Source organism: Diospyros lotus, chromosome 5 (genome assembly GCF_014633365.1).
Source record: "Diospyros lotus cultivar Yz01 chromosome 5, ASM1463336v1, whole genome shotgun sequence".
Taxonomy (NCBI): Eukaryota; Viridiplantae; Streptophyta; class Magnoliopsida; order Ericales; family Ebenaceae; genus Diospyros; species Diospyros lotus.
In genome coordinates, this window is record NC_068342.1 from 5,772,788 (window position 1) to 5,833,735 (window position 60,948).

General features: G+C 38.4%; 3 protein-coding genes across 6 annotated transcripts; 1 reads left to right on the forward strand and 2 right to left on the reverse strand.

The window, feature by feature from the left end:
* Nucleotides 1-32,360: 32,360 nt before the first annotated feature.
* LOC127801736 (ankyrin repeat-containing protein At5g02620-like) lies at nt 32,361-34,640 on the reverse strand. Its single transcript, XM_052337109.1, has 3 exons — nt 34,049-34,640; nt 33,335-33,858; nt 32,361-33,186 (listed from the first exon to the last, which is right to left on the reverse strand). Exons 1-3 carry the CDS (start codon nt 34,638-34,640, stop codon nt 32,620-32,622), a joined length of 1,683 nt encoding a protein of 560 aa, XP_052193069.1. The 3' UTR covers nt 32,361-32,619.
* Nucleotides 34,641-38,846: 4,206 nt separating this feature from the next.
* On the reverse strand, nt 38,847-54,978 carry LOC127801734 (protein LNK2-like). Of its 4 annotated transcripts, XM_052337105.1 has the most exons (10): nt 54,722-54,977; nt 51,466-51,823; nt 51,200-51,329; nt 49,744-50,104; nt 49,509-49,598; nt 47,037-47,732; nt 46,792-46,949; nt 40,120-40,188; nt 39,491-39,883; nt 38,847-39,395 (listed from the first exon to the last, which is right to left on the reverse strand). In XM_052337105.1, exons 1-9 carry the CDS (start codon nt 54,743-54,745, stop codon nt 39,511-39,513), a joined length of 2,259 nt encoding a protein of 752 aa, XP_052193065.1. In that variant the 5' UTR covers nt 54,746-54,977; the 3' UTR covers nt 38,847-39,395; nt 39,491-39,510. The 4 variants fall into 4 exon arrangements, with proteins under 4 accessions (XP_052193065.1, XP_052193067.1, XP_052193068.1 ...); XM_052337107.1 differs by having other exon boundaries at nt 38,847-39,883; nt 49,744-50,062; nt 54,722-54,976; XM_052337106.1 differs by lacking the exon at nt 38,847-39,395 and having other exon boundaries at nt 39,428-39,883; nt 54,722-54,978.
* Nucleotides 54,979-58,821: 3,843 nt separating this feature from the next.
* On the forward strand, nt 58,822-60,700 carry LOC127801741 (annexin-like protein RJ4). Its single transcript, XM_052337115.1, has 6 exons — nt 58,822-58,995; nt 59,178-59,323; nt 59,506-59,724; nt 59,830-60,042; nt 60,160-60,249; nt 60,322-60,700. Exons 1-6 carry the CDS (start codon nt 58,923-58,925, stop codon nt 60,523-60,525), a joined length of 945 nt encoding a protein of 314 aa, XP_052193075.1. The 5' UTR covers nt 58,822-58,922; the 3' UTR covers nt 60,526-60,700.
* Nucleotides 60,701-60,948: the final 248 nt, after the last annotated feature.

Below are 60,948 nucleotides of genomic sequence, written 5' to 3' on the forward strand. Positions count from 1 at the left end.
GAGCAAAGTTCATCATCCTTTCCTAGCTATATAAATGTCATTCACGAAGGAGACTTGGGATGATTCAAACCCCAAAGAGATATCAATGAGACCTCGAGAAAACAAGTAAAGAAATCCAAAGACACACAGTAGAGGGGAATCACATACATCAACAGACATATATATATATATAATCCCTTACAATGACTAAAATGAGAAAGCTAACAGGGAAACTCGCACGAGAACAAGAAATAAACAAGAGAACTTGCACTAAAAATAAGAGGGGAGTGCAAGAAGAACTTGCTTGGAGAGAAGAAATCCAAGAAGAACACCACCAGTCCTCTTTCTATTGAACTTACTCCGCCACAGTAATGAAGAAGAAAAAAAAACAACAGTAATGCAACAGCAGAAAATGAATAGTGAGGAAGAAGGATGCTGAATAAAAAGACGTAGACTAAGAAAGAGAGTAGGCATGTGAAGAAAGTTGGATGTTAGCAAGGTTACACCGGAGAGGAAAGCCTCGATGCAAACGGTGGGATAAAAAGAGGGCTACAGGTCTGCACACTGCATCCCATGACAAATTACTTGGTTGCCCTTCACTTAACAACGGTCAAACGAAGGTCCAAAGGCACTATTGACATTTGTTGTTTTCTCTTTTTCTTTTCTCATATTCTTTATTCAACCCAATTGTGGAATTACACACTTTCCCTTACCTTTTTACCGTGCATAAACATTCATTAACCCATTTTAAACATTTTACACTTTATTTTAAATTCATATTAAATTTTCATCATTATTTACAAATAGGCTCAAGCCAACCCACTAATCTATCTCAACTAAACCAAGCTCAACTAAATTAAGGCCTAATGGTTCTTCTTTCAACTTTAACTTATTTGTATCAACTTTACACTTGGGCCTAACTCAATTCCCAAAGTCCAATCCCCTTCATTCACAATTAAAATTCTAACACATCACAATGGCCTAATTCATTTGAACTTTTTCCACATTTTTAAATCACATTTGAATGGGCTCTTTAATTCTTATTTCCACTTACACTTTATTCCATAAAAAAAATATTTTCAATCTTCAATTAACTAAAGAAAAAAAAAAAATTGAGCTCAAAATAAAATTCTCGAAAACACCTAAGCCCCCTAATGGGTCATTACAGAAACTGTCAACCGATTTTTACTAATATGTTAACTAATCTTTAAAATTTTTCTGTATCTGTCGACTAAGTCATTTCATCAATCAATAGTTTCTTTTGTCTGATACATCTGACAGCTAATTTCTCCACTATTACAAGTTGTTTCTTTCACTACCAACATCAAGATTCTTGAAACGAGTCACCAAGCTCTATAAATAAAAGTCAAATGAATGCTTCAATGCAACCAAGCGGATTGATTTCAAGTTTTCAAGTGTTTATTCTTTCAAGAGCTTAATTGTTTCATTTGTTCTTCATTTTTGTTTCTAAAGGTTTTGATTATTATTTGTATTATTTTGTTCAAGTCTTGTATTTACTTTGAGAGATTTTGTAACTAAGAGTATCTATTCTTATACTCTTTCTTTTGTATTATTCTTGGTTATCCTACCAAGATTGTAATAAGGCCTACATTGATTGTAAGAGCTTATATTTTCTAACTTTTTGCTAAAGAGCCTACATTAATTGTAAGAAGTTACATTTTCTATCTTGTTGTTAGAGGGCTTACTTGTCCAAATAAAAAAGTTATAAATTTCTAAGTTCTTGTTAGAGGGGTTATTCGAAGAGATATGAGGATTATAGTGAATTAATTAAAAAATTCTTAGTGGGGAGTTAAAGAAGTAGATTAGACTTAGTTTAAATCGAACCACTATAAATTATTTGTGTCTCTCATTTTATTTTTATTTTATTTATTGTGCTAAATAATTTTTCACTTGCTTTAAAGTCATATTTTTCATCCAAAAAAAATTCAAATTCAATCAAATTTTTAAATGACTCAATTTACCTCTTCTTAAATTTTGATCCTATTACTATACAAACATAACCATTGTATCATAACTACCATCAAAATAAAAGGTTATTGTTATTATACTAATTTTCAGGTATGAACTAAACTAACAACATGGGTAAAGAATGCCTTGGCCACGTCCCACGTGGAGCAGATGGGCATGGATAAGGTTAAATTGTTAATATAAAAAGACTTGGACCGTTTTTTTAGTCAAGTCTTGCTTTCTCCTTTTTCACGTTAGAAGTATAGAATAGATTATTAGTATTTAGTGAGTACAGACAAACAAAAGTAAAAAACTTTTAGAGTGACTTGACGTGGACCTGTCGCTTAGCTGGAGACCGCATCTCCATTTGCATATTTTTCCGTTGACTCAATGATGACTCATGGCTTCCATCCCGTGACAATACAAACACAGCGCGGCCCTCAGATTTTAGGAGCCTTAATTAAAATTTTATATGAAATTTATTATATTTAAAAATATTATATATATGAATTTTTTCATAATTTTATTATAAATATTATTATAAAATATTATATATATACATAACAGTCCATTATCCTTTCAAATTTAATATATATCTTCTTTTTGCAGGCACACCTATAACTCACCGTTTCATATATAATTTATATATATATATATTTTAATATAATTAAATTTGACCTAGCCGTTAAATTTTGAAAGGGTCCTTAACTAAAAGAGGCCATAGACATTAAATCTGAAAGAGAAGCCCTTAGGCGATTGCCTAAAAAATCTATGCCCAACACGAGCCCTGCACACAAATAATGATTTTGTTCATATGTATGTGTGGACAAATACATATTTTTACTCTTATATACATTTATAGATTATATATTAAATTATTAATATAAAAAAACCTAGACCTTCAAGTCAGTTCTTACTATTTTTTTTTTATGGAATAGATTGTTAGTATTTAGTAAGTACAGATAAACAAAAGTAAAAAACTTTAAGAGTGACCTTGACCTCGACCTACCATGTATTTATTAAAGTTTTAGAAATTTTAGAAATAAGCAAATGAACAAAAGAGACATTTTAGAAATTAAAAATTAGAAATCAGGTAGAAATTTTATTTTAGGGAAGGCGGAATTTTAGTGTAGAGATTTAGTTTTAAGTTTATTATTCGTATTTGTAAATAAAATAAAAAATAAATTATTTTAAATTATTATAAAAATTAAAATGACTTAGTTTTTTAATTTAAATATAAAATCATAGATATGGGGATACCCACACATATATAACATTTGTAATTATGTGTGGGTAAGTTTATAAATAATTATCCACACATACATAACATTTATTAATATGTGTGGGCAATAAAATTTAAAAACTGCCACATCAGCTAATATGTGGATACCCACACATATATAACATTTATAATTATGTGTGAGTAAGTTTATAAATAATTACCCACGCATGCATAATATTTATTAATATGTGTGGGTAATATAATCCAAAATAAATGCCACATCAGCTAAAATTTTATCGAAAAATATCCCACCAACTTCTAAAAGTGGAGAAAAATTTTTCTGTCAAAATAACTGTGGGTATATAAATATACCCACATATAATAAATGTGGATACTGTAATGTGTCTAATTTAATCACCCACACATATTACCATTATGTGTAGGTAAATACCCACATATAATATGTGTGGGTAATTTAAGTGTGGGTAAATTTATAAATAATTCTCCACACATAAGTAACATTTATCAATATGTGTGGGCAATATAATCCAAAAAATTGACATATCAGCTAATGTGTGGATACCCACACAGATATAATATTTATAATTATGTGTGGGTAAGTTTATAAACAATTACCCACACATGCCTAACATTTATTAATATGTGTGGGTAATATAATCCAAAATAAATGTCACATCAGCTAAATTGTTTTTGAAAAATACCTTACCAACCTCTGAAAGTGGAGGAAATTTTTTTCGCCAAAATAAGTGTAGGTATATCAATTTACCCACACATAATAAATGTGAATAATATAACGAGTTTATCTAATTTAATTACCCACACATATTACTATTATGTGTGGGTAAATACCTACATATAATATGTGTGGATAATTTATGTGTGGGTAAAACTCTCAAATTCTTGTAGTGCTAATATCTCTTGCTTCCTCTGCAATCTTCTTCCCTATCTCTTCTCAAACTCTCTTACTCTCCCTCTTATTCTTCTTTTTCTTCTTTTTCTTCTTCATTTCATTTCACTTGGTTGGAGCTTCAAGTGGAGAATTGCAGATTTTGGGGTTTTCGTCATCTCTTTGGAGTTGCACCATTTAAGGCAAGTTCTCTTGCACTTTCTTTTAATGGGTTGTGCAAGTATTTCTTTCCTTTCCTTTTCCATTTCATTTCAAAAAGCTTCCATTGTAAATATTTTAATTTTTCCATGAAAATGTCTGGTTGTTTTCAATTTTGTATTTTAGTGAGTCTTTTCATAGGCGTGAAGTTGGGTCTTGTTGATGTTTCTTTGGGGTTTGTTTACTCCTTTTTTACTTTAAGGAATGGAATTTGTGGGTTAGGAAGTTAGTGGTGGTCATTTTGGGGGTGTTTCAGGTCCGTTTTGTGCTTTTTGTGTGTGTCAAGTCAACTAATCTTGGGGTTTAGTTGACTCAACAAAGGCTTATTTTCTCGGATTTTTGTGCCAGCCCTCGGCCCAATCGACTAATCAATTTGCTCTGTTGGCTAAGTTTTAGTCGACTATTCCTTCTATTGTTGCCAATACAACAATTGAAATTTATAATGCGAGAATGAGCTGGAGTCAAGTCAAAGCGAGGTGGATAGTTGGCACGAGTCTGCTAGTGGAGATGGGCGTTGGGTAGCTCCGGTCCGCGACAGTGGCCTCCCAGGCACTCAGGGTGTAACTGCGTTCACAAGAATAGGTTAGAAGGCACGTGGGGATTCCTCACCTGCATATACCCTCCGATGCTTAAGTCAGTACATGTAAGAAATCAATGCAATAAGTAAAGAAACAACACTATCATTGAGCACGAGATAGTCGCACCTTACTAGACAAGGGAGGGTCAATCACTATGCGGTTACAGGATACTGAGGATGGACTTACACGTTAGTAGCATTTGAATGGGCTTAAGAAGAATCCCCCCGATGGGTCAGTCAACCTAGGAAGCCTTCTGGGAGAAGGTGGGCCTCACGGCGGGCTGCTGAAACAGTTCTTGGCCTCTAGGGACGTCTCTAGAGCCTAAATATAAGATTTAGGGGATGTCATCACGATATGGCCTAACATGATCTAACAAGTGTAATTCGATTGCTTGGGAGAGGTATGCTTGCCATATAGCCAATGCACATGGTCTATGGGTTGCTATGTCAAGGCATACACTGTCTCATAGGACCTGCTAAGCATCATGGCTTTATGGACATAGATTGTACATTATTTATATATGGTGAAAGTGGGAACATGTGGCCACCATGTAAGGTCCTAACGTAGACTATTATAGTATATAACATTATTATATTAATATGCAGCTTCAAGAAGGAAGACCAAGGAAACTGTTTGACCGAAGAGAAAAGAAGAAACAGGGCTTGTAGATAGAAGCCTCTCGGGAAGAGGTCTCCCTAAGAGACCTCTCTGAAAGGAGGATAAATCCTCTCGGTAAGAGGTCTCTCCGAGAGACCTCACCAAGAAGGGTTTGCAGAGGAGAGACATTGCCGAGAGCCAAGAGGGAAGAACCAGGTTGTCGAGAGCCATGGTTGAGAGGGAGATACGGAGAGAAGATGATGCCGAGAGGGCGTTTGTAGAGAGACCAGGGCTTTTCTGAGAGGATGTGGCCAAGAGATAAAAAGGACTACCAAAAGGCTTGTTGCGGGGAGGAGTAGCTTACCAAGAGCTCATCGCTGAGAGGGAGATTGTCTCACCGAGAGGCCTGTAGCGACCACCGAGAGAACCACCTCCTCTTCTAAAAGCTTGTTTCTCCTTCTCGAGAGGAGCTGCTCCTCTCCGAGAGAAAACCGCCAAGATGAGGAACCCTCTCCGAGAAGGTTTAAGCCTCCCCGAGAGAGGCTGCCACCATCAGGAGACTTGCCGAGGGGGATGTTTTTTCCGCCGTAAGGGAAGGCTTGCCTTCCTGAGAGAGATTTGCTTGAGAGGGAAGGGCCTCTCCGAGAGGGTTGAGAATTATGGAAGTTGTCTCCTCTCTCCTCTCCCATTTGAGGAAGAAGAAGAAGAAACCCCTTTTATAGCCACTTTTCCCTTGGACCAAATTGCCTTCCAAACCATACTTTATTTACTCTTTTGCCATTATCTTGGCTCTTTGGTTATTTGACCGCAGTTTCTTCTTGGGAAACGTGTTCTAGCTTGGGACCACCTTTGAGATTTGTCCGCCTTAGGCTTATTAACCAAAATACCCCTAGATGGATGCTCGAGAATTCTATGGCATAATCTTCCAATAGTTGACTATTCCCTTTCTTTCAATACTGAGCATGTTGCACTCTTTTGATCATAACCTTTTATCCTAATATCGGAATTAAGATCCCCCCCCCCCTTTTTTTTGTGACCTTAACTTGATAAGGTTCAATTTCGCGCATTTTAGGCACAATTTGGTTAATATTTGACCCTATTAATCCCTTGTCAAACACAAGTCCTAGTTATTAAAATATGATGTTTAACCATTAAATGAAAGATTAATGGCCATAATTGAGGGTATTTCTACGTGAATTCGTGAGTGATAGCCCAAGTATTAGAGGGTGTATTATATTTATTGGAAAATAATTATGGGTGGTATATTAATTATGGGAATCGATATGGAATTGAATCTCAATGAATGAATATGTTACTAAAATGTTTAAATATGCATGATGTTCATGATGTGTACATTTCTATAATGAAGCATGCATTTATACTTATGTGAGACCCCATGAGCATTGCATGGCATTATTATTTGCACCCTTATTACTATTATTTTGACACGACGGTTATGTTTTCCAGATAAGAAAAAAAAATGATATCCTATGGAGCGTCTGACGTGGGTGAGGTGGCCATATAGTCCGGTAGGCAATGCTTAAGCCAATGAGTGGCAAATTGATTTATATATATATGTGTATATATATATATGTATGCATATATGCATGCGAATAAATGGCTTTGAGAGCCGAGCTGATCCATGTAGACGGAAGGTTGTGTGAGCCAATGCGATGTATGGAGATCTATGTGATTGTGCGAAATGAAATGCTGCATAAATCCATAATGTAATACCCAAGAAATTAGGATTATTGGAGAATAAGCGTTTTATTAGAAAAATAAAATTTCGGGGAAGATTGTTATCTAAATAGCCCAAAAAATTGACCAAATCAACTGCAGGGAGTACCCTGAAGCCGAGATGCCAAAGAAAATTGATGTAGCATTAATGAGCATCTTGAGAAATGATTTTTAGCATCGAGAGAATTTGAATCAGGAACGATTTTTGATACAACTAAAATGCAGTTGTGGCTGCAAAACCGAATTATCGTAGGAGACTTCCGAGAAGTCAACGGAACCTTGAGGGGGCTCATATTCGGTATGTAGGATAACCCTTTAGTGGTTTTAGGAAGAAACAAAAGGATTTATGGCCAAAACGAAGATTTGAGCCTAAGTGCAGTTTAATCAAGCTTTTGAGAGACTCAATGGAAGTTATAAAAAGTTCCGGGACTTCATGGAAAGACCAAAAAGTAAAGAAGTAAAAATGAATGGGGCAAAAGTGCAATTTCCAAAACTTGGAAGTGCCATGGCAGACCAAGCTTCTTGCCACCCTTCCCATCATCGAATTCCATGGCGGAAGACTCGAGAGAGTGGGCTGAGGGACCTTGGGGCAACAATTAGGCCGACAATCGGCATTAGCATTGACCGAAATGGCCAAATTTTAGCCAAAAGTGGCCAAAAAATTGGCCACTTTAATCAAGCTTTTGAGGGCTATTTCGGTGGGTTTTGGATGGATATATGGCAAGGGGAGACATCAGAGGACTTGGGTTGCTCGAGATCTGTCGTTTTGGGGTTCAAATTTGGTTATAAATAGAGGATACAGTGGTCGAGGGTTTTGGATTAATATGAAATTTTCTTAGTGCATGTAATCATCAATTTAAGTGTATAGGTCTAATTTTTAAGAATTTAGGAAACTAAGGTTGCGTTCTCTTTACTGTTTTCAAGTCATTTTTAGTTTTCAATTTTCTAAAATATGAAAACGCGTTCTCTTTGTTGTTTTTAAAAATGCATTTTTGAAAACAAAAAAAAATTGTAAAGAAAACTCAAAACAACAAAAAGTTGTTTTGAGTGTTTTCATCCAAAACAAACTCAAAACTTAAAACATATTTATTTATTTATTTATTCATATTTTATTATTGTAATAGGAAAAAATATTATAAAATTCATTAACTTTAAAACGTATATATTTTTTTAATAATATATTAACATTAAATATTTATAATTTACTTAATAATCAAATTTATTGAATAAAATATCATTACAAAAATATTTTCAAAATTTCAAAGAGAACGCGTTTTCTAATTTTCTATTTTGAAAAATAGTTTTTCAAAATGACAAAGAGAACGCGTTTTCAATTTTCTAAAAATAGAGTACCAAAACAGAAAACTGAAAATAAATTCAAAACTCAAAACTAAAAATTGAAAAGTAAAAAAAACGCACCCTAATGTTTTGGACTCCATTTAGTTAGTTGATGAGTTATGGGCTTTCAAATGAACCAATAAATTGTTGAGTTGGGCTGGGTCCAGTGGTAAAGGAAATTTAGGTTTTATTTTAAAAAAAAAGAAAATATAATAATAATAATAATAATAATAATAATAATAATAATAATAATAATAATAATAATAAAATAAAATCATCTAATACCTTAAATATCCTAGAAAAGGCTATCCATTAAAAGTGCAGATCTACCTATTTCTGAAAATAGGCGCAACCTGCAACTTTCTCTCTCATTTTTTCTTTCTTTTTTTTTCTCTGTGCACCTGATACTGTACCATTACAAAATGATTTGCTGCTTGATGTTGTCTCCTATTTCATTTGGCTGTCACTTTCTTTTCTTCTTCCTTGCCTTTTTCTTCTCCCATTTTCTGTTGGCAATTGGAGCTGCGAAGGAGAGTCACAACTGTTTCTCTTCCGTTAGAGTGACTTCTTCAGGCAAGCTCTTTCCCACATTCTCTTTAATGTTCATCTAATTCTTGGGCAAGCTCCTGGTTGTCTCCTAGACGTTTGCAAATATATATATATAAGTATATATATGTTTCTCTCTCTGCAAGTAATTTCTTCTTCTTCTTCCTTTTGTTATAGCATTTTTTTTTCTTTTGAAATTTCTCCTAAGCATCTTGCTATCCTTTGATGTATCGAAATGGGGTTTGATTTACTCCTAAGTTTATTTCTGGAATGGCCACTAATATTTCTTTCAAGAGTCTGATCTTCCGTGATGTAAGTAAATGTTATATATATATATATAGTTGATATGAGCATGGCCTGGTTCTATCTTGTTCTGTTCCAAGCAAAACCCACCTATATACATATGTTCATATATACGAACAGTCATTGTTGTCCCAACCAAGTGACCCACTTGTATATCTATATCTATATCTATATATATATATGTATGCGAATAACCTCCATTATTGCCCAGCCAAGTGACCCACTTGTATATATATATATATATATGCTAACAGCCCTTATATATACATATACGCACGCCCCCTTGTTCGGTTGCCCTGTTTTAATCAATCTCCTGCAAATATCCAAATATATATATATATATGAAGGATTCTTAAGGGTTTTGTTTTGGTGATTTCACAACTTTCGTATGCTTCTGGGCAGCAACTTACTTGCTTTTATTAAGTAATGTGTTGGCTATGAAGCTCCAAACGGTGTCGTTGCACTTAGCTGGTTGGAAGGCCACGTGTAGCAACCGCACACTACCATTTGGCAGCTGCTGGATGGCTGCACGTGGCAACCATCGGCTGCCTTTAGCTGGCGCCTGATCTCACCCTTTCCTTTGCCCGATCATCTCCTGCTCGTCTGCCATTTTCTAGTGGGAATAATTAATCGTGCTTGCACGAATGAATCCCAGCCTTTCATCCTCTCTTTATGATCATTCATCCGGGCCCTTCGTCATTGCTTTTAATCCCGCCCCTCGAGATGTGAGCCCATACAGGAACTTTGAGACGAGATTGACAAAAGGAAATCGTGAAAGAGAAAGAAGCAGAAAAGGCAAGAGCCTTCGTCTTTGGGGCTGGGGTTCTGGTTTGGTTTTCTCTGTTCTTCATTCCCTGTAAATCCTGTATAGCTTGATTTCATTTTATATGGTTCGATAGGGTTGCCTCTAATCTGTATTAAGTGATTATTTGGCATTTTTATTTTTCTCGAACCATTGTTTGTATCGAGGGTTTTGTAAGGGCTTATGTGGGTGTAATCTGGGCTTTCATCTCATAGTGCAGTGAGCTCTTCTCTCTCGAGCTCAACGTGGACGTAGCCTCGATTTGAGGTGAACCACGGTAAATCTCTCATGTCTCGGTTTCTATTTTTGTTTCTGTTTATTGTGTTGCGTTTATTTTTTGTGCTTCCAGTTTTGTTCTTCTTTCATCAATGTTTGAAATACAAAGAAAAACCCTAAGGTTTTCTCTTAGATTCACAACAGTGGTATTAGAGCCTTGTTAAGTTCGGCTCTTAGGGTTTCTGTAACTTCAATCTGTTAGGTTTTCATTTCTGGGATTTACTCATCTTGCGGGTGATCTAGGGTTTCTCTGAGATAGTCTATTTCAGTGGGTGTGTGCTATGTTGATTCTTTTCTGAGTCTAGAGCCACCTAAGTTACCTTCTTGCAAGGCGAAGATGAATTCTACCTGATTTGAAATCAGTATATTTGATGGAAAAGGAGATTATGGAAGCTGGAAGAAAAATATGAGAGTATTACTCTCTCATCATAAAGTGCTTATAGCACTTGAGACAGATGATCGCAAATGGTCAGCAGACTAGCTTGCGAGGATAGAGGAAATCAAAGAAGAAGCCTTCAATCTGATCTTCCTCCACCTGGGTGACAGTGTGATTCTCAAGGTAGATGGTATGTCCACTCCCTTAGAACTTTGGAATAAACTAGATGTTTTATTTTTTGTCATTACTGCACCTAATTTAGTATATCTGAAAGGCATGCTAATTAATTTTAAAATGAATGCATCAAAGACAATGGATGAGAACATAGACGAATTTACTAAGCTTGCATTATTACTTAGAGGTACTGATCAAGCATTAGGAGACTCTAGTGAAGCTATGATTCTATTAAATTCATTGCCTGATGATTATGATGTTGTTAAACATGCATTAAGATATACTGGCATAGTACCTAGTCTAGACCTTGTTATTTCAAGCATTAAGGCTAGAGAACTGGAACTAGGGACATCAAAGAAATCTGGTAACAATCTCTTTGTAAAGAGGAAGAATGAGAAAAAGCATTCTACTGGTAATAATGATCATGCTAGTGGGTTAGGGCAAAAGGGTAAGAAGAAAGATAAAAAGGGTAAGCAAAAGTGGAAATGCTATCACTGTGGGAAAGAGGGACACATTAAGAAATACTGTTATGACTACATTAAGAAACAAAAGCAAAGGGGAAATGTAAATGCTAATCCTAGTAATTCAAACTGTTTAGCTGAGATTCTTACTGTTTCAAATGCTTCTATTGATAATTAATGGATCATGGATTCAGGATGTTCTTTCCATATGTGTCCCAACATTGATTGGTTTCATAATTTTGATAAAAATGAATCTAGAATAGTATTTATGGGTAATAACCAATCATGTAGGGTTAAAGGTATAGGAAGCATATCTCTCAAATTGCATGATAACAAAACCAGAACCTTAACTGATGTAAGATATGTTCCTGGCCTAAAAAGAAATTTAATATCTCTTGGCACATTAGATGAACTAGGTTTCTCTTATAAAGCAGAAAATGGGTCAATGTATGTGTTTAAAGGAGATGATCTAATTCTAACTGGTGCTAAGAAAAATGGATTGTATGTTTTGAATGGCTGTTATTTCTCTTCTGATAATATTAGTTCTGCATGCATAGTCAAATCTGATAAGATAGAATTATGGCACCTGAGACTTGGCCATATGAGCCTAAAAGGTCTTAAGGCACTATCTAACCAAGGCTACCTTGGTTCAGTGCCAGTGGGGTCCCTCAATTTTTGTGAGCCATGTGTTCTAGGCAAGCAACACAGGCTAGGTTTCCATAAGGGAACCCACCTGGCGAAGGTATGCCTAGAATATATACATGCATATTTATGGGGGCCTTCTCAGGTCCCTACTCACGGTGGTAACAGGTATTTTCTTTCTATTATTGATGATTTCACTAGGAAGGTTTGGGTTTTTCTTCTAAAATCTAAAGACCAAACTCTAGAGAAGTTTAAAACTTGGAAGAACATAATTGAAAATCAAATAGATAGAAAGATTAAAATCTTAAGGACAGACAATGGTCTGGAATTTTGTAACAAAGAGTTTGATGAATTCTGCAATACTCAAGGAATACTTAGACATAGGACTGTGAGGTATACACCCCAACAAAATGAGGTAGCTGAGAGGATGAACTGAACTCTTCTTGAAAAGGTTAGATGCCTCTTATTCACCTCTAATATGCCAAAATCCTTTTGGGGTGAGGCCTTCTCTACTGCAGCCTATTTGGTGAATAGAAGTCCTTCCACTACCCTAAATATAAAATACCCTGAAGAAAAATGGACCGGTAGGAATTTAAATCTTGATTACCTTAAGGTGTTTGGTTGTGAAGCATATGCTCACAAATGAGAAGGTAAATTAGATCCTAGGTCCATTAGGTGTGTGTTTGTTGGTTATCAAGAAGGAACCAAAGGTTTTAGATTATGGGAAAGATAATCTGGTGGGATTAAAATCATTATTAGCAGAGATGTCATCTTTAATGAAACAACTTTCCCTTGCAAAACAGTTCACTCTAAAAAAACCAACATTAATAGAAGTCCAGATGATTTTATCATTCTAGGAGGGTCTCAAATTGAGGTGGAGCAGGCTGAAGATCCTCTTCCAACTGCTCCAACAAAATCCAACCTAGAAGATGTTCCAACCCCAAATCAAACCTCTGATCATGATGATGATCAAGAGGAACAAGAAGAGGAACATGAGATTGAGGTCGAGCATCACAGCTCAACCCAAGATCTCAGTGATTACCATCTAGCCCGAGATAGGAGCAAGAGGGTTTCAAGACCCCCTGCAAGGTATGCCTATTCAGACTTAGTGTTTTGTGCCCTTGTGGTAGGCCTGGAATTAAGGAGCAGTGAGCCTTCCACGTATAAGGAGGCTATCAGCTCCAAGGAAAATGTAAAGTGGAAGGAAAATGTAAAGTAGCAGCAGGCCATGGATGAGGAAATGTCTTCACTTAAAATTAATGGCACATGGGAGTTGGTGCCAAGACCTCAAAAACAGAAGTTAATTCAGTGTAAATGGTTGTATAAGTTAAAATAAGGTATTTCTCCTACTGATCCAATTAGGTATAAAGCAAGATTAGTGGCAAAGGGGTTTACTTAGAGGGAAGGTATAGATTACACTGAAATTTTCTCCCCTGTAGTCAAATTTAAAACCATTCGCATGATGCTATCAATAATTGTTCAATTTGACCATGAATTAGAACAATTAGATGTTAAGACAACATTTTTTCATGGAGACTTAGAAGAGAAAATTTTCATGACTCAACCAGCTGGATATATTGACTCAAATAAACCTGAGCATGTGTGTTTACTAAAAAAATCTCTTTATGGCTTAAAACAATCCCCTAGGCAGTGGTATAAAAAATTTGATAGTTTTGTCTTAGGGATTGGTTTTGTAAGGAGTCAATATGATAACTGTTTCTATTTTATTCTCTCAAATATCCCTATTTATCTACTGTTTGTATGTAGATGACATTCTGTTAATCAGTAAGTCTAAGTCTAAGATAAATGAATTAACACAAGTTTTGACATGAAAGAGTTAGGGTCAGCTAAGAAAATTTTAGGAATGACAATAGAAAGGGATAGAGGAAATTCCAGCTTAAAGGTTCATCAAAATGACTATTTAATGAAAGCTGTAAAAAGGTTTGGCATGCATAATTGCAAGCCAGTAAGTGTTCCATTAGCTGGACATTTTGTCTTAGCTAAATCTCAATGCCCTTCGTCCAACTCTGAAATCATTAAAATGGAAAAGGTTCCATATGCTAATGCAATTGGAACTATCATGTATGCTATGTAATACCCCGAGAGCCCAGAGAAGTTAGTATATATCGAGGATAGTGTAAGAAAAGAACTAACACTAGCTGGATACATTTTGGGCTGAATGTTGGCAAAGAACTCCCAAGTTAAGCGTGCTTGACTTGGGGCAATCCAATGATGGGTGACCCCCCTGGGAAGTTCATGTAGGCCTATCAGGGTAAGTTATTCCGGTCCTTCCTATCGCTCGATGCCGGATGTTACAGGTGGTATCAGAGCCGACCCTTGGTGAGGCGGTCCAATGAGGGCGGGGAGTGGCGCCGGGGCTCGAGGGCCTGTACAAGGAGCGGCTTCTGGCAGGCTTCTAGGATGGCAGCCCCCAAGGGGAGAAAGTCTGGGACCAGTTGTAAGGTCGCATGACGAGGACGTCATGTGCTTAAGGGGGGGAGAATGTAATACCCCGAGAGCCCAGAGAAGTTAGTATATATCGAGGATAGTGTAAGAAAAGAACCAACACCAGCTGGATACCTTTTGGGCTGAATGTTAGCAAAGAACTCCCAAGTTAAGCGTGCTTGACCTGGGGCAATCCAATGATGGGTGACCCCCCTGGGAAGTTCATGTAGGCCCATCAGGGTAAGTTGTTCCGGTCCTTCCTATCGCTCGATGCGGGATGTTACATGTTATGATTAGTACAAGGCCTGATCTATCCTATGCTATATCATCCCTTAGCAGATTCATGTCCAACCCAGGTAAACCTCATTGGGATGCTCTTAAATATTTATTAAGATATATACATGGATCTGTTGATGTTGGATTAATTTACAAGAAAAGATTTAATTCTCTTGATCTTATTGGGTATGTAGATTCTGACTTTGCAGGGGATAAAGACACCCGAAAGTCCACTACTGCTCTATATTTCACCTTAGGTGGAAATTGCATTAGCTGGAAGTCACAGTTGTAGCCTCTGGTTGCTCTGTCTTCCACTGAGGCAGAGTATGTAGCTGTGACTGATGCAGTAAAAGAGGCTGTTTGGCTTCAAGGTATACTTCGGGAAATTCACCTGCTTCAAGGAAAGGCTGAGGTGTATTCAGACAGTCAAAGTACGATTCACTTGACCAGAAATCCAGTCTACCATAAACGCACTAAGCATGTGGATGTCAGGTATCATTATGTTAGAGATTTGGTTTTAAATGGCACTATTTCTATACTAAAAGTGCCTACAGAAAATAACCCAGCAGACATGGGTACAAAGTTGCTAAATGCAACAAAATTCAAGCATTGCTTGGACTTGTTGCATGTGGGTATTGGTTGAACTTATCAACCAGAGCTATGAAGGAGAGGATTGTAGCATGCTTCCCTTTTGTCATGAAGTTCGGATTACATTTCCTGTTTGGTGCTTCAAGGTGGAGATTGTTGGCTGTGAAGCTCCAAACGGTGTCGTTGCACTTAGCTGGTTGGAAGGCCACGTGCAGTAACCGCACGCTGCCATTTGGCAGCTGCTGGATGGCTGCACGTGGCAACCATCGGCTGCCTTCAGCTGGCATCTGATCTCGCCCTTTCCTTTGCCCGATCATCTCCTGCTCGTCTGTCATTTTCTGTTGGGAATAATCAATCGTGCTTGCACGACTGAATCCCAACCTTTCATCCTCTCTTTATAATCATTCATCCGGGCCCTTCGTCATTGCTTTTAATCCCGCCCCTTGGGATGTGAGCCCATACAGGAACTTTGAGACGAGATTGACAAAAGGAAATCGTGAAAGAGAAAGAAGCAGAAAAGGCAAGAGCCTTCGTCTTCGGGGCTGGGGTTCTGGTTTGGTTTTCTCTATTTTTCATTCCCTGTAACTCCTGTATAGCTTGATTTCATTTTATATGGTTCGATAGGGTTGCCTCTAATCTGTATTAAGTGATTATTTGGAATTTTTGTTTTTCTTGAACCATTGTTTGTATCAAGGGTTTTGTGAGGGCTTATGTGGGTGTAATCTGGGCTTTCATCTCATAGTGCAGTGAGCTCTTCTCTCTCGAGCTCAACGTAGACGTAGCCTCGATTTGAGGTGAACCACGATAAATCTCTCGTGTCTCGATTTCTGTTTTTGTTTCTGTTTATTGTGCTGCGTTTATTTTTCGTGCTTCTAGTTTTGTTCTTCTTTCATCAGTGTTTGAAATACAAAGAAAAACCCTAAGGTTTTGTCTTGGGTTCTGTTATGGACGATCTCTGGAATTCAGCTGACGGGCTAGACTCGATTGCGCAGGGCGAACCCAGAATACCCAAGGCACAGTAGGCTAGCCGGAGTTCCTTAGAGGCTCGCCAAGCCCAGAGATCGAGAACCACCAATGAAGTCTCACGGTAAAAAGTCAGGTCACCTGAAGACAGCGAGCTCGCTCTAAACAACATCCCAGCATCACAACATCACGACTTCCGCTTCGCCGAAGGATGCGCCAAAGATTAGAACAGCTAGGAGACCGGGAGATTGTCGGAAGCAATATACACCTGCCTATCAGAAGTAATTCAAATCCCTAAAGACAAGGAACCTATCCCTGATATTCCGGAGCCGATAAGGAAAGCGCCATCAACGGAATAGACTCCTTCCATATTTAGAACTGATTCGAATTGTAAACAACACGACTCTATTTATAGAGAAGAAAACGCCACTGTAAAGGGATCACAAAAAATTACATACTGTGACTCTTCCAGAATAATCAGAGAACAGCTGTGGACTAGGCATCATTCGAGCCGAACCATGTAAAAATCTTGTGTGCTTATTGTTGGTTCCTTTGCTTTTGTTCCTTACTCTTCGGCACCTATTATTGCATTGCGGGCTCTCGAACTTTGGTTGACGGTTCTCGTACGTCAACATCTTGGCGCTAGAAGGAGGGCCTGCACTGATCGATAACAATGGTGAGAGGAAGGAATGCGCGAAGCTCTGATGCAATCGTCGATTTGCCAAAAAATCGTGACAACCGACCTCACGATGATCCGCCTGTCGGAGGGTCCGTTACCCCAGCAACGAAAACTTCGGTTCCACTAATTACCGGAGTCACTACTGGAATGCCCCCGTGGGCTCCGGCTCAACTTGCCGCCCCAACCGACGGAGCAGGGGCGATTCAAGCCTGGCAGCAACGTCAAGAAGCACTGGAAAACACCGTAAGGTAACTCGCTGAGGCGGTCAGGGCCCTTGCCCGGGTTCAGCCGCAAACGGCCCTGAGACAACCAGAACCACCATCACCCCGGAAAGCTCGCCACCCACGAGAGGGAAGGCCCCTGCCAAATGAAAGAGAAGCTGACAAAGTTCCCTCGCCAGAAGGGTCAGTAAATTCCCCCAACTCAAAGTCCAAAAGTACAGACTCCCCGTTATATCGCTCCCCAGGGAGAGGAAGCAGGCGACTGTAGCCCTAGCGATCTGCGGACCAGGACACAACTATAGAGGAGTTTCTCCAAAGGGTGCAAGAGTTGGAGGCACGACAAGGAACTCGTGGCCAAAATAGTGGCTACGGAGAGAGGACCCCGTTCACGAGAGAAGTTGAGCTCGAAGCTCTCCCCAGGAGATTCAAGGTTCCGAGCATACCGCAGTACAATGGGGACAACGACCCCTATGACCATCTGGACCCATTCAATGTTCAGATGGACCTGCAGACCACTAGCTCGCTGGTAAAGTGCCGAGTGCTCCCCGCGACCTTGGGAGACGTTCTGCGTGCTTGACTCAGAAGCCTTCCATCTCGCAGCATTGGCAGTTGGGAAGAATGCCAGCGGAGGTTCCTCTAAGTCAGTACAGGGCACTAAGGTGGCAGCTCGCTCCTCTGTGCCACCTCGCCACGGTCTTCCAAAGGTCGAGCGAGTCCCTCAAGGACTACATCGCCAGGTTTTGGCGCGAGGTGAGTAACGTCGAAAGTCCCTCTGATGAAAGTATCTTGACGGCCATCTCGGCAGGCCTCCGGAAAGACGGGAAGCTCTATAAGAGCATTTACAAATCCCCCGTTACAGATCTGGGGGAGTTCTATGAGCGAGCTGCAAAGGAGATCCAGTGGGAAGAGACATTTGGTTCGAAGAAGCCCGCCGAACATAAGGAGGAAGCCAGGAGTTCTAGCCGAGATAGGAAAAGAAACGACGGGGGAAATGGAAGGGACAACCGTGATGAGCGGTCTAGCAATCAGGTAGCCAAGCGAGCTCGACGGGAAGAGCGGGAGGAGCGACCTCCAAGGCAGGGCCGTTTCAACAACTATGCGACCCTATCGGATTCTCAAGAGAGGATTTTCGCTATGGAGAAGAGGAGAGAAGATTTCGGGAGGCCGAACCCGATTAAAACTCCCAATAAGTTCAGAAACCAGGAGAAGTTTTGTGCATACCACAACGAGGAAGGGCACGACACCTCCGAATGCTACGCCCTAAAAGATGCAATTGAAGAACTGATTCGAAGGGGCCGGCTGCGAGATTACGTGGTGCGACCTTCAAACCAGCCACCCCAGCAGACGAATCAACGACCTCCCCCCGAGGATGAGCATGCGCCTGCGGTTCGAACAGGTCGCATGAAAGGTATGTACGCGAAGCTAATCACGTCTTGATAGCAGGATCTGTTGAGCAGACGGGACCATCTAAGCGAACTAGGGTGGCAATGAAAGAAATCACCTTCTCCGAAGATGATGCCAGGGACATACACTGGCCGCACAATGACGCCCTTGTCATTCGTGCTCGCATCGGCAACATGGAGGTACGAAGAATAATGGTAGACACTGGCAGCTCGGTGAACGTGATGTATAGGGCCTATTTCGACCAAATGGGACTAGGGCCCGAGCAATTGAGCTCATCCCCAGAGCTGCTCTACGGATTCACGGGAGACGCAGTTGTTCCCATAGGGCGGGTTAAACTCCCATTCACTGTTGGGACCCAGGTCGCGAAGCAACAGCGATGGCAGAATTCCTCATTATTGATTGTCCCTCAGCGTACAACGTCATGCTCGGGCAGCCGGTGATGAACGAGCTGGACATGGTCGCCTCAATTAGGGCTCTGACCGTTAAGTTCCCGACCAACAATGGAACAGGATGCGTGCGGGGAGAACAGCACCTCGCGAGATGCTGCTATGAGGACGCGGTCAAGATGGGGGCTAAAGGAAAGAGAGTGAACGTGGTCGCAGGAGGAGCTCAGCGACCTTCAAGTTAGAGCGGGGTAAACTATGACCTGGATCCTTGAGAAGTGGATTGTGACAAAGCCTCCGGCCCGGTGGAAGAACTTGAAGAAGTCCCAGCCAGCGAAGTGGATGCTGAAAGGTGTCTGAAGTTCGGAAAGAATCTGGCCCCTGAGGTAAAGTATCAATTGGTTGAATTCCTAAAGCTAACCTAGACGTGTTTGCTTGGAACCATGAAGATATGGTAGGCATAGCCCCGGAGGTCATGTCACACAGGCTCAACGTGGACTCCAGCTACAGACCAGTGCGGCAGAAGAGGAGGCCAATGACTCCAGAGCGTTACGCCGCCCTTAAAGAGGAGGTGGATAAGCTCTTGGACAATGATCAGAGAAGCCCAATACCCAGTCTGGGTAGCCAATCCAATCCTGGTGAAGAAAAAGAACGAAAAATGGAGGACCTACATCGACTTCACCGACCTGAACAAGGCCTGCCCGAAAGACAGCTTTTCCCTTCCCAGGATTGACCAGCTCATGGATGCAACAGCGGGGCACCAGCTCCTCAGTTTCATGGACGCCTACTCAGGATACAACCAGATCCCCATGAATTCTAGCGAGGAGGAGCACACGTCGTTTATCACCGATCGTGGGCTGTACTGCTACAAAGTTATGCCGTTCAGACTGAAGAATGCTGGGGCCACCTACCAGAGGCTCGTGAATACAATGTTCGAAGCGCAGATTGGGAGAACAATGGAGGTATATGTCGACGATATGTTGGTTAAATCTGAGCAGGTCGCAGATCATGTTCGCGATTTAGGAGAAATGTTCGAGGTCCTCAGGAGCTATCGCATGAAACTAAATCCATTGAAGTGCGCTTTTGGAGTGGCTTTCGGGAAATTCTTGGGATTCATGGTCAACAACAGAGGCATCGAGGCCAACCCGGAGAAAATAAAGGCCTTGCTGGATATGAGATCTCCCACAAAGAAGAAGGATGTACAGAGCCTTACCGGTCAGGTTGCTGCCCTAAGCCACTTTATCTCCAAAACGACTAACAAGTGTATTCCTTTCTTCAATACGTTAAGGAAGGCCCAAGAATTCGATTGGAGCGAAGAATGCGAGCTTACCTTCCAGCAGTTGAAGGCGTATATGGGACAAGCGCCACTACTTTCAAAACCCAAGGATGGGAAAAAATTGGTCGTCTATCTGGGAGTGTCAGAGCACGCTCTTAGCGCAGCATTGGTTCGGGAGGAAGAAGGGGTGCAATACCCCGTCTACTACGTCAGCAAGAGGTTGGTGAATGCGGAAACAAGGTACACACTGATGGAGAAGCTCGCATACTGCCTAGTCACAGCATCGAGGAAGTTGCGTCCCTATTTCCAAGCCCATCAGATCGACGTTCTGACCAAGTACCCCTTGAAGCAGATTTTGCAGAAACTAGACACCTCAGGTCGCCTGCTGAAATGGGCGATCGAGCTAGCTCAGTTTGACTTGGAATATAGACCAAGGACGGCTATCAAAGGACAAGCACTCGCGGATTTCATTGCTGAATTCACTAGACCAGCCCAAGTGGGAGAAGAAGCCTCGGAGGGACCATCCTGGGAACTATATGTTGACGGATTGTCAAATGATCAAGGAGCTGGAGCTGGAGTTATGTTAATCAGTCCAGAGGGCCACAGGATCCTCTGTGCCCTACGATTCGATTTTTGAGCTACCAACAATGAGGCGGAGTACGAGGCATTGCTCGCAGGGCTACGCCTGGAAAAAGAAGTACGAGCTGAAGCAGTTGTAATCCTCAGCGACTCCCAATTGGTCGTTAATCAAATACGAGGGGAATATCAAGCGAAAGGTGCAAAGATGGTGGCATACCTGCTCAAAGCGCGCGAACTTCTGGCCCTTCTCCCAAGATTCGAGGTACGCCAGATTCCCCATTCTCAAAATTCTCATGCGGACGCATTAGCTCGACTGGAAACTGCGCGAGATACAGAGTTCCTGGGGGCTATACCGGTGGAATTTCTAGCTGCCCCTAGCACAGAACAATCGGCTGAGACGATGGAGATTGGCGCGCCCCAGGGTTCATGGATGAGTCTTATTCTGGAGTATCTAGGGGGCGGAAAGCTGCCAATAGACAAACTCGAAGCGTGCAGACTACGAGCTCGAGCTGTCCGCTACTGTATCCATGATGAGGTGTTGTATAAGCAAGGATTCACAGGCCCACTGTTAAGGTGTATCGAGGGCCCCGATTGTCGGATCGTGTTGGAGGAAATACATGCTGGACATTGCGGCAACCACGCTGGGGCTCTGTTGCTAGCCCAGAAAGCACTTCAGCAGGGATTCTATTGGCCCACGATGAAACAGGATGCGATAGAGCTGGTAAAGAGGTGTGAAAAGTGCCAACGGTTTGCTAAAGTCTCGCGAGCTCCTCCGGCCTACCTCCAACAGATGAGCAGCCCGTGGCCATTTGCTTTCTGGGGCATGGACCTGATTGGGCCACTCCCAACGGCTCGAGGCAACTGCAAGCACGCTATCGTGGCGGTAGATTACTTACCAAGTGGGCCGAAGCGAAAGAACTCGCCGAAATATCCACCTCCAAGGTACAAAAATTCATCTGGGATAATATCATTTGCAGGTTTGGGGTCCCACAGCAGATAATTACGGACAACGAGACTCAATTCACCAGCGAGCAGTTCATTCAGTTTTGTGAGTGACTAGGCATTCAAAAGAGCTTCACAGCCGTAGATCACCCCCAAGAGAACGGGCAGGTTGAGGCAGTTAACAAGATCATCAAACACGCCCTAATGGCGAAGCTAGAGAACAGGAAGGGCGCTTGGGCAGACGAACTGCAAACAGTGCTCTGGGCATATTGGATGACAGCTCGCACCAGCACAGGGGAGACTCCTTTTTCGTTGGCCTATGGATCCGAAGCTATGATCCCAGTAGAATACGAGGTAACAAGCCAGCGAAGAGCCACTTTCAACCCAGAAAGGAATCACGAACTGCTAGCTGTAAATTTGGACCTACTGGAGGAAGCAAGAGACATAGCTCGTTTAAAGAATGTTGTATACCAACAAAGGGTAGCGCGTTACTATAACAGAAAAGTCCGGATCAGGCATTATAAAGTTGGGGATCGCGTACTACGCTTAATACTTCCCGCAGCTCGGAAAGCCAGTGACGGCACGCTTGGCCCAAACTGGGAAGGACCGTTTGTCATCCACGAAGACTTGGGCAATGGGGCGTACCATCTAGCCAATATGGACGGAGCTGTCCTCCCGCGAGCCTGGAACGCGGAGCACCTCCGCCCCTACTATCAGTAAAAGTGTTTATTTTTGCCTATGTTTCATGTTACAATTCTTTAAACTCGATTGAGATCAATAAATTTTTACCTGATCAATTTTGCCGCTCTTTGTTGTCTATTCTCCACCACGACATCTTAACATTTTCGGGGGAAGGGTAAAAACCATGGTTTGCGAGCTGGGGCCCATTCATCTTAGTCGACGGGCTATGGTTTACGGCTTATCTGAGCATTCCTCTTGGTCCTCCCGCAGGTCGTGGTTTGCCAGCTGAGGCCCATTCATCTTGACCCAATGTCACGGTTTGGCGCCTACTTAGGCAACCACTTCCATCTCGAGCGAAGGGATCACTAGCTGAGACCCCCATGGTCTGCAGTCTACCTGGGTATTCCCCCTCCTCGAACCAACCACAGAAGAGCCATGGTATGTTAGCTGAGGTCGCTATGCGACCTACCTGGACATATATCTTGGCCGAATCTTCAACTCCACGAATTTACAAGAAAAGCCTTGATATGTTAGCTGAGGTCGATCCGCGACCTACCTAGACGTGTATCCTTGTTGTCTTCGACTTTCCCGTAAAAATATCACGGGAAGCTCGTCTCGAGCCGCAGCCCGTTAGCTGCGGTCGTGAAATGGTCTATGCAGGCGTACGATTTGGCCAAGTCGCACTACAACTCTCTCTATGTTTGTGACAGCTCATTTTGGTTTTATAAGTTACTTCAAATAGCAGATCATTTATCCTCTCAACGAGCTGATCAAAGGATCTATAAATTATTTACGACCTGCCGCTCAACTAAGCAAAGCTTTCGCGACAAGCAACATGCGACCTACAATCAATGATTTATTATTAAAGAACAATCGTTCTGAGAAACTCTTTAAAGATCACAGGATTAATTCAAGGTGAACATCATTTTATTACAAGAAGGTGTCTGATACAAGAATTTTCTACCGAAGTACAACATGAAGGAATGAAGCCTAAACAAACTAGAGGATAACCAGAGTCCACAATGATCTCTGGCCTCCCCTAAAAGCAAGAAAAGATAAAGTTCGCCGGATCCCAAGTGGCTCGGCAGTCTTCAAGCTTTAGCCGCGCGATCCAACAATCTTCAGCTTTGACCGAGCGGCCAGCAATCTTCTTCCTCCCACATTCGACGAAAAAAGAAGAAGAAGATTGCCGAACCGCTTGGCCACAGCTAAAATATCGGGGTACAGCGAGCAGCCTCATGCCTGCAAGAACATTCCACTAAGCAACCCAGAATAAACATGCCCTGATAGCTTGAAAACAAATGGGGTATTTATAAGCCCCATCCTGGAACAAGGGGGGACGCACGGTCAAAACCATGAAAAGCAGGGCCGTAATGGTAGCCTGTCCTAGGTCCGCTGACCATTCTCGGAGTCCAAAAATTGTTCCCAAGGATATGGCGAGTCCCAAGACGACGGTCCAACTTCGTAAAGCAAAGGATAGGTCGCCGGAGAATTAAACCTTAGCTCCCAGATCGCATGACGAACTACGAGCTAGGGGGGATGCGGTAAGGGGGTTGCAAGGTTGAGCGTTGAGCTGGGCCAATATCCGAAGCATTGCGAGGTGCGAACTCCTTGACGGGTCTTTGAATAGTCGATAACGAGCTAACAATGCGGAAATTTGGAAATTTCCAAAAAACCAAAGAGATACAAAAGCATTGGGGTTTTTCATTGAAACGCAAATGTCTTACAAAAAAAAAGGGGGGGGGGGGGAGAAAAACCCTAGTTAGAGGGGGGTGCCACGGTTTCATGAGGAAGGCCGGCAACATCTTGAGGAGGAGGATCCGCCTCGAGCTGAGCATCTTCAGTAGGAGGAGCCACCTCGAGCTGAGCATCTTCAGTAGGGGGGCTTCGGCCTGATCAGGCTGAGCGGAAGTCCTAGCAGCCTCTCCTTCAGCTGCCTCGGCTGCATACCTTGCGAACTCTTCCACGGCATCATCGCCAAAGAAAGAGACGTCCAGCTCGGGGTGAATTGTCCACAAAGTATACAGAAACTCGATTGAATTTTCTGAGGCAGCCTCTTCGCTCTCTCAGGTCACCCGAGCTTCAACCTCAACTTCTTTCCGCACGAGCGACAGCGTCAGCTCGCTCCTCGGCCGACCTCTGTGCCTTCCTGCTTTCCTCCAGCTCTTCCGAGGCTTTCTTGAGCTTCACGTTATAACCGGAAAAGGCCTCGGCATACATAGATTTCTCTTTAAAGAGCTCGTCCTCAGCTTCCCTCTTAGCCTCCTCGGCCATTCGGACGCGGTCTACGAGCCCCTCCTGGTGACTCCACATCTTTTGGGTCTCCTGCGTCAGATAGGAGAGGCTATCTTGCAACTTCCTCTTATCCACCTTGAGGTCCCTCGCGAGAGTCGCAAGCCTCTCCTTCTCCTTCAGAAGGACAGAAAGTTCCTCCGCTTGTTTGACACAGCTGAGGACAGACTGAAAGGCAAAACAAAACAAAACATGTAAACTTGCAAGCAAAAGGAACGGCGAAGAAATGAAAGACAAGGAAAGCTTACCAAGAGGCCATGACAAGCAGAAAAGAGTGGGAGCCTTTCCCCCGTAACGCTCTCCCTCTCCAAGGCCTGAGCAGAATTCCCAAGGACGCGGTTCAGGTTATCCGAAAGTATGTCGAAGTATACTCCCCCTGCAGAAACCTCTTGGGCCGCGGAGTCCGGAGGAGCGACAGCCTTTTTCTTCTTCTCGGCTTGGCTCCTTGTAATAGGAGACGAAATCGATGGAGCTTTCCTTTTGCTCCCAGAAGCTGAGGCTGTTTGACCTTCGGCCCGAGCCTTCCCACGAGCAGGTATAGCCACAACCACCTCGGAGTCGTGGGTCGTGATTGTCTCTGAGGCGGATAGAGCAGATGGAATCACCGGAGGATCGGCCGCAGGTATTATGGACCCTTCAAACCCGGGCACATCCACCCGAGCCTGCGAGGTCGAAGCCGAAGACGTTGCAGTAGAGGTCGCCGCCGACTTGCCGCGCAGGGCGTACTTCAGTTTTACCGTCCTCGGCATTGATGGACCAGCCTGTTCCTCTCGATCACCTTCGTCCGAGCTCACACCCAAGTCAATCTGTTCAAGGGCCGACTTAACGTCCTTCCTCCTTCAGACCCCTATCCTCTTCTTGTCTATCTCCTTTACGTTGAGGGAGGGAGCAAGCCTGAACTTACGAAGCAGGTCGTCAGAAGGCTCTATGTCATCGGCATCCATCTTCAAAACCGCAACACTCTCGAGCAAATCAACCTCGCCCTTGGTCAAGTTGGGCTTTTCACCAGAAGTATCTGAAAAGAAAAGCAGTTAGTCAAAAGAGTGAGGGAAAAGCATGGAAAACAAGGATATGAGCTCGCTTACTGGGACATTGAACGAAGCCGTAGCTCGTGAGCTCGTGAAGAGAAATGCAAGAGGCAAAAAAACCACCGTGCCTTGTACGCCCCTACATTAGACTTCCCCTTTGCCTTACCTTTTGGCAGGAGATCTTTATATTTGGACCTACGAGCTGTGATATAGTACAGCCCGCTACCTAAACCCTTGAAAGAGAAGAGGAACCTAACGATCCTAGGGGATGGAGGCTCAAGGCCTGCCCTCTTAAAAAGGAGAGCTAATGAAGAAAGTTGAGCGTAGGAGTTTGGGGTGAGCTGGAAAGGCGAAAGCCTCAAGTCATTCAAGAGAGCTATCAAGTAAAGAGGGACTGGAAACCTAAAACCAGATTCTAGATGTTGAAGGCTCAGAGCAATGAACCATTTAGGAGGGTTGGCAGCATGGTCCTCAGGAGAAGGAACCATGGCACTGGAGCTCGAAGGGAAGCTATACTCCCTAACCCATGAATTGAGCTCACTGAAGGTCACGTTTGAAGGATGACGCTCGAACACCTCGCGGGCGCTTCAGTCATCCCCAGATCGCTGAGACGAAGCAGCAGAGACAAACGAAGCGAGTTCCCGAGCCCCCCCATCTCGCTGAGAGGAGAGCTCTTGAACAGTCTCTTCCCACCCTTCGCATGGCTCCGAAGAAGTCGGAGTGTCCATGTCTCCTATCTTGTAGCCGTGGCGCCTGTGACCTGAGAGGGACATCTACGACAAAATTAGAGTCAAGTCACCGGAAGCCGACCAGTACTCACAAAAAAAAAAAGCCCTAGGGGCTCCCCCATTCAATCAGGTCGCGCAAGGTCCGCGAAATAAGGACTACCTAAAGCCAAGGGGGGTGAGGGCTGGACATTCTAGCCCTAAAGATATCTAAACGTGAGACGAGCTCGCTTCTACAGCCACGAGCCCAAAAAGGGGCAGACGACGCTCCAAAACTGGAAAAAGACGAGCCATCACGAAGAAGGCAGTACGCGAGTAAGGCTGAAGTCCAGCTAACCAAAAGGCAAATTAAAAGAGTTGGAACTTACCAGAAAAATAGCAGGCGAGTGGTGTCGGAGTCGAGAACAGCAGCAAAGGCACCCAAGAACCAAGAAGGCGATCGTAACCGATGCTGAGCGAAAAGACGGAGGAAAAAGCCTTTACAAAAATTCGAAATGACAAGCGAAGAGGGTAGAAGGAAGCCTCTGCCCGTTATTTATACCTTTTACCCGAAAGATCTCAGCCGTCAGATCTGAGAACGGCTCATAGCATACCCCAAGTAAATCGGCCGCACGATATCTCGTAGAGCCCAGAGGCATAATCACGCGCAGTAATGGGAAAGTGAGCACATTAAAAGCGGTACGAACAAAATGTGCCATTCGAAACGTTTCTCGAGGAAGGAACGGGAGATAGTCCGAAACGCGGATAAACAGATCGCGGCAACTAAAACAGCTCTCAGTCCGTGGCTCGTACTAAGAGCTGGGGGGCTTATGTTATGGGCGATCTCCGGAATTCAGCTGATGGGCTAGACTCGGCTACGCAGGGAGAACCCAAAATACCCAAGGCACAGTAGACCGGCCGGAGTTCCTTAGAGGCTCGCCAGGCCCAGAGATCGAGAACCACCAATGAAGTCTCATGGTAAAAAGTCAGGTCACCTGAAGACAGCAAGCTCGCTCTAAGCGAGCTCACTCAAAACAACATCCCAACATCACAACATCACGACTTCCGCTTCGCCGAAGGATGCGCCAAAGATTAGAACAGCTAGGAGACCGCGAGATTGTCGGAAGCGATATACACCTACCTATCAGAAGTAATTCAAATCCCTGAAGACAAGGAACCTATCCCTGATATTCCGGAGCCGATAAGGAAAGCGCCATCAATGGAATAGACTCCTTCCATATTTAGAACTGATTCGAATTGTAAACAACACGACTCTATTTATAGAGAAGAAAACGCCACTGTAAAGGGATCACAAAAAATTACATACTGTGACTCTGCCAGAATAATCAGAGAACAGCCGTGGACTAGGCATCATTCAAGCCGAACCACGTAAAAATCTTGTGTGCTTATTGTTGGTTCCTTTGCTTCTGTTCCTTACTCTTCGGCACCTATTATTGCATTGCGGGCTCTCGAACTTCGGTTGATGGTTCTCGTACGTCAACAGATTCACAACATAATGAGAAATATGTTGCTATGAACTTGCATTTATGGGATGTTTCACTCCTATTAGCACCCATTTAGCCTCTGTTTTGTTTTAATATCTTTACATGCTATCAAATATGTAAACCCACTTTGAGCGCAAGGAACCCAAATAATACAAATAATATATATATAAATTATATATATACACCCACGTAAGGAATTGAAGCCCACCCAAATAAAATAATATAAATATGTATATATGTATGTTTATGTATATATATGTACTCACCCATTGTATTTTTCCATGGGCATAACTTATCTATTAAATAATTTTGAATATGCCCAAATTTATCAGAATTCATATCAAAACTTTCCTCATTTTTTTTTAGTCATTAGTTATGGTCAATAAATTAAATGTGTGTGTGTAAAGGTCAATAGAGCTAATGTGCTTGATGTGGTTCTTTTAGTTGCATGGGAACTCAAATCATAAATTTGAAACTAGTCGTGAAAATGTACTTGTCATCAATACATAATATTAAACCATGTGAATACTTATTTATGCATTTGAGAGCAAGACATCAAGGGTGGTAACCTTGCATGATTTCATAAATGGCATGTCAAAATATGATGTATATGCTATTATTATTAAACTTTGTCCACCTATTATTTTGTGTGGAGGGAAGGGTACCCTAAAGCACCTGGCGTGGGACGAGGTGGCCATAGCCCGTCAAGTTGGCTCCATATTAAATGTGAGTTTTTATTCTCTTGATACACTTTGGCATATATTGTTTGATGGCTTGCGAGCCTACGAGATTTGATTATGATACTTAATTTTATATGCACATTTGCATAGTAATATATGGTGACATGATGCATTTAAATTGAAATTTATAAAGTCATAAATTACAAATCTTGAATAAAACTGTGGAGTTCTTGATTACTCTTTTTGGTATCACCATATTCTTGATTCCTGTTCGTTATTCATTGTTTCTCAAACTTGCTGAGCCTTATGGTTCACTTGATCTTCCTTGCCATTCTAGGTAAAGGGAAGACCGTTTTCGGGGGCGAGTCCAGTGGGATTAAGGGTCAGGGATGGTGGTGTACGGAGACGCGTCCTAACTTGAAGATCTTGTTTAGCATTTTGGTGAGGCTTTAGATGAAATGATTTTTATTTTGTTAGTTAACATTAGAACCTCTTAATTATTTTGTATGGCCTTCGAGCCCTAAACTTATGAGATATTGAAAGTGTAAATGAACCTTAAATTAGTTTTCGCTGCTAGTAATGAATTGAGTTGTTTGTTTTATTATGGTTTGTTCTATATCATCTCTATGATTACCTCCTTTCAAATATCCTATACTAGCGGGAATATTCGAGAGTGGGCCCTTACGACCTTCAATATATAAATAACACTTTTAAGTAATTTTATGAGAACTGTTGGTGTGAAATAATTAGTGTCAATGTTTGATAAATACTAATTTAATAGTGGCAATATGCTTGATTGACTGTTGCCTTAATGCATCATCTATAGCAAAATTAAAAAGAAAAAGAAAAAAAAATTATTATCATGGAAGACAAGTAATTTGATTGGAAGAAGAATGATAGGATTGGATATAAGATGAGAGAATATTTCTATTGAATTCTTGCAATTAAATTGATTTGTTGAAAATGAAAGAAAAGAGAAACAAAATAACAAATGCAAAGTAAATAAACGATCAAAGAGGCTGATAGTGATTAGCTAGCTAAGATATGCTCATTCTAAAACTGAAAACTTAGAACAATCTATAGAGAAGTAATTGTAGGTAGAGGCTTACAGTAGTTTCTGGAATCACCAAGCACCGGCCAAGACAGCCTGAATCGCGCGCATAATTTTGAAGGTAAAAATAGTGAAATGAGAAAGGGTAAACAACCAATGGTCAATGGTGTAAACAGTAATGGCAAGACCTAAAGGAGGAGCCAGAAGAACAAAACTTCCCGTGGCCACCAGGGATATTAATTTAGAGCAAACTAATCCAAGGCCATAGAATAATCTTGGCCACCAGCTCAAAATCCTCGCAAATATAAGTTCCGAAAAAGAGGAAAAACAAAGCTGAAACAGAGAGGGTGACTGCAGCAATTGTGTTGGAGGCGGACAATGCTATAAATTAATGCGGTTTTTCTCACTAGAATTGCGCAATGCCTTGGTGAAGGTTACAGTTGCTACCAACGCCGCCACTATGATGATCGTGTGTATCTCTTGCATGGCCTTGACATTGCCATGTCTGGCTGTTAAATGAAAGAGCTGTAATCGTCTTGTCATCTTTGTCTGCAACAAGATATGCTATGGATTTGCCCGTTTTAAGAAGCTGACCAAGCTAAAGAGTACACCAACATGAAGTGGCGCCCATCCATAAGAGTCAACCCCCTTGATTAAATCCGGCTTCTTATATATCCAGTAATTCGATCGCAGACACAATTTCATGGTGGGTAGTGCCACTCGGCAGGTAGGTAAAAGCGGAGTCTCTCCAGAGCTGCTAGTCCTTAGGTTGCCGGAGCACAACGATGTCGCCTTCCATGGCTGCCTTACACAGTATTGGACCCATCTCTTCCTTCCCCTGGATGATTTTGCAGCAACCTGCTGGTAAAGAAAGTCCCAGCTGCAGTGCTCTCCCCCTGGATGTTTTAGAACCTCTCTGCTTCAAACGTCTCGAACAAATTTACAGCGCCAACTCTTCAATCTTTGTGCCCGACTGGGATGATGGAATTGAAATTAATGGACGGATTAATTTTTTTTTTTGAACATACTAATTGATTAGTCTTTCCAAAATTTTAATTTTTCTTAACTGATTCATACTCTTAATATTTTGGTAAAATGGTTCATCTTTTCTCTCGCTAAAATAATCTTTCTTTTTTTTCAAAAATCTAAGAAAAATATATCCCTTTTAACAAACCGTTTCGCGTGCACTCGAGATCTGGATATGCCTATTTGGAGCGCTCGTGACCTTCATTGGTGAATAATTCTGTTGCGTGTCAAAGCTACTATTTTATTATTATATATATTTTTTAATTATGTATTATCTTCTTTTTTTTTTAAATTCTGTTTTTGTTCTCAACATGATCAGGCAAACCCGTACAGTACAGAGATCCCAACCTTCATACATTAATTATTCTGATACATTTGGTAAATTGATGATTCATAACTATTCAAATATAAATGTAGATTTAGTATTTACTGATTTCACAATGGAGATTGTGTTTAGAATCAACTCACAAATCTTTCAAGAAAACAGCTATAATATCAATTAATGTTGGTTTTGGTAATAACAGCACACACATTAACACTCTCAAACTCACTAAATCAACGAAAAACAATTTAACAACTAACTCAATCAAATTCATTACATACACAATTTAGAAGACCGATTTAGAGAGAGTTTTTGTGCTATAGCTAATCACTTGTTGGGTTGGGCTCCCATATTATGAGAAGAAAAGCTCAAATTTGGTGGACAAAAACCCATTTTAGGGCCCAATATTGTGCTATAGCCTATAGGGTTGTAGAGAGAAATAGTAAGAGAGAAGAAAAAGAAAAAAAAAAAAAAAAAGACAGTTGTAACCAAAGAGCCAATCCAAAGTATCCCATGCTCTGAACTTCACGATTTTTGGACTGATTACTCTATACTTGTGGAGCTTTAATCTGAACGGTCAAATCTTATTTTTGTATTCTATAAATATATTATTTATGCTCAGAATAATACTTTGTTTTGAGATGAAATTATTTTTCAGGTGTTTCCAACTTTGATCATTTTGATGACCTGAAGCAATTAACGATTCGATCAATCTGATTTTTGAACAGGAGTTGCTAGACCCATCGTTCTTCAACCTCGACGGTTGGATTTGAATTTGAAGACTTGCAAGTATTATATGTTCGGTTGGAACAAAAATTGTGTTTTTGGTGATTTCTTCCCCCATTCCTTCTATCATTTTGTTGATTGTTGCTATTGGATTCCTTTTTCATTGAAGTTATTGTTGTTGATTTGTAAAAGTGAGAGTTATTTGTAGACAATCAATTAATTATAGTAAAGTTTCTTTGATGGACCTTTAGTCATGTGGTTTATACTCTTCGATTTGAATAGATTTTTCATGTAAAAATTTTGTGTCTTGTGTGATTGGTTTTGATCAATTTGGACGATTACTTACATATTTAGCTTCCTCATAAATTCTTACAAATTGAGGAGATTTTGTTCGTGGATTGAAATTAATAAAATTTTGTTAAATTTGTTTGTTCCCCTTCACGTCACCAGCGTTTGACAGGCCATTTCACAATATAAAATTTAGTTTCTTACTTCAAAACATCAAGCAAAACAATCATAAAGCATGGTCTAAGACATGGAAATTTCCGCAACTCCATCGGCCTATCAAAGCAAGCAAAAAAGAAAAAAAAAAAAAATCTTCCCCTAACCCCACTAAGCGATGCGCTGTAACATTAAAAAGAAAGAAACCAAACACCAGACAACTTCCAGCACAATTCCAACGAATTCCAGCTGCAGAGACATCATATGGCTGCCAGCAATTTATCAACAGGTAGGGTCGGAAATGTAGTCCCGGAACAACTTGCGGAGTGAAATATAGTAGACGAGGAATGGAAAACAGCCAATGACACAAACAACAAGGCGGAAACCTAATGAAGTGGCCAAAACAGCAAAGCTTCCTGTGATGAAAGAAACCGCCGTTGCCCCCAGCGCTATTAAGGTGAAAAAGAAGCCAAAACCCACTCGAATGTCTTTCTTACGCTCCACCGCGTAGTAGTGTGATATTACGAAGAGGAACAAGGCACAAATGGAGAATGTCACGGCAACTGTGTTAAAGATGACAAATGCTTTGAATGCTGCTCTTCTTATTACTTCGTTTGGGCCTTCGTAGCCAGCTCGGAGTGTGAAACCGGCTGCGAAGGTTACAGAGGCTGTAAGTCCGACCACTATGATTGTGGTATCCAATCCTTTACTTGACTGCTCCTTTATTCCGTTTGTGTCTGGTAAGCGAGCCTTCTTCCAGTTTTCAAACCGGTTCTTGTCTTCCAAAACTATGTTTCTGCTACCCAGCTTGGCATTTGCTTTGATTAATGCTTCTTTGATGGAGTAGGCCTGCGTAATTTTGTGCTTCTTTTCATCACATATAGACGAGACCAAATAATAGGGTTTCTATATGTACGTATCTGTGTACAAATTTTTACTAAAACATTTAGCTAGGCATCTATGTATATTTAGGGGTAAAGTAGGTATATGCCCTTACCTCATTTGATCTGCACGCATCAATAGATGCTACGTCTCTTGGAGTATGATTTTTCTTGTTAAATGCACCTTTATCTGCTGCTGGGTGTCCTATGAGTTCAGGTATATCGCAGTTGGAAGCAGCGAGTATATGGAGAGGTGTGTTTCCGTCCTGATCTTTCTCGCTTAGGAGATTGCTAATGAGAGGTGAATTTTGTAGGAGAAACTTGATCACACCAGCATTTTCACTCTGTATTGCGATGTGAAGAATATTTTGACCCCTCTTATTGACAATCTCCCAGCAATCTGGGCACTTGGATAAAAGCTTTTGCATCGTGACAGCTGAGCCCCATTTAGCCGTCAAATGAAGAGGTGTCATCTCGTCGTCTTTATCTACATCGTATGCCGTGGATTTATCCATCTTAAGGAGCTGCTTGACTTGTGCATCGAAGCTAAATCGTGCAGCAAAATGAAGTGGTGTCCATCCGCAAGAGTCTGCTTTTTTGATTAAATCTGGCTTCTTATCATGTATCATTTCCACACAATCTGAGACGACCAAAAATAAATTAAAAGTTAATAATATATAATGGGTAATGCCTACCATGGCCCCTTTATGTATAAACTGGGAAAAAAGGAAATTCAAGGAAACGATATATATATCATCAACTTGTATGTGTTTCAGTTTGAACATATTGTATTGTAATATAAATTTGCAAGTATGAATATTGTTCCTTACTTGAGCACTCAGCAATCACCGCGGCATGCAAGGCTGTTCTTCCATTTGGGCCGCCATAAGCTTGATTTCGGCAACTTCCTCCTAAGATTGCTGAGACAATCTCATGGTAGTGCCTCTCGGCAGCCAAGTAAAGTGGAGTCTCTCCAGCACTGTTGGCGGCAGCATAGGACAAGTCTGGATCTTCTTCTAGCAACAACTCAACTACACCAAGATGATTGTTGCGAACAGCCTCGTGCAAGGCAGTGTCTTTCTCCTCCAACGTTGGCATCCGCAAAAGCTCCTTGGTGACTGCAACGTTGCTCTCAAGATCGGCTAGCTTTTTCGCAAAAGCAAGAAGCTCCTCGACTGTATCGCGGCACCCTCTCTTGGCTGCAATATGAAGGGCAGTCTCCCCTTTGGAATTCACCTTCCTAAGTAGAGATGGCTGCAAAATCAGCATTTCTTTGACACATTCTTTGTTGTCCTGAAACTGGGCAGCCACATGGAGGACAGTGTTGCTTCTTCGGGTGAATTGATGGCAGAGCTGGTCCTTGTGTTCCCTAAGCACTTTGATATCGCCTTCCATGGCTGCCTTGTACAATCCCGGATCCATCTCGATCTCTTCCTTTTGGATGATTTTGCAGCAACCTAGTATAAGTATACAACCATAATTACTTGGTCTATACTAAATATATACACACACACACACACGCTGAGACAAGTTGAAGAAATGATTTGTCAAAGATACATTCCCCCTTAATTTTAGGATGTAGTAGACTTTTGTGTTTTGAGCAACCATGCCGGTGAATAATTCACTACTCAAACCATTCTATTCTAGAAGTACTGATGACTTGGAATTTTTTTTAAACTATATTCAGTATGGAAAGTTTTAGTCAATGTTATTAACTAATGAAAATTTCTCTATTTTGATTCATGCCTGTCCCTCCTTACCCTTCTTATATATTATAACGCTAAAAACTTAAAAAGTATAAGTGTTCACATTCCAATTTGTATATATTACGTTTATTCAAGACACCTAAGTCCCAATTTGTATTTTGGCTAAATCCCAATTTGTATTTTGGCCGTGTCATCATGATTTTGATTGATTGTTTTATAATTCGTTACTTAATTGTTTTCGATATGATCAATTAGATGTTGTCATCATGTCTCTCGTCATCAGCTTTGTGACAAGAGACTCCATCAGTGTAGTAAGTAGTAGTATTAGATTTTTTTCATTCTAGAAATATGAAAGATTAGATTAATAACCACTAGTTGAATGATGTTGATGTGATCCCCATTTCCATTGGGTTTGACCGACAAATTTGAACGGGATGAGACGTTGCCTCGCTACGGAATTGAATTAAATTAATGCACTATGAATGATATGATGGCTTGGCCGCCCCGTTTGGCATTTAATTTTGAAATATGCTACAACCCGCTTGTATAACTCTCACAAATGATTTTTACAGGTTAATAGACACACAAACTCTTTATAATAATTTTACTTAAAATTAATATTATTTTTATTTTTATTATTATTTTTAAATAAAACTATTATAAATTTTGAGGTGTGATATCAATTTAGGAAGATTATTTGTGATATTTAATTGAGAGTGTAACATTCCTCTTTACCTTTAACCCAAGTTGAATTGAATTTAATGTTAAATATATAGGAAACAAAAAGAGTATTCAGTAACCTCAACTGCACAACTTAGATAAGTTAGAAACTCCAAAAATTAACTTCAAATTTTTTATGCACTAAGTGAGTTTAAATATTTTATTTAAATAATTAAAACGGTGAATTCTCGTGTAAAACGATGGTCTTAACTATGAGTATATTTATGAACCCTCAGTGATTTTTTTGGTAAGTAGCCGAGGGTTGACAACTCAACTGTGAACTTTCGTCTATTCCTCTATTTTGAGTCACTTTTCATGTTTCACGAGAACTTAATTGAATCATGAGTATGCTTTGACACCTTAAATTATAATGCTTATAGAATGTGGTTTCTCTAGAAGATTTTAGAATGTAACACATATGGATATTTTCTCCTAATATTTGTATATTTTATTTTTTATTATTATTAATAAGAGTGTAAATTCCTTTGCACTTTAACTTTTTTGATTTTTTTTGTTGTGAGAGTCAAATCATGTCTTAACTTAGAGCTATAGATCGTTTTGATTGATTTTATGAAATTCTTATTTACAGAAAAAAAAATAATTCTCAAACCAAAGTGATAAAAAAAAGTTGAAATCACTAAATAGCTAAAAAATAAAATTAAAAGCCATTACACAAGAGTGCATGCGGATTAAAATTCTGCTCCTTAGAAGCTTTTCTATTAAAAATCGAATTTATGATCTCATAATTACCATAAATAATGAATCATCACTTAAACCACCACTACAATTTTCTTAATTATTATTTAAATTCTTAATATTTAACATCAAAATAGAATTAAATATTTAAAAAATACTGAAATAACACCCATTTAAAAAATTAATAAAATAATATATTTATTGCCACATCACATGCCACGAGAATGGGTGGTCTGTGGGTTGTGGGGCAACGCTCTACAAGGGCTGCTTTGTTCAACCATCCATATATTTAGTTTAATGAATTAAAAATCACTGATTGAAGCAAATTCTCCACCGAGACTTAAAACAAGGGTCTATTTTTGTCCTTGCATTTAACACCCGGGTCCAATTTGATAACTCTCATGTCCTCAACATGTTTATAGACCCAATGAAATGCAATGTATTATTAAATGATAATAACTGCATGATCCTCATAATAAAAAGATAACAAAAAAAGAAAGAAAAACTTTCTAGAGAGACAGAGATACAAGTGGATGACAACACTTTGCTTAGTTTCCATCAAAACTGTGTGGAATATTGTCGCATTTTGCTAGAAATTCAAAGTGAATAGATATGCCGTAGGGCACAAATCCAATGGTAGAAGTAAATTTGTAGACTTCTCTAACACTATGGCCCAAATTCAATTGTCGATATTCACAATTGGTGACTGAAGATATCATGGAAACACACAAAATAACCAGGATTAAATGTACCGGACTGCGACAGCCAGGCTTTTAGGGGTTTGGAATGGTTAATATCTTCCGAAAGGAAATATAGATACATTGCTTCTTGGTTAAAGACTCCCTTCTGGGTATGATCTTCAAGCGATCATGAGCAATATTGGAAGAAGATTATCCAGTTGGCTGACAATGAAAAACACCTCATTACCAGTGGATCCGTAGAATCTGTATTGAATGTACATATCAAATTCATGGGAGAGATAAAGGAAGGAATTATCCTCTTATTTGATACTCAAATCATTGGGATGCTTCAATCTCCAGACCCCCTCCCCCCTCCGTCTGCTGCTTCATTAGTTGATGTAATCAGAGAGGTTTCTATGCAGGGGCTGTTTTTGGATTGACTTCCTTCGGCAAACAATTGGGGAATTTTTTGATCCATGGCATAACAGGTCTTGCTCTTGCTTGCGTTCATAATTGTCAGGGAAGAGCCCTCTTGGCAAGCTAAGTAAACCCCTAGTAAATAACTAAAACAGTGAACTCTTCTGTAAAATGATGGAATGAATTATGAGTATGTTTATGTATCCTTAGTAATTTTTTTGGTGAATAGTCGAGCGTCGGCAACATAACTGTGGACTCTTGTATAAAAATCCTAACAAATTCTTAAAAAAACTCCTTTTAGGACTCTACGTGTGATTCTTTGAAGATCTCCCATCAATATATTTTTTATTTCTCTATTTTGAGCTACCTTATATGTTTTTCAAGATTTAATTGAACCATGAGTATGTATTAACACTTTAAGCTATAATGCTTATAAAATATAATTTTTCTAGATAATATTAAAATGCGACATTGCTAAAAATTCTCCTCCTCTTAATATTAAAATACTGAAATAACATCTATTTAAAAAACTAGTGGAATAAAGATTAAATATATTGTTGTTTAACATTCATTTAAAAAATTATTAAAATAATATATTTATTGTCACATCACATGCCACGAGAATGGGTGGCCGGTGGCTTGTGGGGCTACTTTGTTCAACCATCCATATATTTAGTTTAATGAATTAAAAATCACTGATTGAAGCTGATTCTTCACCGAGACTTGAACAAAAAATTTTGACAATAAGGAGCTAAAAATGCAATTAAACCTAATTGAAACTCCCTCTCGTAAGTGGTCCATAATCTTTCCTATCTAAATTCATCTAAGCATACATAAAAATTAACAAATAGTGTTATAAGATATAACCACATAAATATCTCTGTTATCTTAACCATAAGACTTTTATGAGAACATTTTAACTACCTTAATATTATATTAAATCATTAATACTACATATGCACAATTTCGAGTTATTAAATGGAATGATAATTTTATGTTTTTTAAGTATTGTTTTTACCCTCGACATTGACTTTTTAAGTGCACAGACCTTGGTCTTCATACAATTATGTAATGTTATAACATTTGTGCAATTAAACATTTGTCATTATATAAAGAGAGTTGAGAGACTGTACATGAAATTGTCCAAAAAAAATGTAAAGAAATATCCCTATGCTTTGTAAAGATAATTGAAATCAGTCACATATCTTGGAAAGTTTGTCAAAAAATAGACTAAACATGGCCACGATCCCAATACCATGTAGAGAAACTAAACATGTCCTCATCATGCTTATAGACCCAATATAATGCAATGTACTGTTAAATGATAATAACTGCATGTTCCTCATAATAAAAAGATAACAAAAACAAAAAATAGAAAGAAAAACTATCTAGAGAGAGAGAGATACAAGTGGATGACAACACTTGCCTAGTTTCCATCAAAACTGTGAAATATTGTCGCATTTTGCTTGAAATTCAAAGTGAATAGATATGCCGAAGCCCACAAATCCAGTGATTGAAGTACATTTGGAGACTTCTCTGACACTATGGTCAACGGTTCATATTCACAATTGGTGACCGAAAATATCACAACCAAGAGAAGAATCAAAACGGCAAACTCAAAGAGGACTAATCAACATAACCTAGTGGGAAAACCATGTTCTCATAATACGCATACCCCCGTTAATTGAAAAGTAAAGATCACATGTATGTATATTTCTATGCTCATGGAAACACACAAAACAAACACTGGAATGTCACACAAAGAAACGGTAACTGAAGAGGCATCACCTCTCACAGGGGCATAGAGTATAGGATTAAATGCATCGGACAACGACAGTCAGGCTTTTAGGGATCTTGCAAAAGGAAATATAGATACATTGCTTCTTGGATAAAGACTCCCTTCTGGGTATGATCTTTAAGCGATCTTGAGCAATATTGGAAGAAGATTATCCAGTCGGCTGACCATGAAAAACACCTCATTACCAGTGGGGATCCGTAGAATCTGTATAAATGTAAATATCAAAATCATGGGAGAGAGAACGGAAGGAATTACCCTCTTATTAGATAATTCAATCATTGGGATGTTTCAATCTCAAGACCCCCTCCCCCTCTGTCTGCTGCTTCATTAGTTGATGTAATCTCAGAGTTTTCTATGCAGGGGCTGTTTTTGGATTGACTTCCTTCGGCAAACAACTGGGGATCTTTTGATCCATCGCAAAACAGGTCGTCTTGTTCTTGCTTGCATTCATAATTGTCAGGGAAGAGCCCTCTTGGCGAGCTAAGTAAACCCGTAGTGTTTCTTTTGTATTGGAGATTAACTGATGCTGGCGATTCTAGTGTCTCAGGATAATTTCCTGAAAATTCCAGAGGTCTGTGAAATAGCAGATGGGCCACAGTTCGGTCTATTGAGTTGGTCTTTGTCTCCCCATCAGCCATTCCAGTAAACCTAACAATATGATAACGACACAGGAACTATGAGATGTCAGGAAAAGTCGGGTTTACAATAGACAGTGATGAACAACATGTAGTGCAATGTTCAACATTACATAGTGTGGTCATAGCATAAATGAACTAGGAATAAACATATGAAAGACAGAAAGCTAGATATCTCAATTACAGCAATGAGAAGTTTAGTTTGGGAATTAGTGATGCATGTATGTTGGCACTTAGAAAGAAGAAAACCTGTGTTGCTGTAGACCCATGGATAAATTTGGAGAAGGATATTCATCCTCAGTTGAAAGACTTAGGGATCTGGGTGAAGAAGCAGAAGGTCCAGAGTTATCACTTGATTTATGGTCAATAGGTAAGAGTAAGCTAAAAAATCTAGAAGATATGTTGAGAAAATCTCTCTCTTGGACAGTGTTTCAAAAGGCAAAGTGGGGGCAAGCTCCAGGGCTAGGAGAGGTAAAATTGCACCAGGGCAATTGTGAAAAGCATGTCTCCTTCGGTGAACCTCTGAGTGAGTGAGGCATTGAACCAAACATTTGAGGCCCGGTTTTTATGCCCCGGGTTTTTAATGGGCGTTTTGTATTCTCACCATTAATTAGACACTTTAACTAGCATCAACATAGTACGAAATCAATATAGTAATACTTTAGAAGAATGGATTTCAATAGCAACAAACAACATATCCAGCCTTTATCCCACTATGTGGGGTCGGCTACATGAATTCTAGACTTACATGTATTTTTATCTTTTGTCATATCTTTATTGAGATCCATACACTTCATATCAAATTTTAATGTCTCCCTCAAAGTCTGCTTAGGTCTGCCTCTATCCTTTTTTTTGATTAATTGTTCCATTTCATCAACTCTCCTCACAGGAGCGTCTCTTGGTCTCTTTCTCACATGATCAAACAATTTTAGTCTAATATCTCTCATCTTCTCCTCTATTGGCACTACTCCTATCTTATTACGAATAACTTCATTTCTAATTTTATCTTTTCTTGTATGGCCGCACATCCATCTTAACATCCTCATCTCCGCTACACTCGTCTTTTGCTCATGTTGGTATTTGACTGCCCAACATTCTGAGTCGTACAACAAAACTGGTCTTATGGCTGTCCTATAGAATTTTCCTTTCAATTTTAATGGGATTTTACCATCACATAACACTCCCGATGCATTTCTCTATTTTAGCCAACCTGCCTTAATTCTATGTGTGACATCCTCGTGAATTTCTCCATCTTTTTGAATCACTGATCTCAAATATCGAAAATGGTCTTTTCTTTGTAAGATTTGGTCTTCCAATTCTATTATAACATCCTCCACTCTTGCATTCTTACTAAATTTACATTCCATATATTCTGTTTTCTTTCTGCTTAATTTAAATCCCTTAGATTCTAAATTGTTTCTCCATAACTCAAGCTTAGTGTTCACTCCTTTTGTTTCATCCACCAACATTATGTTGTCTGCAAATAGCATACACCATGGCACATCTGTCTGAATATCTTTAGTGAGTTCATCCATTACTAAAGCAAATAAGTATGGACTTAGTGCAAAACCTTGATGCAATCCTATTGTAATTCTAAACGGTTCAGTATCCCCTCCGCATGTTCTGACCCTTGCCTCTGCACCATGATACATGTCCTTAAGAGCTTGTATATAGGCTATTCGGACTCTTTTCTTCTCTAAAACCCTCCATAATACTTCTCTAGGGACCCTATTATAGGCCTTTTCTAGATCTATAAACACCACATGCAGGTCTTTCTGATGATCCCGATACCTTTCCATTAGGCGCCTCAGTAGATATATAGCTTCCATTATTGACCTACCAGGCATGAAACCAAACTGATTTTCTGAGACCTCTGTTTCTTTTCTGAGCATCTGCTCTATTACTCTCTCCCAGAGTTTCATGATATGGCAACTTAATTCCTCTATAATTTTCACAGTTTTGAACATCTCCTTTATTCTTATATATAGGGACCAAAATACTCTTCCTCCACTCATCTGGCATATTTTTTGATTTAAGAATCGCGTTAAATAATTTCGTTAGCCAGAAGATACCCTTTTCTCCCATACATTTCCATGCTTCTATTGGTATATTATCCAGTCCCACCGCCTTATGATTTTTCATCTTTTTTAATGCTTGTCTTATTTCATTTGGACTTATGCGTCGATAAAATGTATAGCTCACGTTCCCTTCGGAGTTACTAAGATGTCCCAACCTAACTCTTGTGTCGCCATCATCATTGAATAATTTTGTGAAATACTCCTTCCATCTCTCCTTAATCGCTCCCTCATTCACTAATACATTTTGATTTTCATCTTTTATGCATTTCACTTGATTTAAATCCCTTATTTTTCTTTCTCTTACTTTAGCTAATTTATATATATCCCTTTCTCCATCTTTTGTATCAAGTCGTTTATATAGATTCTCGTATGCTTTTGACCTTACTTCACTAACAGCTTTTTTTGCTGCCTTTTTTGATTCTTTATAATTTTTTTGATTTTCTTCATTGTTGCACTGATATACAACCTTATAGCAATTTTTCTTATTTTTAATTTTCAATTGCACTTCTTCATTCCACCACCAAGACTCCTTAAGGTTAGGGGCTCTACCATTTGTCTCTCCAAGCACTACCTTTGCTATGTTTCTCAGGGCATTAGCCATTTCTCTCCACATTTGGTTTGTCTGTCCTTCTCCATTCCATTCTCTTCTACCCCTTATTTTTTCTTTGAAGATTAGTTGTTTCTCCCCTTTTAAATCCCACCACCTGATTCTTGAATTTTGTTTTATGTGATTTTTTCTCTTCCAATTTCTTACTTGGACGTCAAGTACTAGAAATCTATGTTGAGTAGTCAAACACTCTCCCGGTATCACCTTACAATCCCTACAACATACCCGGTCCTCTTGTCTCATGAGGAAGTAATCTATTTGGGTGCTTGATGTGACATTTTTATATGTGATTAAGTGTTCGTCCCGTTTTTTGAACCTATTATTGGTTATGATGAGCCCATATACCATTGCAAAATCTAGAATAGACTTACCCTCATTATTAATTTCCTCGAATCCATACCCTCCATGTACCTCTCTATAGCCGTTTTCGTATCTACCCACGTGACCATTTAAGTCACCTCCTATAATCACTTTCTCTCCTCTTGGTATCATTTGTATGAGTCCCTCTAGGTCCTCCCAGAATTTTGCTTTTATCTCCTCACCTAACCCCGCTTGTGGTGCATATGTACTAAAAATATTCATAGTCATTCTTCCTAGAATAACCTTTACCATAATAATCTTATCCCCTATTCTCTTTACATCCACTACCTCATCTACTAAGCTTTTATCCATAATGATCCCCACTCCATTTTTTGCTCGATCATTTCCTGTACCATATTTTATATCCATTTTCTGACAAAGTTTTTGCTTTTTTCCCTACCCATCTCGTCTCTTGAAGGCACATAATATTAATCTTTCTCCTAATCATCATATCTACCACTTCCATAACTTTGTCTGTTAATGTTCCTATGTTCCATGACCTAATCCTTAATCTATGATTTTGTTTTTGGCTTTGACTTTGAATTTGATTTTGTTTTTTATTTTGATTTTGATTTTGTTTTTGGTTTTGATTTTGATTTTGATTTTGATTTTGATTTTGATTTTGATGTTGATGTTGGACTAACTTCTTTACCCACATCCGTCCAAGCAAATGCGGAAACCCTTGCTCATTTGTCACTACATCCGGGCGCCGATGCAGCAGCTCTAGCTCACTTGACACTACACACGAGTAGTGTAACGCGTCGCTATGAAAGGTTACGCCCACGCCCAAACGTTTTTTCATAATTTGTCTAGAGTTCATGTTTTGGATCCGACTAAGTTTTACGTTGACTGTCAGCTACCTAACACAACCATTTTCCTTTATCCGGACTCAATTCTTTTTAATTCAAATTTACCTCAATTAGGAATGAGCAATATTCTTATGGTTGGAATACACTTGAGAACACTTATAATTTTGTTGATGTTCAAAATCAAACAATACTTATAGATCATTGTTTTCAATATATACCTATAAAGAGATAAATGCAAACTTGCAAAGTCATAAATAACAAATAACCAAAACTATATTACAAACATAAAAGTATTGTTTAATTCAAATAACAAATAGCAACTACTATTATTTAATTCAAACATAAAAGTAACAAAAAATAAATAAATAAATTAGAAGACAAGGAACATAGAATAGCTTTATTGTTGCATAAAAACATCATAAATAATTCAGTGTAAAAAACCAAAAAAAAAAAAAAGAAAATCAGTGAAATAAAGTAAACACACACAAATAAAAAAACAAAAATAGCTAAAATTACAGAATAGTGAACACCCAACAAACAAAAATGCATTGAAACAAAAATACTAAAAAAATTCAAAAAGAAATTGCAAACCAAGTTGCTGGAAAGAAAATCAAAGAAAAATAAAGAAAATCAGGTTGCCATAGCCCATACGGGTTCAATGAAAAACAAAGAAAAAAAAAAGTAAACCCAGTGTGTGAACAGTGAACTACTGACAGAAAATTTAATAGAACACAAACAAAAAGAAAAAATGAAAGAATATTCATCAGAGGTGGTTCACCTGCCTCCAGTGACACTGCCAGTGAAAAACAGGTCACCAGGGGCAAGCCCATGCACTGTCATGGGAGTCTTGCCAGCACGTGAGCTTCCAGAGTGTGACAAGGCCAGCAGACCTCACCATCAGTTGGCTCACCTCAATCTGCGATTATGCTTTCATATTGACGAGAAAACAGATTCTCCATTAACAAATCAAGCTATAACTATGCTATAGGTGCAAGAGGTGTGTGCCTTGCTCCTCAACATGAGGTGCATGCGTTCAGCGCCTAGGCAGGCAACCCATAGCTGCACGTTAACACCTAGCCTTTGATAAGAACTACCATTTTTCAACAATTACGCCACCTGGCATTTGCTAGGGTAATTTGACAAAGGTTCTACAACAATTTGGCCACCTCCCTCCCTCCTTCTCACCTTTGTTTTTTTGTCTATTTCCACCCCCCCCCCCCCCTCCTTCTCACCTTTGTTTTTTTGTCTATTTCCACCCCCCCCCCCCCCCAGCATATATACAAGCACATCATATATGCCTATTCCTACATGGATTTCACATAGTATACACCTAATCATATATGGATTTTGCACAATATCTACCTATTATACATTGATTTGGATGTCAAAAATATGAGGTGTAATATTCAAAAATTTTAAGGAATATGGGAGCTTGGTGATAATTGGACAATTATTGAGACTCGAGAGGAATTTAAGAGGGCCAACAGTGAATTTATAAAGAAAAGGGGCCTAAGTGTAATGCTTCAAAATTGCTTAAATAGGTCATTCCCTAAGATAAGAAGCCAACTTTAAGCGTAAGATAAGAACCAAATTGGGCCAAACCCAATACTAGGTTTCATAGACAACATGAAGACAAACCCATGAGACCCAATTTCACCAGAAATTGTCAAGCAAATTAAAAGATTTTCGACCCTGAAGTTGGTTGAAACACACATCAGATTGGTCAGGTAGCCTACTTTGGACTTGAATACAATCTGAAATGGTTCAAATTGAGACAAATCAAAAAATAGGTGTCAAAGTAGACATAATCAAGAACATAACAGTGCATTCAGATTTCAATATTAGCCATCGGATCAAAAACAATGGAGCCCAAAAGATTGCAGAAATAACTACCTGAGACATAACAAGCAATTCAAGTAGGCAACTTCGAACTCAAATTTTAGACAAATGGGTTTGAATCAGACCAAACAACTTAACAAGTCTTACATATGGGACGGAGGACAGTAAAATGGTATTTTTGATACACATTTCCAATAATCGACTGTAAAGAAATTAGGCCATGAAAAACACAAAAATTAACCTCACAAGATCAAAAACCATGACCGTGCTGTGAATCTCCAATTCCAGCCAAATCTGGAATTTGAGATGCAGACAGGATTGAGATCAATTAGGAACAAGATAGGCGTTGGAAATCCCTGTTACAAATCCATGTTCGATTAGATACCCTTGAAACGTGATGAGCGTGTTGTTTTGGACACAACAACAATAGAAAATTGCAAGCAACAGAAGGAATATATCCTTTGCTCAAGCAATAGTATCAAGGGGTACAATATCCTAGCATTGTTTGACAGGAGAAGATTTCCCTATTAGAAAGTCAAAATCTATCCTAATGTGGTGTAAGTTGCAACTATAACGTACAAAGCTGAAGAAAATGTAGAAAGATTTAACCAAGACTGATAACCAAATCTCTAATCAAGTTTGCAGATGACCACCTATTGTATTGAACATTTTTTGGATCTGTCTGTCATCAATATCTTTGTCATATATTCTAGCTTTAACCTCAATTTTACTCATTTCACAGATCCAGCAGGAATTAAGAATCCACAAATAATACAATGGATATACATATCTAAGAGTTATGATCATAATTTATGTACTTCTGTCATGCTTTTATTTTTACATCAGATATTGATTCATAAACAGGCAAGGAAACAAGAATCTATAAAGTCTTATTCCCACTAAAACAGATGAGGAAACACATTCACCAAATAGTAAACTTATTTTAATGGATGCTTTCTTCCCACCTTATTACCATCAAGTAATCTAAGAGCCAATAATCCTAAGCCACCTTGTTTTCATATCATTTCTTTTTCTTCTTTTATTTTGTTTTTTCTCTGGTTTTCTATCTGTCCAAAATATATTTTTAGTCTATTACTGTAAATAACCTTGGGATGGTATCAACCACTTAATTTTTAATCTATCTACATAGTTTAATAACTACTTGACAAACGCACTTAGAGACCTCCACGTTACTCAAATAATATTAATTGCATTCTGGTTAAAGAACCTGTTATGACTTGCTGTTTCCTTTTTGGTGACGAATTCATGTTCAGCTCGGAGATTTGTGTTTGTACTGCTTGTGTCACTGGGATGCTGCCTTTGCATTGAGCTCTGAGCCAATCGAAACAAGCTATCACGTATGCAAAGTCTTATTTGGATGTCCAACTGTGAAAATACATAGCTTAGGTAGTACTAAAAAGAAAGTTGATATTGTTGTGCCAAAGGTAAATTTTGCTCACAAAAATAACTTACTTTCGCAATAATATGTTGAAGGTGGTGAAGAATTGCATCTTTAATTGAGCAACCATCATCAACTGTCATGGAAATTCTGTTGGAGTCATCATGTTCAATGGGTGAGTTTGGATCAAAGGAAGGTGGGGAACTAGCATTTTCATCAACATTCCCTCCCTTGATTAGCTGAATATCATTTTCATGAGGACTATTCTGGACAACAAAATGATCTTTACTAGAGATGTTATGACTAAACTGCTGGTGCTGTTTCTGAATAGCAAGCAGTGCCCGCGTTTGCTGTCGCCTCCTCAATTTTTCAATTTTTTCTTGAGGAGTCATTCTGAGAGGCTCTATGGAAGAGCCAGGGGATCTGCTTAAGGAATCAGGTGAACTCATAGAAACTTCATAACCAGAAAGCACTGACTGATTATCTTCTCCACTTTGCATTTGTGGTGAAGTGGCCATGGTAGAATGTTGATTTTGGACGCTTCCATACCCAGAAGGGGACATCAATAAGTTGCGGGAATACTGATACAGTGAGGAAGCTGGTCTCTGGAGCTGCATTTGGTGACTAAGGACAGAAGATGTAATTTGGCCATATTGCTGTAAGTGGCTTCCACATGGAGACCCAGTGCCACTTGAAACCTGCAACTGTTGTCCTTCACATCCTTCTTCTGATTTTACCCAGGTTTTTAAGATCTTTTCCTGATTATTCACCTGTACATGTAAAACCAACTACATACTTTAGAGTTCAAGCATACGAAGGAAAAAAAACACAAGATTAAAAAGCTTAAGAACAAATATCAAAAATGAATATTAACAGTGGTTCTTAGAATCCAACAAAATTTGAGATGTTATGAAACTTCAGATTACTATCAGTAGGTTGTTAATAACATCAAAGTTTACACTATATATATATATATATATATATTTGTCGCTCAGTATAGGCTACATTATTCAGAGGGGAACATGTGCGGAATCTAAATTAAATGGGGACTGTGCATTAAGGGAATCCCTAGTGCACCATGCTCCTCACTTTGTGATTATTATCTATTTCTTATTCTAGGGCACTGTGATGAAAACTTCTCTTTGAATCTTTTGGTTCTCTAAATTTCATTGGTGAAAAGGTCTCAGATAAAAAACAAAAATTAGCATCCATGTATTTTTTTTTGAGGTAATTACTCCACTTAATTAGGCAATAATCCATTGGTTGGAAGGGGATTGCAAACAAGTGTTTATCTTTCCCTAAGCATGAACTATGCTCTAAAAAAGGGGGAAAAGATCTTCTACTCCACTTATTGAGTATATTGAAACTTGACTCTTGCACAACAAGAAGGGACAAATATATCATATTCAAGAATTTACAAAGGCATTGGCTTGTTAGGCTTACAACTACCACACCCTTGCAATTGCATCCTTCAGTAAAATGATTTGATGAGGGGATAAAAAAACACTTCTGTCCCTTTGTTATGTCAACAACAGAATAAACTATTTTTGAAAGCTAAGATGAAGGGGAGAGGGGAAATAATCAAAATTTGGGACATAAAATATTTTCAAAAATTTATAATGTTTCAATGCTACATTTACCTCTGAATAAAGTCCTGTAATTGTGGGATTCTTACAAGAAGCAAGTAATAAGGCTCATTTATGATGCAATGCAATATATAAGGAAGAAAACATAAAAGAACTTGAACAGAGCTGAAGAAGGCAAGGTTTCACTCTTTACCACATTTACGATGTTTTAAGAGAATGTCTGTTAAACCAGCAAATCATGTATACACCCCCAACCATTATAGTTCTAAGCCTACCTGTTACATCAATAATCGAAAATGGGAATCTCAATTCCATCAGCCCTTGTATGATGTAGCATACTTCGTGAATCCTCAATCCCTGTCAGTCCATTATTTAATTCAACTAGAATATACAATTTCAGCTCCAACTAATGATTGTTGACACTACTGAGGAACTGAAATGGAATTTAAGCGGGTACACTTAGGAATAGAGGCAGCTTTTTCATATGTAAAATTTTTAATTGCCGAAAGTTGGAAAAATGGAAGTCCCATGCTTTTGGTAGGATGTTCAGATAGCTCCTGAACTGCAATGCATGCACAAAATATATACATAAGAGACCATCTGAAGGAGAAGTGCATTATTATAATGTGTTCCAATAAGCAATATCACAATCTGGTCCATGTCTTGAATTTTCTTTCAATACACATTTTGTAGGCCCATATCCCTATTTGGTCATTAAGTGGGTCCAATCCAGGCATCCATCACTATATTCACTGCATCTCTGGCTAGTTTAACTATACCTAGTGCAATTAAACTGGAACAGAAGGCACTCAAACATCCTCAACAATTACTAGTTTGTTCTCCATCAGAAATTTTGGATACAACACATAACATGATGATGTTTTTCTAGAAAAAAAAATACCACAGGAATCAAGAATCTGCTTCATTTTGAGAGTGAAATGAAAAAAAAAAAAAAATTACCTTATCTGTAACTTCACTCAGACTTGGGATATTTTCAGTAATAAAGTGAGAGTTGACCATCAGGCAATCTGCAGGCATTTCCAAGCTGATCTGTGAAAGCCAAGTAACAGGAGAATGCATATTCAGTTAAATATATAAATGAAAATACAGGATAATAAAGACCAGATCAATAGCACACTTCTAGAAAATTGAAACAAAACTTAAATGGCTTAGATAACATATTGACAGTACATACCTTCTCCTTTTCAATAGGCTTACTTCTAAGCCCAGCATTGTCCACCTGATCAGCATATGGATGTACATTCTGTACAGGATGTGAAGTCAGATGGCTCATTCTTAGACAACTATGAGTGAAAGACTGGTCTTCATCTTGCATACATTCTGTTTTAACTTTAAAATGTTCATGCATACTCCCAAAAGCTCCCAAATCTGAACTTGGAGAGTCCACAGATAATGAAAAAGATTTTTCTGGAGAACTAGTTATATCTTTCGAAGATGACCATAGCTGATCTGTATTCTCAAGACTTGCATGTCCAAATATTGGGTCATCATTGCTGCAAAATATCACTTGTGAGAATATGAGGTCAGCTGCATACCTTCAAAAAGATGAATTCCAATAACATGAAGCAAAAATTGAGTTGTTAAATTTAAGAAAAATAAATTAGAACCAAAACATTGGGACATGATCCTGTTCATACAACAATTACATAATTTAACACCTAGTCTTGAACATCAAATCGAAGTTCAATGTAAGGTTTATGTCTGAACATGATCAGGATAATGCCTAAATGTTTCATAGCACACTAAGCAAATACTATGTTTCAAGGCCATAAAAGCAATAGTATGATTGAAAAGCATGAACACGATTTAGCAAAACTGTTCAATTCGGATGCTCAAGCATACTTTTAGCAAACTCTGATCTGGTCTAAGCTTCTTATCTATGAGCAAACTGGAAACCATCATTTCAATAGCTTCAGTTGTTCACACTAATAATTGTATTTTAAAATATATAAAAAATTAATGAATTAACAAAACAACAAAGCCAAACTCAAAATCATATAAAAATATTGTTTATTTCATGTTTGACACTTATATCATGAAAAAAAAAAACTATGAAGTATATTATAGAAATATAAACTTTAACTGTGCCCTAAACGTACCAGATAGTCTAGTATGTCTAGTAGGTGCAATGCTTCTACAAAAGAAAGTTTCATGTATCTTAGTGTGTAAATTTTTCTTAATTTTTATAGTTATTAAACATGATCAATGAAGGAAATTTTGTGGCAGTGAAATCCACATTGGAGTTAATTATCACGATACTTCACGCATTTACAATTTATACAAATGAGATATCTTCTTACCATTTACGTTTAGCCAATCAAACTGGTTGGAAGATTCTACTTGAGCAAAACAAGGTCTTCACAACCAGAAAGGAAATGTCAACTTCTGCAAATTTTGATTATCACAGTATTGCATCATGTTCTCTGTTGATAACAATACTACAATAACAATGCCAAGATCCTCAAAAATTGAAGAATTAAAAGATAACATATGGTGCTTCATGGAAAATAGCAAGGAGCTATAATGGCATCTGAAGATTATTACCTTATAGGCAATGTGCAGATAAGGATACCATAATGGTTTACTTTTGATTGAGATGTGTAGATAAGGATATCAAGAATGTTTTTTACCTGAAAATCCTATCAAGATCCTCAAAGCTTCCAATATTAGCCCAGGCATAGTCATCAAAATTACTTGGCTCCTTATCATCATGATGGTTCTGGAAAATCTCGGAACAATTATCTAGTTGAGATCTCTCATCTGTTTAAAACCGGTAATTATTAAATATTAAATATAACATAAAAATATGTTAGGTGATATGCTCTTTTGATTCACATGTATATCAAAATCTAGCATGCTCTTTTGATTCGCATATGTCAAAATCTAACATACTTACCATCCCTCAAAGAATGAATTTTGGCAATTTCATTTAACTTGGTAGATACTTGATTTCCTATTGGAGCCTGATCTGTTTTGGCAGTTTGCGATAAATTAGACCGTGAATCATTGCTATGTCCACCAGCACAAGTTCCACCAGTGTCGTACTGTGAAGAGGTCTCTTGTTTACCACCAAGGTGATCACTTTTAGTAACATTTTTCCTCAGCTCAGCTGGCTTAGCATTTGCAGATTCTTGATTACATTCGTTTTCTGTGTGATCTGGATATAAACCTGGAGGCTTCTTCAGACATCCCCCAGGATAAGGCACAATATGATCATCAGAGTCTCCAGCCTCATCCCATACTATATTTGCAAGCTGGAAAAAGAAAATAGAACTCATGAAAGGAAAAAAGAATATGGTGACAAGAAGATTGCAATTTGCATCTTCTATCAGTTGGCAAAGAATACTCCAAAATAATCTATTTGAATTAGGCAACAATAGCAGTTATGTCTGTCAGCTTTCGAATTTCTGTTGTACATGCTTGTGTGTGTGCATGTGTGTAAGAAAGAAAAAGAGAGAGGGAGGAATGCTGCACAAGGGAACACAATGTTCATTAATGAACAATCAACAATAAGTGAGAATATCAGACAAAGCATAATGCTACATGGTCTTATTGTGGCTACGATACAGACAATGTTGCTCAAAACTGCTAGGCAGAGAACTTCTTGATGGCTACACTGAACTTTTAATATCAGTTCATAAAGTCTCTGCTTCTCAGAATACATCCTTCCTGTTACTGGAGAGGTACTTCATGATTCTTCACGTTTTTACCTCGGATTAGAGTACAAAATTAGCAAACAAACTTCAGCCAAGCCCCCTTATCATTATTGCCTCTGCTTTCAACAAGCCAACCCCTCTCTTTCTGTATCACAAGTCTTTTTCTCTGCTCTGCTTCTTTTCATGGGTCTTCAAGCAGGAGTCTTACTCTCTCCCCCTTAATCTTCAAAAATACTTTCTTCCCAGTATGTCATTATAAAGAACTCTCAAGTCCATTGTCCAGAAAATGGAACTTCTGAAAATGACAACCACTTGCCACCAAGAGGTACAGATACCGACAAGGAATATGGAGACAGCACAATAATTTTCAAAAATGACTTGAACTTAAACATTAAATAATAGAATAAATAACCTAATTATACAAATTAAAGTGGCTCATACTAAATATGTTAGAGAACTCTATTCATAAAAGGCTTTGAAATTCAAATTTCTTTAAAACTAAAAAGTTTATGTGGGCAACAGCTAATAAATGTAAATCTAATTGCTTTTAATTCATTTTAAGTAATGAATATACAAAGTCTTAGACTTCTTTCTTACAAGACAAAGGGATTACCTGTCTTGTAAGGATTGTAAAGTTATGCCAGGAGAATGCCTAACCACTCAACATTAATTTATTGTCCTTTACTTCCATATTAAAGGTAAAAATCCCAAGAATCAAATGGTAGGATTTAAAAGGTAAACAACAAGCTATTTTCAAGAAAAACATGTGACAGAAGAGAGTGTGTTGTGGAAAGTGAGACAAATCTAACATGGAAGAAGATTGCTACTACAATTCAACATACAATAAAAGTAGTTTTAGGAGAGTCGAAGGAAAAGCTACAAACCAAAAGCAGTCACGGTGGTGGACTAAGGAGGTACAAGAAAAAATGAAGATCAAGAAAACTTGCTACAAGACTTGGCAGGCAAGCCCTTATGGGAAACATTGGAAGATGTATATTTAGCCAAAACGAGAGGCAAAAGAAGGTCGACAGTGAAGCAAAATTATATGCTTATAAAAATTGTACAAACCAACTTGACACAAAAGACAAAGAGGATGATATAAGTAAGTTGGATAAAGCAAGGGAAAGAAGAACAAGAGTCTAGAAGAGACGAAGACCAACAAAATACTGGTAAATAAATGAAAGGGCCAAAAAGGAGAGATGGACAGAATATTTCTCAAAGCTATTCAATGAATGTGGAACAACAAATGTATTGGTACATCTTAATAGTTCTAAAAAGGATAAAATTATATGTTCTATAGACATATTTGTCCAAAACAAGTGAAGCATGAAGCAACAGATGAAGAACGGTAAAGCATTTGGACCAAAATGTGACATCCCGTGAATCAACTTACACTTGACTAGAAGTGGAAGGTTGGTTGTAGGAGAGAATAGAAGCAGGCAATAGGGATGAGCAATTGACTACCACTCGACTGTGAGGAATCAGCTGTTGGGCTAAACCAAAAATTAGATGGGGCAGTCAACTGCTGGATTAACTACAGGAAGCAGGTGAAACGCTCAAGGAAGCAACTAGATTCGAGACCAATTTTTAAGAGCTTAACTGAAAGGATAACTAAGCATATTTTGGAATGTTATTAGCCATTAAGAGAGGATTTCCATGATATAAAAATTATTAATTTTGGTTCAGATTTGAGGAAATTGGATTAATGGTTTTAATGAAGGCGAGTAAGGGTGATTAAGCTAGATCAGAGCAAATTTCAGCAGTGTACGGAATTGGAGAAGTTTGTGGAGGCTTGAGATGATTCACCTCATTGTGCTGAAGCCTGAAGCAGGAGGTGAGGTGTTGAGTTGCAAGAGAAGAATCATTTGAGGGCTAGATGGCAAGAAAAATGAGTGGCATTGTCCAGTTGCTACAGCAACTATGACCTAGTTGATGTTGCCAATAAATAGGTCAATCCCAAACTCATTCTCCAACAATAAGTTAAAAGAGTAAGATAGTGAGAAAGTGCTGGAGGACAGGAACGGAAGGGAAGTTCAAAACTGCAACGTTAAACAACCTTTGCTTGGGTTAATTAGTATCCAGTGCACACCCCCAAGGGGTAGTAGCTGCAGATTCCTCGTCATAAATAAGAAAAAAAAAAAAAGAAGCCTGCAATGCTTCGACAATGAGATAATAATCAACGGGCTACTAAAGATACATATTAAACCTAAAACTAAGAAAACAAAAGGCTCATTCAAATATTCATGGTCTGTTTCTTCCACAGAGTAGCATTTAGCTTAACCAAGAAAAGCTACAGACAATTGAGACTATTTCATTCCCAAGAAGGAAGAACGAACTAAAACAGAGTTAATTGCCAGCTTTCCTTCTCTCAAAAGGCATAAACAGCCTGCCCTGAAATCTCAAACTTCGATTATGTCGCCGTCTTTTTGGTTGCTGAGAAAAACAAACCAACCTAACAACAAACGAGACCTGAATGAAGCATAGCTGCGATTTTACCTCCTGTTCGTTCCAATCAAACATAGCTAAAGAAACCCCAACAGATCATCGCCGATATTCACATAAAGGCCTTCTTCACCTCGCCTTCGAAGCACGAAAATGATAGCGTCAACGCTACAAAAGAAACTGAAATTCAGAGTCAACAGAGTACTCTGTGAGTTGTTATCATCCTCGACTGTCTTCGTTTTCTACTTCTAGTCTTAATATTCCGTTTCATCACACAGTAAATCGAAAGGAGCTTTCCAGAAGAACTGTGTGGATAGAAGAGAGAAGAGATGGGGATGTCAGAGGTGGCGTGGGGTCCACCGTATACGTGGCATCACGTGAAGGAAGGGATGGAACGTATCTGAACGGTCCGAAACGGAGACGACACGTGCCGGAGGCCGTATCTGAATTTGTGGTCGGGAATCGACGATCCAATTCCGAAACGTGATTGGCTGAATGGCTGGTTGCGCATTGAGGTTTGAATCTCATTTCCGGGGGGGGGGGGGGGGGGGTTTCATTTGGACCACATCTGGGTTTCATTTGGAGCGGAGAGTTGCGGGCCTCGTCGCGGGCTGCATCTTTTTTCTTTTATAATTTATTTTTTTTTATTTCGTGGCGGGCCGAGTCTTGGCTGTCGTGTCGCTCTCTTAATATGGAAGGCCCATCTCGGCCCAATCAGGAACGCAAGGTGAAGGTGGCTATCTCTGGTTGGGTTAGGTGGCAGATGAGATGGAGTCAGCGATCAAACTCACACCAACTTCACCAAACCTACCCCACCGGCTCTTCCAATTTCAGTCTCTTGCGCAATTAATGGCCTTTGAATCCTTTTTAAGTCTATTCTATTATTAGTACTTCTAATGAATTCTTAGAATGAAGTTATCTTCTTACCCTCTTTAATTTGGATAAGAGGTACACAGCTCTGTGAATATTCATTACCAACTTTAATGCTACAGAACTATATTTTAATAAATTTATGTATAATTTGTCATTAGAAAATATATAATTAGTAAATCTATTTTTTTAAAATATTTAAGAGTAATATGAAAATAAATATATTTTCTATATATATATATATAAATATATGTGTCTATGTATAAAGTACCAAAAAAATAGTAAAGAAGAGTGTGTATGGGTTTTTATTGGGATACAAGAGAAATTAAAATTTGTTTTAGTTTTATAAAAGGACAAAATTGGAATATACAAAAATGGAGTATGATATTTTTCTAAATGGACAGATCATCAAAATAATCCAATTCTTTTAACGAATTTACAATTTTATCCATCAATTTAAAAGAAATGTGTTCATGCTAACTTAGTATATCAGATATCAGATATCAGATGTCATGTAATAATAATATTTATAAGATTTACATATACATATAAATTAATAAAAATGTAACTTGTTATACATAATCTGTTTATTTTTTTTTTTACACATTTTTTTTTCTAACTTATGATGTATAGATTTAATAAATATGATTATCATTATATCATAAGTTAATATGAACACATTCTTTATAAATCGATTTTATATATTAGGTAAAATTATATTCAATTGAGTTAATTTAGATCTAATTGTTAAAATTAAAAGAATTAAATAAAATTATAATTTTATAAAAAAAATTAAATTATTTTTATGATTAGTCCTACAAAACTGCGAGGTTACATTTTGGCTTAAACCTCACTCCACTCCACCTCAGGTTAAGTTGAAAAAATGAGAACTTATCAAACACAAAACTTTTATAAATATTTTATTGAAAAAATTGTGAGGTTAATTCTTTAAAAATATTTAAAAATAATATGAAAATAAATATATTTTCTATATATGTGTGTGTATGTATAAAGTAGGTAAGAAAAGTACGGAGGAGTGTATATGGGTTTTTATTGAGATACACGATAAATTAAAATTTGTTTTAGTTTTATAAAAAGACAAAATTGGAATATACAAAAATGATGTATGATATTTTTCTAAATGGACTAATCATCAAAATAATTCAATTCTTTTACTGAATTTATAATTTTATTCAATCTTTTAATTTCGACAATTGGGTCCTAATTAGGTCAATTAGATACAATTTTATCTATCGATTTAGAAAGAATATGTTCATGCTAACTTAGCAGGTGTCACACAATAATAATATTTTTTAAATTTATAAATAAATATAAATAAAAATATAAAATATAATATTTTTTTTACACACGTTATACTTTTCTTTTTTCTAATTTATATATGTAGAACTTATTAATATCTATATTATATATTATAATAAAACAGCCGTCAAATCTTTTTCCCGCCCATTTTTACTTTCTATTTTGATATTTTATTATATTTTGTTTATTTTTTCTTACCCAAAATGGAATTTTAATAAATCATTAATTAAGTCTAGATTTGTGGAAAACGTGTAGTTCTTGGAACTTGTAGATGGTTTTTTTTATAATTGAATAATATTTAGAGAATGTGTAAGTATGCTGGTATATGAAGAGGCAAGATTTAATCCATATTATTAATTTTTAAATATTAACATAAAATTTTAATTAAAATAAATTACAGAAAAATAAGACTTTTTTAAATCGAGAGAAATCTCGGATATTAGGTAATACCGTTAAATACCGACTGTTAAGTAAATTTTTTTAAAAAATAAATTTAATTTTTTATTTTATTTCTCATAATTTACCTCTCATTCTCTTTCAATAAAACCACCACTCAAGACCCTAAAACTTTTAATTAGTTTCAGAACCATGCAAAAAAAGTACAAATCTTATATATATTTATGTTATTACTTAATTTTGAAAAATAATTAGTTTGTTGGTTATGTTAAATTAGTTATTTAGGCAAAATTGAATTATTTTACATAAGTCATTTAAGTTATTTTGACAAAATTAATATTTTGTATAGACTATTTATATTTATCATATGTTGTCATATTTCTTTTGAAAATTTTATTATATTTTATATTTTTATTATTTATGTTACTAATTTATTATATGTTGTCATATTATTTATTATTTTGTATGTATAGTTCTTAAAAGCTGTAGATATAATTTATGATTATGAGGTTGTCAATTTTAAATAAATTTAATATATATAAATTTTCGTGCGCATCGCATGGAGGATGAAGTAGTTATTATTATATAACTCCTACCAAGTCAATATGCACATACCCTTTGCAAATCGATTTTATATATATTTTGGCCTCTTGTATGATGGAACTTTATGCAAAAATTCATTAAAATTGAACTCCAAAAAATATTTGTTAAATCTAAAACAAAACTCTTTTAATAGAATATGATGTTTACAATATCCTAAAGATTTTATTATCATTTTTCATTAACTATTTGGTAAAGCAGTTACCAAATACTTGTCATAGCTATTCTAAATTATTTTTTTCTGGAGTCTTTTCGGACAATTTTTCTCGAAAACAGATAGTGCCATACGGATCATATAGGGCAGGTAGCAGTTTTCAAGGTATTAAATTAAGATTTCTTAGCATTTAAAGCTGTATTAAACATAAACAAGACTTTTAATTTGAGTTAAAAGCATCATTACCTTAGGCCAATTGGCCACCTGTTTGTTCTTGTGATGGAGGAGTGGTTAGATGTCATAACTTATTGCTTACCAAACACTCGTCGATTACCCGAATAGAGAATTGCTTTTCCTGTTCTGAATTGTGTAACCTTTCAGAAAAATGTCGAGATTTGACGATGGAGATGAGTCATTCAAACAAACCCACATAGTAGAGCCTTCAGTATGAGCGTTCGATATTTCCAATTGATGTCAGAATCCAAGGCAATGGTTGATGTTTACGAAATCTTTACATTAATAAATTTGATGCTACTTTATTAGTTTTTATGCATAAATTGTACGAAGATTCGATTTTGATATAATAAAGTAATACTAATATCAGAACTGATCTCAATCTCATGTCGATTCTGCACTGGAAAGATGACACCACCTAACCTAACCAATTAAGTTATATTTTCCGAGTGTGAAAACTGGCGCACAGATGCTGATCTTTGTTTTCTTCTTTAATGTTGAGAAAGAGCGTTACTTTCAAATTAAGTGTTGGCGAGTTGTAAAGACCTTTGGGTGTTGCTATAAATAGGTGACGAAACAATGGAACAGAGCACAAGAAGAAGTTTTCCTTGGAACTTCACGTACATTTCGCATATAATACCACCAATCTGATCAACCTCCGTAGATTGAAGAAGCCCAAGAATGGCCAGCCTCATTGCTCCTGATCACCCTTCGCCTGTTTCTGACGCTGAGGAGATCCGAAAGGCCGTCGAAGGTTGTCTATCTTGCCTTTTTTTCTTGCTTTTGTTCAACGCTTTCTTGATCACAAGCATTGTTTTTATCGGTCACTTTCTTGGCAGCCAAACAGATGTAAAACTGATCTGGGTTATGGCTCCTTTTTCTTCTGTTATCTTTCTTGCCGCTTGTTTTGATCATCATTCAAAATTTTCTTCCCAGGCTGGGGGACCGATGAGAATACGGTAATCTCAATTATTGGACACAGAAATGCGGTTCAAAGGAAGCTGATCAGGCAAGCCTATGAGGAGATTTATCAAGAAGATCTAATCAAGCGCTTCGAATCAGAGCTCAAGGGGCACTTGGAGGTTAGGATATATTAGAAGTAGATTGAACAATAAATTTACAGTGTTTAGTGACATATGTCTTCTTTTTATCTGGGTTTCAAAAGAAGAGTTGGTTCTGTGATCACAACAGTCTAAAATTCTTGGAGATTCTGTCAAGATCCTTTTCAGACTGAATAGTCTTGTTTACCTCTTTCTTGGTATAGAAAGCAGTTTATCGATGGATGCTGGATCCAGTTGATCGAGAAGCCGTCTTAGCCAACGTAGCCCTTAAGCAGTCGACCACTGATTATCCTGTGATCGTTGAACTCGCATGCATCCACTCTGCTGATGAGCTCTTATCCGTCAAGCGAGCCTACCAGGCTCGTTACAAGCATTCCTTGGAAGAGGATCTGGCCGCTCATACCTCTGATGATCTCAGAAAGGCATGCAATATGTTCTTTAAAAAAAAAAATTCTCTATTGCTCATGACAAATTCTCATGTACTAATTGGGAAGACTAATACTCTTTTAAACTTGCTTATGCTACAGCTTCTGGTTGCCTTAGTGGGAACATATAGATACGAAGGCGATGAGATAAATGCAAGATTAGCAAATTCAGAGGCCACAGTTCTTCACAATGCCATCAAGGAGAAGGTTTTGAATCATGAAGAGATTATTCGGATTGTGAGTACAAGGAGCAAGGCACAGCTCGTGGCAACCTTTAACCGATACAAAGATGAGTATGGCAATTCCATTACTAAGGTACAGATAGAAAGTTTCTCTAAGGATTTTGATCATTTTCCCCCTAAATTTGGAGAGTTGTTCCGTCAAACATAAATTTTGATCATTTCCCCCCTAAATTTTTGTTACCCTTTTCAGCATTTGGTGGATGATCCAAACAATCAGTACTTGGCTGCTCTGCGGACAGCCATCAGATGCATCAATGATCCGATTAAGTACTATGAAAAGGTGATGTTCAAGCCATTCCCATGAATTAATATAACCTTAATGGACCCTTCCAAATTACCTATGCCCTTTCAGGTAGTGCGCAATGCGCTTAACAAGACAGGGACAGACGAAGATGCACTGACTCGAGTGATCGTTACAAGAGCCGAGAAGGACATGCAGCAGATCAAGGAGCGGTATTACAAGAGAAACAGTGTTTCCCTTGATCATGCAGTTGCCAAGGACACTTCAGGGGACTACAAACAGTTGCTTCTTACTTTGCTAGGAAAGGAAGATTAGCTTTTTCATTGAGGGATAATTTATGTAGTTGGCTTAAGCATGAATCACGGCTGTTATCCTTATTGTTGTGTTAAATTCCTATCTTGGCATTATGACATTCTGGTTTGTTTTTGTTTTTGTTGGGATTTTTAACCAGAAATGATAATTAGTCTTGAAGATGATTTCATACTCTTAATATTGGTTTCATACTGTTGAGCCAAGTTGCTCCAATCAACCTATTATGTATTTTAATGTTTAATAAAACATAATTTTAGTAAAACTATTTTTAGTATCTTTAAAACCCTTAATGGATTTTTGATACTTGTTAAGTATTATAGTATTTTGTGTATCAAAACGAACCAAGAAATGTTATTTGATTCTAAGTAGAATATTAGCACACTATAAGGGAACATATAAGAAAATGTTTTCCTTTTGGAAAACTAA

Bases quoted from the DNA above. Each gene is read 5' to 3' on its own strand.
- LOC127801741 (XM_052337115.1), top strand. From the start codon at position 58,923: ATGGCCAGCCTCATTGCTCCTGATCACCCTTCGCCTGTTTCTGACGCT. The intron at 59,324-59,505 runs GTTAGGATATAT...TTCTTGGTATAG, and splicing joins AGCTCAAGGGGCACTTGGAG to AAAGCAGTTTATCGATGGAT. The intron at 60,043-60,159 runs GTACAGATAGAA...TACCCTTTTCAG, and splicing joins ATGGCAATTCCATTACTAAG to CATTTGGTGGATGATCCAAA.
- LOC127801736 (XM_052337109.1), bottom strand. From the start codon at position 34,640: ATGGATCCGGGATTGTACAAGGCAGCCATGGAAGGCGATATCAAAGTG. The intron at 33,859-34,048 runs GTAAGGAACAAT...TGGTCGTCTCAG, and splicing joins GGTGATTGCTGAGTGCTCAA to ATTGTGTGGAAATGATACAT. The intron at 33,187-33,334 runs GTAAGGGCATAT...AAAATTACGCAG, and splicing joins ATGCGTGCAGATCAAATGAG to GCCTACTCCATCAAAGAAGC.
- LOC127801734 (XM_052337105.1), bottom strand. From the start codon at position 54,745: ATGTTTGATTGGAACGAACAGGAG. The intron at 51,330-51,465 runs GTAAGTATGTTA...GGTTTTAAACAG, and splicing joins AATTCATTCTTTGAGGGATG to ATGAGAGATCTCAACTAGAT. The intron at 49,599-49,743 runs GTATGTACTGTC...TGGCTTTCACAG, and splicing joins AGCCTATTGAAAAGGAGAAG to ATCAGCTTGGAAATGCCTGC.